The sequence below is a fragment of the Heteronotia binoei genome, chromosome 11 (assembly GCF_032191835.1).
Source record: "Heteronotia binoei isolate CCM8104 ecotype False Entrance Well chromosome 11, APGP_CSIRO_Hbin_v1, whole genome shotgun sequence".
Lineage (NCBI taxonomy): Eukaryota > Metazoa > Chordata > Lepidosauria > Squamata > Gekkonidae > Heteronotia > Heteronotia binoei.
In genome coordinates, this window is record NC_083233.1 from 23,209,054 (window position 1) to 23,259,816 (window position 50,763).

Consider the following 50,763-nt stretch of genomic DNA (forward strand, 5'->3'; position numbering starts at 1 on the left):
ACATTTGACGGGTGAGTGTTTCCCTGTTGTTTCATCCCTGTGCTGGGGAAAGCAATTTCCCTGGTTGATTTTCTCTCTGCCATGTGCCAATCTAAGGACTCTCAGCCCCTCACCTCTCTTACATTGCTATACTCAGGTGTTCATAAGAACATAAGAGATGCCATGTTGGATCAGGCCAGTGGCCCATCCAGTGGCCCATCCAGTCCAGCACTGTGTGTCACACAATAGAAAAAAAAACAGGCACCATCAGGAGGTCCATCAGTGGGGCCAGGACACTAGAAGCCCTCCCGCTGTGCCCCCCCCCCCCAAGCACCTTCCCTTTCTAGAAAAGAAGATGCTCCTGTGCCATCTGGCTGATGGAACAAGTTCCAATAAAACTCCTGTTCAACTCTTGCCAAAAACCCAACCCTTGGTGTAACATCCATGCGGGTCGAGCCCTGGAGTGGAGAAGGGCCACTTCTTGCCCATCTCCATGTCTGGCAGGCACCCCAAAAGGGCGTTCCCAGAGCCTGCACAGCAAGCTTAGCTGCAGTGACAATTAACACCCAGTGCTCAAAAATGTGTGATTTTAGCAAGCAACCAGCTAACACTGGCTGCTTGGAAGAAAATGCCCCTAATGTTCGAAGGGCTACCCTGGTAGAATGGGGAGGTGTCTGTTCCTTCCACCATCTTCAGCAGTCCCTACAAGATTTATGGATTCTCCTGGGGCTCTCGCCAAACACCCTCCATTCTGGCTGTCACCCTACCTGTTTCCTAAATTTAGAAAGCCGTTCTCTGCCTTAGGTTAGCCAGTGGAGTCCTGAAGTCCAAACCAGCTGAGATGTGGGGAGACCAAAGACTGTTTTGTAATTTGCAAATGGCATCGGTGGGGCCCTGATTCAAACTGGGGCCACTACATGTGCATTTTTTGTGGGGAGGGGGAAGATAACCATTCCCCTTCATCTTCAAACAGCTCCTGTTGCTAATAGCCCCTTTGGGAGAAAACACTTTGATGACCTCTGTGTTCTACGCATGCTTTCTCCAAATGACAGAAGTGCAAATGGGGAGTTCCCCTGGCTGTGTTTAACATGTTGATCTGGACAGCTCCCTAGTTTATTTCGCGTATGCCCCACATGGTCTAAAGCGCTCAGAGCGGCTGATGTGTGGTGCACAGATGACTTTTGACAGTCCATAGTTGCATAACGTCAACACCCTCGAGATCATTCTGCAGACCAGAAACAATCAATCTACACTTGATGGGGGGGGGGAGGGGAAACAAACAGATAAAGCTCCGCCCTATCCTGAAGGCCAGAAGGCAAGGCTTCCAGTACATGTACAGCCAGCACAGGGGAAAAGAATTTCTCAGCCTATGAGAAAAATGGAAGCTGTAAGTCCCAAGGTTCAGTAGCAGAGAGGTCTGGCTTGGAGAAGAACTCTGCAATAGAGCACACAGAGCCTTACGCATCTCCATTTCATAATAATGAGCGATCAGCTGCTTCCGTTCTCACAAAGTGGTATGTATAACACATGCACACTAAGATACGAGATGCATAGATAACAGCCAACCTGTGGGAAGAAGACAGGTGGGGCAGCAGAAACCACAGGCAAAGTTGTTTTCTAAACAGGCCGAAGGACTCCTTGAGGTCTAGTATGCTGGAGCGACCAGGCCAGGGGGCTCTCTTGAAGTCAACACGACGAAAGCGGCTTCCCGATGAGCACCCCCAGCTTGGATGGAGAGCTGGAAAGTCCAGACGTCACCCTGGCTGCCTCATCCTTAGCTCATCTTCTTGGCCACGCTGGTGTAGGTGCGCTCAATCTCTCCATCTGCTGGGCACGTGTGGCTGAACTCATCGCGAGCATAAGCGTTCTGGAGGTAGCGCCACACTGCTGTCATCTCCCGCGGGATCTCAAAGTTGCGGTATGTTTTTGCAGCGATCTAGGAGGGATGGAGAAAAGATTTTATTTATTTGCTTGTTTAATTTCATTTAAGAACATAAGACTATAAGAGAAGCCATGTTGGATCAGGCCAATGGCCCATTCAGTCCAACACTCTGTATACACAGTGGCCAAAAAACCCAGGTGCCATCAGGAGGTCCACCGGTGGAGGCAGGACACTAGAAGTCCTCACACTATTGCCCCTCCCAAGCACCAAGAATACAGAGCATCACTTGCCCTAGGCAGAGCGTTCCAAAAATATGCTGTGGCTAATAGCCACTGATGGACCTCTGCTCCATATGTTTATCCAATCCCCTCTTGAAGGTGGCAATACTTGCAGCTGCCACCACCCGCTGTGGCAGTGAATTCCGTGTTAATCACCCTTTGGATGAAGAAGTACTTCCTTATAACCTGACCGCTCAGCAATTTCATGGAGTGCCCATGAGTTCTTGTGTTGTGAGAAAGGGAGAAAAGTACTTCTTTTTTTACCTTCCCTATCCCGTGCATAATCTTATAAACTTCTATCATGTCACCCCTCAGTCAATGTTTCTCCAAGCTAAAGAGCTATCTTGCCCTTTCTGCTGGGCAGATTACACAACATAAGAGTTCATACAACCATCTCTAAAAATTAAAAATACATCAATTAAAACCAATAATTGATTCAAAGAAGCAAGGGATGGAGATGAATTCCCTCAGAACAGAAGCTTCATTACTGTGTATGCCAGGGGTCCCCGACCTTTGAGAACTTGCAGACACCTTTGAAATTCTGAAGCATGGTGAGCACAGTCATAAAATGGCTGCCACTAGAGGTGGAGCCAGCCACAAAATGGCCACTACAGCTTACCACATTCTTGCGTTTTGGTAGTAGCAGCTGTCAAAGCAATGTTTAAAATAATCTACACAGCCAAGCAAATTTCCATGGGCCAATCAGAAGCCTCATTGGTGTTGGCAGGCACCATGGCCCTCATGGACACCACTGTGGGGATTTCTGGTCTACGCTTAAGTAGGAGGTGTGCTTGACTAATGATTAAGGTAGGGGGCACGGAGAGCCAATGTGGTGAGACAATCTGACTAGGATCTGGGAGACTCAGGCTCAGACCCCCACACTGCCGTAGAAGTTCAATAGGTGACATCAGGTCTGTCACTCTCAGGCTAACCTACCTGAGGGAAGAAGAACATGCCACACCTGATTCATAGGAACTCTATCCACAGAGTGTTTCAGGAAAGAGACAAGCAGAGGTGCCTTCCTTTGCATTGCAGCCCCAGTCTTCCTTGGTAGCCTCTCATCCAAGTACTAATTATGGCTGACCCTGCTTAGCTTCCAGTCAAGAGCCTGGGCTAAGTTCAGGATATTGGGGGGGGGGGGGGGGGGAATCAGTAGCTCCTAGAAAGATGAAGTCTGCTCTTCCCTGACTTGGCTATTGCTGAACAAATCCTGGTGGCATAGGGTTCCCAGGTCTGATTCACGAAATATCTGAGGACTTTGGGGGTGGAGCCAGGAGCAAGGACTGTGACAAGCAGTACTGAACTCCAAAGGGAGTTCTGGCCATCACATTTAAAGGGACTGCACTCCTTTTAAATGCCTTCCCTTCATTGGAAATAATGAAGGAGAGGGGCACCTTCATTTGGTGCTCATAAAATTGGACCCCCTCGTCCAATCTTTTTTGAAACTTGGAGGATGTTTTGAGGAGAGGCATCGGATGCTATGCTGAAGATTTGGTGCCTCTGCCTCAAAAAATACTTCCCAGAGCCCCAGACACCCACAGATCAATTCTCCATTATACCCTAAGGGAATCGGTCTCCATAGGGAAGAATGGAGTGCCCAGCAGATATTTCTCTCCCCCCCCCCCGGCCGCTTTCTGATGACTCTGAAGCAGGGGAGGGCCTCCAAACTGGGGGATCCCCTGCCCTCAACTGGAGATTGGTAATCCTAGTGGCACCACAAGCAGAAGACAGTCTAACGAAGATAGCAAGCATGTGGGAGTATATGTGGAGCTAGGGTTCAAAGCATGGACAGGTTCATGTAGCCTTTGCGATGTTGTAATCACAGGTGCTCACCTTGATGATGTTGAGTTTGGGCAGGAGGTTGCAATCAGCTAATGTCATCCAGTCCCCGTCCAGGAATTTCCTCCTGGAGACCACCACTTCCTCGGTGCTGTCTTGGTCGATTTCCTCGGGGAGTGGGGTGTTCAGATAATCATCCAGGCGCTTGAACTCTCTCAGCAAAGCTTTCTCCAGATCTGAATTCCAAAAACCCGAGGACAGAATTGTTTAGCCATACTCTCTCAGCGATGCTGCTTTTCATTAGTTGCATCAGTGGGCTGGCTTTCATCCATTTTACAGAAGGTTGGCCCAGTAATGGGTGATAGAATCATTTCAAGATTTGTGCTATTTTATTAACTATTCGAGAAACCATCTTTGGGCATTTTCCACATGACACTAAAAGCCTCTTCCAAGCTCACATGCTGTTTGAGCATATGCATGAACACCTAATGCAGCATTAAAAATAGGGAGTGCATTTAAACTGAATGAATGTTCTACCCCATGGAGAGAGTCAGTTTGAATTACAAGCTCAGGGAATGCACCAAATGCTTTAAGTGACATGAATGGAAAGAGGCTTAAACAGGTTGTCTGTTTACATTTACAAGGAATGGGAGAGTTGTTGCTCTCTCTTTGGTTGTACCTGCGACACTAGCTAGCAGGTATGACTCAGCACACTTGTTCCTTATGCTTTCCTTCTCTTTTCTATTTAATTTAGCACTTCCTTTTTTTTTCTGATGGCGCTCGCTAACCAATAGTAATTTAGAGGGGTGGAATTCTAGCAGGAGCTCCTTTGCGTATTAGGCCACACCGCCCAGATGGAGCCAATCTTCCAAGACCTTACAAAAATAGCCTTGTAAGCTCTAGGAGGATTGGCTACATCAGGGGTGTGTGGCCTAATATGCAAAGGAGCTCCTGCTAGAATTCCACCCCTGGTAATTTACCAATTCTTGTTTCCTTAGACAACAGCTGCTTTTCACTTTGCATCCAGTAAAGGCACTGCTCATTTTGCATATTTTTAATCGTTGTTACTTTGTAATTGTGCTGCTACAAAAATTGACAATCAAAATGAACAGTGGCACTCCCGGAGGAAGAGTAACTACTGATAATTTATTCCTGTGTGAATGCTGCAAGGCTGCAAGCGGTGCTAATAGCATACTAAGGATGAAAGAAGAGCCCGACAAGGCCAATTAGTCCAGCATCTGTACCCTACAGTGGCCAATCAGATGTCCCAGAAGGGGCATGATTGAAGGCTGTAGCCTCCCCCTGTCTTTGCCTTCCAGCATAGTATTCAGAGGTATTCTGCCTTTGAACACAGATATTCCATTTAAATGTCAAACAATCTTGCTGGGAGCCCCCAGCAATCCAGCAACCTTCTTTCCCCCTTCAGAGCTGAGCTACAGGTCAGCTGTGATCTAAGCAATGCCAGTTCAAGGGTTGGAGGGGATGTGTGAGAAAGGAGGAGCTTAGTGCTGTCATTTAGAAGATACAGTTTAGCTCCACCCTCTCTCTGGATTGGCTGTGGGTGCAGCTTCCACATGGAGATTAAGTCTGCAGCCACACCCAGGGCTTTTTTTTTGTAGAAAAAGCCCATCAGGAACTCATTTACATGAGCCACACCCCCTGATGGCACCATTGTTTTGCACAGGGCCTTTTTTTGTAGAAAAAGCCCATCAGGAACTCATTTGCATATTAGGACACACCCCCTGACACCAAGCCAGCCGGAACTGCGTTCCTGTGCATTCCTGCTAAAAAAAAAGCCCTGGCCACACCACTGTTTCCCAGTTAAGTAGAAGCAAAGGAAATTTGCTTATCAGTTGTAATCAGGTCTCATTTTGGGCAGGAGCTCACAGGAGCAGAGCTCCAAAACCTCTAAATTTTACCATGCTCTTTCTTTCTTACCTCTCCCCAGATACTTGCTTCTGGACTCCGTTGTTCAAACCCCCTGTGAGAATTTTGCTGAACTCTAAGATATTACAGACTTTCTAATATTTGTCCCCACAAAAAATGGGAAAATAACCAAAACATATAAAGCAGACAGATGGAAATCTTCATCATGCCACTGTGGCCATGTAGGAGAAAGTAATTTAAAAAGCATGGGGGGAGTGAGGTTTGATTATGACAATTATAATTCAAGTAGCATTTTAAGGTGGATGCTGAGCTGATATAATTTAGTCCACCTTCTGGTGTTTTCAGGGGTTTGTATCATATGCAAATGAGTTGTGCTAATGAGCTCCAGCTCCTCTTTTTCTACAAAATGACCCCTGGTTGTAATAGTGGGAGATCTTCCTTTGTTCTGGCCTGGGAGCTCCACACATCATGTTTGGAAAGAACACATTGTGTGAAAGTTCTCCCCCGCTCCCAAAGCAGGGGAATGCTACATTCCAACCAGTGCAAAATCTCCATTTGGAAGCAACCTTTATGTGACCAGTGCCACTGCATCCAGTATTCACCCCCAAGGCTTCTGCTGGACCCTATGGTGAGTGCTCCAACTTTGGAAATTATTACTATTATTATAATAACCACCAGCCCTGTCTATGTCCTGTCACATTCTGGTTCCTAGCAGACATTCCAAAAGGAACAGAATTGGAACACAGTCTTGAAAGAGAACTGCATGAGAAGATTTTCCCCCTTACTCTTGTTTGCTTCCTTATGAGGGTTCTTGATGTAAGCGGAGAACTTGGCGAAGATGTCTGCGCCGACATGCAGAGAATCCTTGTATTTGGGGGCGAGTTGAGGGTACCTTAATAAAAGTTCAGAGAGTTAATTCAGATAGGAAGAGAACGGCTACTTTGGATGGTGAATTCTATGCATTGTGCCCTGCTGAAGTCCCTCCCCTACCCAAATCTGTCCCTCCTCAGGTTCCATCCCAAAATCTCTAGGTATTTCCTCATCCAGAGCTGACACTGGTGGGTGAAAATAGGATTGCCAGCCTCCAGGTGAAGCCTGGAGTTTTCCCACTTTTACAACTATCTCCAGCTGGCAGTAGGGTTGCCAAGTCCAATTCAAGAACTATCTGGGGACTTTGGGGGTGGAGTCAGGAGACTTTGGGGGTGGAGCCAGGAGACTTTGGCGGTGGAGCCAGGAGTCATGGGGGTGGAGCCAGAAGTCATTGGGGTGGAGCCAGGAGCAAGGGTTTGACAAGCATAATTGAACTTCAAAGGGGGTTCTGGCCATCACATTTAAAGGGACGGTGCTCCTTTTCAATGCCTTCCCTTCATTGGAAATAATGAAGGATAGGGGCACCTTCTTTGGGGGCTCATAGAATTGGACCCCCTGGCCCAATCTTTTTGAAACATGGAGGATATTTTGAAGAGGGTCACCGGATGCTATGCTGAAAATTTGGTGCCTCTGTCTCAAAAAACAGCTCCCCCCAGAGTCCCAGATCACATCAATTCACCATTATACCCTATGGCCCATAGGCTATGGGTATCGGTCTCCATAGGAAATAATGGAGTGACCAGAAGACACTTCCCTCTCCCCTTCCTCCCCCCTGCTTTTTGATGACCTGATGGGAAATTCCCTGCCCCCACCTGGGGATTGGCAACCCTGGCTGGGAGAGATCAGCTCCCCTGGAGAAAACGGCTGCTTTGAAGGGTGGACTCTATGGCATAGAACCATGCTGAGGCCCCTCCCCCCCCAAGCCCCACCCTCTCCCAGATCCACCCCCAAAATCTCCAGGTATTCTCCAACACTTGGCAACACTAGGTGAAAACCTTACATTTTCTCCAGGGGATCCGATATCTATTGCCTGAAGACCAGTGTAATAGCAGAAAGCTAGGTTCCACTGGCAGGCTGGCAGTCCTCTTTTCATCCCTCTACCATTAAGGCTTATCAGCCAGAAATCTAACCTTATAAGAGCTGAAAAAACAGGAGGATAAGATATCTAAAGCATATAGTGTTGTGACCTAAAATCCAGGGAACTGGGCAGGTGGGAGTTTGAAAAGAACCCCTCTTCTAATCACCTCAAAGAGCAAAGCATTCTAGAGATAAGGTATGAAATAGTAGAGTTCCAAGGTTCCCTGAGACTTGGGAAGTGGAGGCTGGCAAATTTGCAGTGGTTCCCGGTAAAGAAGGAGGAAGGGGTTTGGTAGTTCACGGGTGGAGCTTCTGGCATCTAGTGGCTCAGGGCAAAATTCTGGTTGTAGCCTCAGAGAGGCAGAGCAGACAGCAAAGGCTCTCACTCCAAGAGAAAAATAAAAGTCCACTCCCCTCGCCTGACATTTAGCATCTTCCCATGGAGACAGGTGCCAAAGAAGGAAGTTAACAGCCTGAAGCTTTGATCAAAGCCTGGTGATCTTAAAAGGGCACATTTCTAAATAGATTTTAGCAGGGGACTGCTGCCTTCCCCTTGCAATGCTGATCCTCCTGAGCAGCCACTGAAGACGACTCTGTCTTGCATTGCGTCTGGTCACCCAATCCAGACCGGCCCTGTGCACTCTAGGGTGGCTTGCCAGGCAAGTGGAATACAACTTTTCATTAGAGGCCGGCAATGCTACTATCAACCAGCAGAGGGTGCTGCACTAATAGACTTGGATCTAGACTAGTATCATGTTTCTTTTCCTCAGTTTAGTCTTTAGCTGCCTTAAGGCTAAACTATATTGGGAATGTGTGATGTGGAAATGTGGTTTTCTGATGTAGAATCCTGCGAACCTTTCAAGACTAATTGGTTATGATGCCGTGAGCACGCTTGCTTTCTATAAACATAAGCCCTCGCGAAGAGAAGCCTGTTTCCTCAGATGAATGAAGCATTACACAGCTTTAGTCTGCAGAGCAACATATAAAATGCTAAAGTAGAGGAAAAAAAACTGGAACCAATTTTACCATCAACCATTAATTCAAGGGCAATATTGAAAAGTTGTTTAATATATGCAGGGCTTTTTCTGAGCAGGAGCATAAAGGAACACAGTTCTGGCTGGCTTAGCGTCAGGGGGTGTGGCTTAATATGCAAATGAATTTCTGCTAGGCTTGTTCTACAAAAAAGCCCCTGTACATATGACAAGTATATATAATTATACATCAATACAATTGTATTTATAGTTAATCCAATTTGAGCCTAGGGTTGCCAATCCCCAGGTGGGGGCAGGGGATCCCCCCATGTGGAGGCCCTCCCCCCGCTTCAGGGTCATCAGAAACCAGGGGGGGGAGAGGGAAACATCTTCTGGACACTCCATTATTCCCTATGGAGACCAATTCCCATAGAGTAAAATGGAGAATTGATCTGCGGCTATCTGGGGCTCTTGGATCTTTGTTGGTCTTAAAGGTGTCACTGGACTCAAAAATCTGTTCTACCACTTCAGACCAATACAACTGCCAACCTGAATTCAGGGGTGGAATTCTAGCGGCAGGTCCTTTGCATATTAGGCCACACACCCCAATGCGGCCAATCCTCCAAGAGCTTAGCAAAAAGAGCCTTGTAAGCTCTTGGAGGATTGGCTACATTAGGTGGGTGTGGCCTAATATGCAAAGACCTCCTGCTAGAATTCCACCCCTGCCTGGATCGATCCCTAAATGCTGTAGTTCATCTTATTTTAGTGTTGGGAACACAAGAAGAGCCCTGTTGGATCAGACCAGTGGTCCATCTGGTCCAGCATCCTTTCTCATGCAGCGATCGACCAGTTCCTCTGGATGGCCAAGAACAGGCCTGAGCATCTCTTCGTAGCGCTTCTCCCTTTAATGGAACTCTATGCAGCACTGGAGCGGAATCTGGCAAGCCCCCGTGGCTGTAATGTAGTGTGCTGGAGAAGCTCCCCAGAGCTGCGGTCCTTTAAAGTGCCTCCTGTTTACTGCAGCTGCCGATGGACAATTGGAGGCGGAGAAGGGACAGCGCCAGCTATGAGCGCATCTTGGCAGCTCTCCTGACCGTTGGGGCGGAGTGTTTCTCTTGGCTCGGCTACAGCCATCTTCCCTCTGCCCGTTTACAAAAAACAACAACAGCAATAAAGACGTTCTTGAGCATTGCAGACTCCCACAAATTAAGGTGGCCGCATCCCTGAACTCTCTCACAGTATCTTTACTGTTCCCTCCTCCCTTTCCAGGACTGTCTGTATTCTCTACGTCCCTCTCAATCTGTTCCCTGGGTTGATACGGAACTTCCTCGCATTGTTCCTGTCGGTCACAAGCCAACCGATTTCCTCCCCAAACATGTTGGGGAAACAGATGGGGGGGCCTGCAAACCATCTGTCTCTCACCAGCAGGCCAAACGGACTCGGTCATGATCGCCTGCTCCTTGCAAGAGGGCATTTGCTTATGTGCACGAATGCTTGTTCATGTTGAGGTTTGCATGCAGGGCTGGATTGGGATGTGAAAGCAGCCTAGAAGCAAACTCAGCTGAGCAGCCACTGAGGCCTTGGCCTGCTCCACAGGGACCACTCCAACGGTTGATAACGGGAGTTTGAACTAGCGTCGCCAAGTCCAAATCAAGAAATATCCGGGGACTTTGGGGGTGGAGCCAGGAGACTTTGGGGGTGGGGCCAGGATCAAGGTTGTGACAGGCATAACGGAACTCCAAAGGTAGTTCTGGCCATCACCTTTAAAGGGACAGCACACCTTTTAAATGCCTTCCTTCCATTGGAAATAATGAAGGATAGGGGAACTTTCGTTTGGGGCTCACAGAATTGTACCTCCTGGCCCCATCCTTTTGAAACTTGGAGGGTATTTTGGGAGAGGCACAGGATGCTATGCTGCAAATTGTGTGCCTCTATATCAAAAAAGAGCCCTCCAAGTGCCCCAGATACCCACAGATCAATTATCCATTATACCCTATGGGAATCGGTCTCCATAGGGAATAATGGAGTGCCCAGCAGACCTTTCCCTCCCTCCCCCCGCTTTCTGATGACCCTGAAGCAGGGGGAGGGCCTTCAGCCCAGGGGATCCCCTGCCCCCACCTGGAGATTGGCAACCCTAAGTTGAACCATCCCTGCCACCCCACCAGTGTTCCTGGACTCAGCTCACTGGGATCTTTCCCTGTCAGTTCAAAGGCCAGTCTACTCCTGCTGAAATGTATGCTGCTATAAAACTGCTGAGCAGCAAGGCTTTTTTTGAGCAGAAAAGTGCAGTTCCAACTGGTTTGGTGTCAGGGGGTGTGGCCTATTATACAAATGAGTCCCTACTGGGCATTCTCTACAAAAAAGCCCTGTGTAAAACAATGGTGATGTCAGGGGTGTGTGGCCTAATATGCAAATGAGTTCCTGCTGGGCTTTTTCCTACAAAAAAAGCCCTGCTGAGCAGCATGGTGGTCAATGTTCCCTCTAAGCTGTGGAGTCTTGTGAGCAATAATGCTACTTTGTGAGCTGCTGGCATTAAAGTTGTGAGCTACTGCATAAATTAGTTTGCTCTGGGGCCATTTTTCCTGAGCTGAGACAAAAATGTGTGAGCTGGAGGCTAAAAAAACTGTGAGCTAGCTCACATGAACTCAGCTTAGAGGGGACACTGGTGGTGGTCAGTTTGATTCTCTTACACAAACAGTCTTCTCTTAAGCTTTGGTCCTACGGTTGATGAGCAGCAATGAACATACTGGTTGTGACAAGAAATTCTTTCTCCCCCCCCCCCCCGCAAATTTGGAATATATCTTGAAGCATTCACTCCTGTGGGTTGAGGTGGTGGCAGCTGAAACTCACTTTGTCTGGTCAAGCAGAAGGCAAAAGGAACTCCAATAAGTTTTGGATTCAGCCAGGAGCTGAACTAAAAACTGAATGTCCTGGGCTGCTGGTCTGTAATTATTGATTTTTAAAAATGGTACAGATTACCGCAAAATGACCACAAGTCTCCAGCATTCTTTCTGTTAAAGGGGGAAAAATCCACATAAAGGTCCCTCTGAATCCTATCCAATGGTGAGCCCAGCCCAACAACACTGTTTGCTCCTTTTTTCTATGAGACAAAAATGTAAAACTTATTTTTTTAGCAGGGAGTTTAGAGTGATGTTTAGTTCTAGATGTACACAAGGGAAAGCACCCAGGATAGCCAGTGTTTTGTTCCAAGGCAGGTTTCCCTAGTTCAAAAATCCCAGAAATTCTCCAGCTCCTTTGAGCCATCCTAAATTCCAGCATTTCACAATGGCCAGATTCACACTTCCCAGCCCTAATCAGCAAGTGACAAAGCTCCTTTGCCTCTAACAGATGCACGACAGGCAGAAAGTCAACAGATGCAGCTTTTCCTAGCGATACATCTCTAGACAGTAGGAAAGACTCTGCCTGTAGTCTTACTACCTGAGGTTCAAGGCACAGGCACAGGAACCCTAGGAGAGACAAAAAGATGGCAGATCGCCTTGTATAATTTCAGATAAATCATTATGCATTTTATCATACTGAACAGGATTCTCCAGTTGAAGGGCCCAGGGAATATGGTCACGGTTGACTAGAATTGCTCTACTCCTGGTTGGTGGCCCAGTGGAAGAGGATCTGCTTTGTGTGCAGAAGCTCCCAGGTTCAATCCCCAACATCTTCAGTTAAAAGGATCAGATAGTACAGAGGTGTCAAACATGTGGCCCAGGGGCCAAATCAGCCCCCTGGAGGGCTCCTATCAGGTCCCGAAGCAACTAGCTGTCATCTGCTTCCTTCTCCCTCTCTCTTGCCCCCTTCTGCATCACAGCTTGCTTTGCCAGGCTCTCTCAATCGCACAGCAGAGCTTCTAAGCCAAGCCACTATTCCTTCTATTGGCTGAGGCTCCCCCCCCGGTCCCCTAGGGAAAGAAGGAAAACTTTGCCCAGTTCCCTGGATCACACAGGAGAGATACAAAGAAAGCACCTTTAAGACCAACGAGTGCTAATATTTTCGTCATATTTTAAGTTTTTAAAAAACCTTTAATTGTGTTTGTATGTGTTCTTTATAAAGTCTGTATCTCTGCCGCCTGGCATTACATTTTATGACATGCATGGCCCAGCCCAACAAGGTCTCATTTATGTCAGATCTGGCCCTCATAACAAATGAGTTCGACATGAGATAGTAGATGATGTGAAAGATCATGACCCAAGACACTAGAGAGCTGCTGCCAGTCAGAGCAGAACATACAGACCTTGATAGACAAAGGGTCTTTTCAGGATAAGGCAGTTTCATGTGTTCATGCAGCTTTCGTAGCTAAGAGGAGGGCTGCTTCTCTACACTACAGATATTAGGGGCCATGCTTCAGTGGCAGAATACAGCTTTTGAATGCCAGAAGTCCATGGTTCAATCCTGCGATTTCCAATTAAAGGATCCCAGGTATTAAGGAAAGGAAAGACCTTTCTTGCAAGATCCTGGAGAACAGGTGACAGTCAGAGTAGATGATTCTGGGCAAGGTAGACCAAAAGTTCTACATGGTATAAGGCAGGCACACATGAAATTTCATCTTTAAGGGAGAGGAGCTCAGCAGCAATAGCACTTAAGATTTGTAAACAGGAAGTCCTAAAGTCTGCCCTGTCATCTCCACCTAAAAAACCTCAGGTAGCAGGCACTGGGAAAGGCTCTTCCTAGGGATGCCAGCTTCCAGGTGGGACCTGGGGGTCTCCTGGAATTACAGCTCATCTCCAGAATACAGAGGTCAGTTCCCCTGGAGAAAATGGATGCTCCAGAGGGTGGACTTTATGGCATTGTATCCCATTGAGGTACCTATCTTCCCCAGGTGCAGTCCCCAAATCTTCAGGAGTTTCCCAGCCTGGATCTAGCAACCCTACTCCACATCACCTGCCAGTTGCCCTGGCAACCCTACTTCCTTATCTGAGACCCAGGAGAGCCTTTGCAAGTTAGACAATACCAAGTGAGATGGACCAATGATCTAACTTAGTAGAGAGCAGCTTCATGAGTGTTACAAATGCACCTGGCCATTGCAATAGTAACCAGCTTAGTAATTCTCACAATATTATGCAACTTTTGCTCACAGACAGTGTTTGTTCTTTGCATTCATTGTCAGGAAGGAGAGGGTATACATTTTTAGAGAATTTTGCTGGAAAGAGGGGAAAGAAACATTAGTTACTATAAAGTGAAGTTACTTGGGAGGGGCCAGGGTCTGTTCCAGGAAGTCCTCGATCTTCAGGAAGTCGGTTTTTAGCTCCTTGTTGAACACCAAGAATGGAGGTTTTATCCCAGGAGCCAGATTCTTCAGCTCTTCTGGTTTCCTAAACCATGATGCAAGTATGACAAGAAAGAAAAAATACATTGAAGAAAACTGTAAGGCCTTGTAACACCTGTCTGCACGTGTATTGGTGGTTTCTTACCCCCATCCTCTCTCATCTGTGGTCATCGTACACCTTTAAGTGAGGAATTGCTATAAAGTCATGTGCCTGTGCTGAGTTCTTTTTCCTCTTACCATTTCTGCACTGAGTTTAGAAAAAGAAGTTGACCACGAAACAGGGTAGGAAGATAGATCCAAGCATAGGAAGATGTTTATAAAATGATAAATGGTATGGAAAAAAGGGAAGAAGAGAGTTTTGTCCTATAATACTAGAACTTAGGCAAAAGAAAGTACTGCTCCACAAAATCATAATTCTCAGTTCACTTATGAACATTGGTTGCCGTGGTGACAGCAACTGGGCTAGAAGGCTTCGGAAGGGATTAGTCAAAATCATGGTGGATGGGTCTACAGAACAATCAGTTATTTAGCTATTATATAAAAAGACCAATAAATGAAACCTCCACGTTCAGAGACAGCAGACCTCTGAATACCAGTTGCTGAGGGGCAGAGGGGAGGCTTTGGGCTGCAGGTCCTGCTTGTAGGCCTGCAGGTGGCATCTGATTGAACCCAGTACAAAACAGGAGGCTGGACTAGATGGGCTGCTGATGTGATCCAGCAAAGATGTGTGATCCAGGAAGGGTTCTCCAGGACACATGGCAGGGGTCCAGTGGAAGATCTGAGGCTGGTAGTTATCTTTTTTTAAAAAAAAAAACCTAAGCTCTAATTCCCTTGGATGCAATGACTTCCTTCCACTAATCTGGATCGGATAGCATCCTTCTAGTAAGACTTCCCTCAACAGAGAAAGACCTCTTTCAAGGGAGAACATTTTTTCTCTGATGGAGAAAGTCTTTTTCTTCTTGTTGTTGTTGAAGGAAATATTTCTGTGTTGGAGGAAGGAAGACTTGGTGGGAAAAAGTTATGGGATCCAACCCAACTATTCAGATAATGCATGATGACAAACTTCAAGAGCTTTTAGGTTATAGTACCACTTCTATCCTACCAGTTGGGTTTATACCAACGTTGGTTCCTAACCATACCTTCTTTCTCCACTCTTCCAAAACAATGTTTAACATAAAGTAAAACAGATGCATTCTCATTCCACAAACAACTTTCACAGTCCACTAAACAGAGCTGCAGTCTTGGCTTGGACAGAGATGCCACCTTAACCCAGATTTTTAAGTACAAAGGTCTGCAATCCACCTCCTTCCTCTTACCTGGTAATGTCAACTGTTGTCACATTGAATCGGACACCTTTGAGCCACAGCACCATGAAAAGGCTCTGACAGAAGGGGCAGTTCCCAATGTTTTCTCCATCTAAGCCAGCCTGCAGGGAGAGTGAAATAGGATGATCAGCCTTTGAAAATCTGTGAAGACCTGAAACTATGACTGATGAAGGTTAAAGCAGAAAGTGCCAAAGAAAGATAACAGCTGAACATCAAGACAAAAGTAATAACTAATGGGGAATTACACAACTTTAAGGCTGATGCTGAAGGAATAAAGATTTTCTATTCTTTGATTTCATCATCAACCAAAAGACCACCCCGAAGAAATTAGGAGGAGGTTAAAACTGGGAAGGGCAGCCATGAAAGAACTAGAAAAGACCCTTAAGAGTAAGAATGTATTGCTGGTGACCAAGATCAAGTTAATTCATGTCCCATTACTATGCATGGGTGTGAAAGTTGGACAATGAAGAAAGTGGACAGCCAGAAAGTAGATTCCTTTGAAATATGGTGTTGGAGGAGGGTTTTGAGGATACTGTGAATCACCAAAAAGACAAGTAAGCGGGTTCTAGATTAAATCAAGTCTGAACTCTCCCTAAAAGCTACAACAACTAAACTGAGGCTATCACACTTCGGTTACATCTTGAGAAGACAAGAGTTACTGGAAAAGAAAATAATGCTAGGAAAAGCTGAAGGCAGCAGGAAAAGAAGACGACCCAAGATGAGATGGATTGATTCCATGAAGGAAACCACGGCCCTCAGTTTGCAAGACCAGTGACTAGTTAACAACAGGGCATTTTGGAGGACATTAATTTATAGGGTCACTAAGTCAGAAGTGGCTTGACAACATTTAACACACACACATGACAACTCAATACAAACATATAATTTGCAAATTGATGCAGAAACGCCTCTCAGAGAATCTCATTCTTTTTTAACATAAGCAAATTCACAAATGGCTGTGCAGAATTAAGTATTCAAAGAATCTCCAGCATTAATGTAAGAAAGCAAAGTTCTGCAGTCTTTACAGCTGTGAAGAATCATCCTGAAAAACCTCCTCATGCATTTTTAGTACACGCTTCTGAAAGCGATGAAAATATAATATAGGCAACAATGCCCTCCAGATACTTTTGCCTTACAAACACCCCCCACCCCTGAATTACTTCCTAAAAACCAACGATCAAAGTGAATCAGAAAACTGGTAGAACAAAGTAGGAGTCAAGTTTCACCTTTAAGACCAACAAAGTTTTATTCAGAATGTAGGCTTTCATGTGCTTTAAGCAGTGTGCTTACGTTCTGAATAAAACTTTGTTGCTCTTAAAGGTAAAACTTGATTCCTACTTTGTTCCACTGCTTCAGATGAACACGACTGCCCACTTGGATCTATCTGCAGAAAACTGGTGTGAGAGGTTTTATGCACAAGTTGGTGTGGGACAGCTCTCTGGGAAGAAACTTTGCCACCCCGCCCCCCAGCAATGGATACTACAAGGTCCCAACTTCTCTTCTTGACAATGATTAATAGAAAACTAATAAAACTAACATAAAAGGTTCAAAGCACTTAATATGTAATGTTATCTCAGTAATACAATAGCCCTATAAGACAGGCCACCCATAGGCCATCCAGCTAGCATAGGCAACATTTGAATGATGCTTGAACCAGCAGTGCCTTTAAAAGTCATTTGATCTCCAATAGTTTATATATATACAGTTTTCTCTTCAATTGGCTTAAAGCATCAGTCTTCCCTCTGTTTTATTCTTCAACAACCCTGCAAAGTAGGTTGCCCAGTGGGGGAGAGAGAGGGGGTGGGAAGAGAGAGAGGACACCTAGCAAGTTGCCATGGCCAGGGATTCAAACCTGGGTCACCCAGATTCTAGTCCAGGGGTGGCCAAACTTGCTTAATGTAAGCGCCATATAGAATAAACATCAGATGTTTGAGAGCCACAAGAAAGGACGGTAGGAAGGAAGGAAAATAGATGGGGGAGGGAGCAGGGGGAGGTAAAAGAAAGCAACTTTAACTTTAAATGCCTTCTCCAAGCCAGCTGACAGAGCAGTGAAGGCTTCAAGAGCCACATAATGTGTGAGAAAGAGTCACATGTGGCTCCTGAGCCACGGTTTGGCCACCCCTGTTCTAGTCAACATTCTAAGAACCACACTATGAATGGTATTGGTATGGACCATAAATTCATCGTTTCATTTGCAGCATTTTAAGATCAGTGTAGCCATTGAACACTGAAAAACACCTAGCAAAGGTGATAACATTTATCTCTGTGTTTGAAAAGTTTTGCAGCTATTAATTCTTTGCCTGTCAATCTACAATTAAAGACACAAGCGGAGGGCATGCTGTTTTATATTTCTGGCCCGTTGGCAGCCATAAATGCAGGTGAAGTGAGGGGGGAACTGAATATTAGGGTGGAAATATGTCACCACCATGTCCTTTGGTGATTCTTTTTACAGGCATGTTCCAGCCTCCTGTTTTGTACAGTAGCTGCGGTTTAAAGGGAAAGATTATCAAAGGGAGGGGAAGGTCACTAACCCTTCCCCCTCAGAGACTGTTTTCATGCCTAAATTTGCAACCTCCATGTTGATTTTACAAAAAACAAACAAAACAACCCTTAAGATTCTAGCAAATCAAAATTAAAATCTTGTGTCACTTTAAGGATGGTGGCATTATAGTATATAAGGACTTGTGGCTTGACCGGGATGGTCCAGGCTACTGCAGCCTCCTCAAATCTCACAAGCTAAGCGGGGTTGGCCCTGTTTGATGCTTGAATGGGAGACTACCCAAGGAAGTCCAGCTGGGTTTCTATGCAGAGGTAGGCAATGGCAAGCCGCCCTCTTTGTCTCTTGCCTTGAGAACCCAATGGGTTGCCATCAGTCAGCTACGACTTGCTACGGTTGCCAGCTTCCAGGTCGGGCCTGGAGATCTCCCACTTTTACAACTGATCTCCAGCTGGCAGAGGTCAGACTTGATCCGGTCAGGGAAATGGCTGCTTTGAAGGGTGGACTCTATGGCATTGTATCCTGCTGAGGCCCCTCCCCTCCCCAGACACCACTCTCTCCCCAAAGGCTCCAGGTATTTTCCAACCCAGACCTTGCAACCCTACTTTCTACCACCATTCGTTTTGTGATCTAGATCTTTCTTTGTTGCATGCCTCTGGTTGGAGGTTGTGTGTGTGGTATGAAGGACACACACACTAGAGTTGCCAGCTCTCAGATGAGAAATTCCTGGAGACTGGGAGGGAGGGAGGAAGGAAGGAAGGAAAATAGATGGAGGTAGAGGTAGAAAGTAAGCAACGTTAACTTTAAATGCCTTCTTTAAATGCCAACCCTGGAATCTGGGGAGAGTGGGCTTAAGAAGAGACCTCAGAAAGATATAATGCCATAGAGTCCAGCCTCCAAAGCTGCCATTTTCTCTAGGGGATGTGATCTCTGTTACCTGGAGATCAGCTGAAATACCAGGAGATCTCCAGCTGCCACCTGTAGTTGGCAACCCTACACACACAATCATAACCCGTGGGGCCAAAAGGTCTGGCATGGGGACATTTCTCTGCAAAGCTCAGCTCTATACAAACTTGCCATAGTGCCCTTAATCACAACAACTGTAACAGTCAGTGACACGGTCTTCCTAATTTTGCTATCATAATAGAAAGCCACTGAGTTCTAAATATATACATTATGGTTTATGTACAAGCCAATATCTACCAGCTATGGATGACTGGCTGCAGATTTCACAAGATAGGACTATACCATACCACACTGCTTCCATCTCTCTATCTATCTATCTATCTCTCTATCTATCTATCTATCTATCTATCTATCTATCTATCTATCTATCATCTATCTATCTATCTATCTATCTATCTATCTATCTATCTATCTATCTATCTATCTATCTATCTATCTATCATCTTCCATCTATCATCCATCCATCCATCCATCCATCCATCCATCCATCCATCCATCCATCCATCCATCCATCCATCTATCTATCTATCTATCTATCTATCTATCTATCTATCTATCTATCTATCTATCTATCTATCTATCTATCTATCTATCTATCTATCTATCTATCTATCCATCCATCCATCCATCCATCCAACTGTGTGGCACAATAAATGTGTTCCCTTATTAGGTGCCGCAAGACTCTTATCTGTTTGTTTGGGATGGATCTGGGTGGGCCGCCATGTTGGTCTGAAGCAATAGAACAAAGTTGGAGTCCAGTGGCACCTTTAAGACCAACCAAGTTTTATTCAGAGTGTAAGCTTTCGTGTATATCTGTCACATTTTTATCCCACCCTTCCTCCAAGGCAGGAGTGGCCAAATTTGCTTAATAGAAGGGCCACATAGAATAAGTGTCAGATGTTTGAGAGAAGGAAGGAAGGCAAATAGATGGGGGAGAGATGGAAAGAAAGCAACTTAAATGCACTCTCCAAGCCGCTGGCTGGCTTAGCTCGGAGAAGTGATTTAAAGAGACAAATGTCCTCTTCAAGCTGACTGATGGGCTTCAAGAGCCACACAATATGTATGAAAGAGCTACATGTAGCTCCCGAGTCACAGTTTGGCCACCCCTGCTCCAGGGAGTCCAAGCCAACACACACAGTTCAGTTTACCACCCTTCATTTTATCTTCCCAGCAATCGTGTCAGTTTGGTTAGGATGAAAACCTTGTCCAGTCTTCCCCAGACTTAAACTCTAATTGTTACGCCAACATGACAGGGGTGCTCAACAGCTTAACTGAACACGGGGAACACAAAGTTCCGCTCTGCTTGAAAGCAAGCCGAGATGAACTTCTCCCTATAGCAGCCCTCTGTGTTTTTAATAGTGGCCTGGCTAGCCAAAACGAATGAAGAAAAGTTTGCCAGTGGTAACTTCACGCTGAATGAGCCTGATGACTGAGAAGTCTTGACAAGCACAAGTGTTTCTTTCTAAATTCTCCAGCATTTGACAGGTGAGAATAGGCACAAACTTTTGTTCTCATGCTATGAATTGATGCTGGTGTGCTGTTAAACCTGGCTGAACGTTCTACGGTCTTCTGCTGTATTTATTTAGTTAAGACACTTCTAACGTGGCCCTTCTCCCTGAAACCTGGGATCCTATATGCATGATCAGGTATATATTTGTGCCACCAAGACATAACTGATGAGGACCCCAGCAAGAGGCTTTTAAGGCAAGTGAGAAGCATAGGTGGTCTGCCATTCTCTTTCTCTGCAGAGTCTTCCTTGGTGGTCTCTCTTCCAAGTACTGACCCTGCTTAGCTTCTAAGATCTCACAAGGTAGGGCTATACAATACCAGTCTGCATTCCAACACCTACTACCTATCTATCTATGAAGAAGACTGCAGTTTTATACCCCGTCCTTTTCTCTGAAACAGAGACTCAGAGCAATCTCCTATATCTTCTCCCCCCACAACAGACACCCTGTGAGGTGGGTGGCGCTGAGAGGGTTCTCACAGTAGCTGCCTTTTCAAGGACAACTCCTGCAATAGCTATGGCTGACCCAAGGCCATTTCAGCAGGTGCAAGTGGAGGAGTGGGGAATCAAACCTGGTTCTCCCAGATAAGAGTCTGTCATTTCACCACTACACCAAACTGGCTCTCCAAACATCTATCTTTGATGTTACTTGTTTTGATCGATTTCAAAGACAGCAAAGTTCTGTCCTTTTGATCCAAAATACACTATGAAAACATTATTCCCAATGAGCTTTTGGTAAGAGTTCAAAATGAACCTCCACCAGCACATGACATGACTATGCACTAGATCTTTATGTTTTCATGTGTGTGTTTATGCACATGTGTGTTAAGAGAAAGATGCTTCCACATCCATGCAAGTCAAAGATTTAACTTCTGGAAAGCTTGGGAAGAGACTTAAATGACCATGCAGAATAACCAGGCCAGCAATTCACACTTCAAAAATTTAACAAGGCAGCAATACTCCCTCTAAGCTGTGGCATCTTATAAGCAAAAATTCTACTTAATGAGTTGCTGGAATTAAAGTTGTGAGCTACTGCATAAATGAGTTCATTCTGTGGCCATTTCCCTTGAGCTAAAACAAAAATATGTGAGCTGGAGGCTAAAAAAGCTGTGAGCTAGCTCACATGAACTCAGCATAGAGGGAACACTGCAAGGCAAAAAAAAAAAAAACTAACTGCGATTTAGCAGTGACAGCAACCAGAAAATAGGCACACTTCGACCATATGTCTTTCTGGTGATGTGATGCTAGGGGGAGGGACAGCGGCTCAGTGGTAGAACATCCGCTTGGTAAGCAGAAGGTCCCAAGTTCAATCCCTGGCATCTCCAACTAAAACAGGTCCAGGCCAATAGATGTGAAAAACTTCAGCTTGAGACCCTGGAGAACTACTGCCAGTCTGAGTAGACAATACTGACTTTGATGGATCGAGGGTCTGATTCAGTATAAAGCAGCTTCATATGTTCATATATATGTTCATATGTTCATGCCTAGAAGCATGAAAACTTTCCATTCCACTCCCTCCTCATTCAAAATGTGAATAAACTCCTTGGGGAGGGACAGTGGCTCAGTGGTAGAGCATCTACTTGGTAAGCAGAAGGTCCCAGGTTCAATCCCCAGCATCTCCAACTAAAAAGGGTCCAGGCAAATAGGTGTGAAAAACCTCAGCTTGAGACCCTGGAGAGCTGCTGCCATTCTGAGTAGACAATACTGACTTTGATAGACCGAGGGTCTGACTCAGTATAAGGCAGCTTCATGTGTTCATGTGTGCTTCTTATGAGAGGAACAAGGTTCAACTTTGCCAAGTGAGAACATTAAGCACTGTAGAACAGGCACTCTGCTAATGCTCAGAGGCACATTCCTCCCAGAGAAGCCTAAGTACTGCATTTGGTTTCATAAGATTCCTGTTGGTAAAAACAGACCCTAGTTTGAATCACACCTCAAGATACACTAGTTAGAAACTCGTATTCTTTTGAAAACAAATAGCGTATTATGTTGGTTTCCTTAGGTGGGAGCTGGATGGGAAGTACAAGCAATATTGAAAGCCCTCGCAGTGCCTTGCCAACCTATTGCAGCAATCGTGTCTTTTCAGTGCGATGGTGACAGGACTTGGGGAAATGAGATAAAGCTCAGCCAGAAAGAACACACAGTGTTCTTGTTTGGGAACCCTGGAAGGAGAACCATGTTTTAACATTGTGGGCTCAGCAGGAAGGGAAGTGCCATAGTGAAGCCTCAAGAGGAAAGGTGTGGGGGGAAATGTGCTCATGTTTTCCATAAAACAACTGTATGCGTGTTTTCTTTTCTGTTTCTTTTCATGAGTGAAAGGGGCTTTACAGGTATTCATGTGTTCCCAGAGATTGGATCTGGCCTTTCCATGACCCTCCCTATAAACCTGAGGATTTGGGGCGGGAATGGCTCCTGTGTTTGCGTATTTTTTCCTGTATGGCCTTGACTGAAACTTCTAGTGGCAATGGGGGGCGGGGGAGGAAACGCTGACCTGGTAGTTTCCCTCCTCACATCATCTTAGTCACTACATTAAAAAAAATATTTCAGTGTTTGTCTTTCTTGCTATGGTAACTGTAGCTATTCCAGAGTAGGGGGGAGCGAGTTCCAAATAAAAGGAATCTGACTACTTTACCCATGTCCTGATAACATTCAGATCAGATGCCACAATGTGCTATAGGAAAGGCGGCCTGTTTGGTGTTGTGATTAAGAGCAGCAGACTCTAATCTGGGAGAACCATGTTTGATTCCCCACTCTTCCACATGCAGCTGCTGGATGACCTTGGTCCAGTCACAGCTCTCTCTCAGAGCTGTCCTCTCAGAGCTCCCTCCACCCCACCTACCTCACAGAGTGTCTGTTATGGGGACAGGAAGGGAAGGAGATTGTAAACTGCTCTGAGACGTCAAAGGAAGGGCCTAGGGTTAGGGTTGCCAATCCCCAGGTGGGGGTAAGGGATCCCCCCCCCCCATTTGGAGGCCCTCCTCACACTTTAGGGTCATCAGAAAGCGGGGAGGGGAGGGAAATGTCTTCTGGGCACTCTGTTATTCCCTATGGAGACCAATTCCAATAGGGTATACTGGAGAATTGATTCACGGGTATCTGGGGCTCTGGGGGGCGGGGCTGGTTTTGAGTTAGAGGCACCAAATTTTCAACATAGCATCCAATGCCTCTCTTCCAAATAGCTCCCAAGTTTCAAAAGGATTGGTAGGGGGTCCAATTCTACAAGCTCCAAAAGGTGTCCCTATCCTTCATTATTTCCAACGGAGGGAAGGCATTTAAAAGACGTGCAGTCCCTTTAAATGTGACGGCCAGAACTCCTTTTGGAGTTCAATTATGCTTGTCACAACCTTGCTTCTGGCTCACCCCCCAAAGTCTCCTAGCTGCACCCCCAAATTCTCCTGGCTCCACCCCCAAAGTCCCAGATATTTCTTTTTTTTTTATTAAAAGTTTTATTGAATTTCAATTCTAGGAAAAGGGAAGGTTTTACAGGGGATTTGGGAAAAACAGGGTTGGAGGATGAGGACAGAAACCTCTCTTAATTACATTTTCTTTCTCATTACATATACATCTGATTCAAACATCAGTCAGTCTATTATTAATTTACAATTGGAATTTTCTATTTTGTCTCTTATAACGTTTCTACTCTCTAGAATTCTTACTTTGGCTTACGCCTACACATTTCCTGAAATTGCTTCATCTTATTCAGTATATTATACAGTACTCACTCCTTATTTTATGCATTCTTTATGTACAAACATGTTTCTTAGTGCCACAATTTCCACACCTATTCTGCACCCAACCAGTCATACAATGGTTGCCAAATCTTCTTGTTGTCTTGTATATTTCTTGTAATTTTGCAGAGAGCAAGTCCATTTCAGCTGTTTCTAAGAGTTTCAGAACAAAGTCCTCTTGTTTAGGTATTTTTTGTGTTTTCCACTGTTTTGCATATATTATTCTTGCTGCAGTTGCAGCATGGACCAAGAATTTAATTATCGGTTTGGGAAGCGAATCTTGGCAAATATTTAACAAGTACATCTCAGGTTGATGCTGTAAATCAGTCTTTAAAATTTTTTGTAGACAACTATGAATTTGTTTCCAATAACATTTTCCTAAATCACAGTACCATCACATATGAAGTCCCCAGATATTTCTTGAATTGGACTTGGCAACCCAACTCTCCTTCTTCATGTTTGTTCAGAATACAGCAACAAGATAGGAAGGACTATAGCTTGCCTGGTCTTCAATGGGTACAGCTGAAGTAAATATCTAAAGAGTCTGGGATCTTTAACCAGCATGGCAGAGTGGTTTGACATTTATACTATGGCTGGGGTCATCCAGGTTCACTTCAGATCAGTATTCTGCCGCAGAGCTCACTGGATGACCTTGGACCACTCTCTTTCTCCTTCTCCCAAACCTACCTCACAGAGTTTTTGTGAGGAAAAAAGGGAGGAGAGAAAGCTGCAAGACCATCTTCTCCCATATGAACCTGCCTAGCTGTTAACAGCTTTGTTAAAGACCCAGCTGAGGGTATTCTCACTTATTGAGCCTGAGGTGATGGGAGCCCACCAAGGACTTCTTGCCAACTCTGAGGTCCCTTTATCTCTCCCTTTAATTTGCAGCCATTAACAGGGGATGTTATTTAACTCAATGCCCTGAAAAGCTTCAGCTGACCATTTCTGCCTACTAAACTTTTATGAAATGGACAGGACTTTTTTGCCTAGCTAGTTGGAAGCCTCAGTTGACACTTCTTATACAGAACCTCTCACCCATGCTCCTCTGTCTGATGATGCCCATCTGGATGAGTTTCAGTTACCAGGTAAAACCACAACTGTCCTCCTTGGCATTTTGCCAGTTATATTGTCCCCTGATTGGCTGGGTTTGCAGCTGTCCCAATCTTCTGGCATTTGTGTTATGTAACTTTTAAATATAGACTGCTAATTTTATTGCATTTGCAATATTGTAAGCTGCCTCAGGGGCTAGTGGGCAGGGTATAAATATTCCAGGTAAATAAATGAATGGCTGGGAAGACTAAACTGGGAAGATTTAGTCTCTGTTGGAGGACCACAAATATGAACAAGAGAGAACATTCAAAACACGATATCTCTCTCTCTTATACACACACACACATGTTAAACATCTAAACTATGTACAGACCCCATTTACAGTACTCTATAAATCTGTCACATGAGAGATGGGCCACTCCACTCTGCCTAATGGTACAACAGGCCTAACAAAATCTGAATTTAATAGAAGTGTCACCTTGAACGTTTCCAATATTAAACTATTTCACAGCCAAATCTCAGAGACCTTCAGATCAGTATCTTTTCATGTGTGCCTGATAGGGACAGGTGGTGGATGTGTTAAGAAGTTTTTAAAATAGTATTATCTGTGTCTCTGGCATTTGTTCCGTGAGCTGCCCTTGACAATCCAGGGGGGAAGGCAAGATATCTGCAACAGCCAACATGGTACAGTAGCTCAAGTATTAGCCTAGGATCTGGGAGACCTCAGTTTGAATCCCATTCTGCCAGAGCAGCTCTCTGTCAGCGCCACCCTAGACTGGAGGGGGAAGACCAATGTGTCTCTAATGGGGAGAAATGTAGGGTATAAATGTATAAATAAACAAATATATATTTTTAAAATAGACATTCTTTTAAAAAATACGGTAATGTTTTCTGGACATATCTGTATTCTGTAAAACATTCATGTTGACTGTGCTGGCACCTATCAAAGCAACAGGACTGATAAGTAAAACTTGGAACATCAGCAAAACAACCTCTGGACAGAATCATAGAGTTGGAAGGGATCTCCAGAGTAATCTAGTCCAACTCCCTGCACAACTCAGGAATTTCACAAATACCTCCCCCACAAACATAGAATCATAGAGTTGGAAGGGACCCCCAGGGTCATCTAGTCCAACCCCCTGCACAATGAAGGGAATCCACAAATACCTCCCCCTGGGATCCGCATTGCTGTCAGATGGCTTCCGTTTAAAAACCTCCAAGGAAGGAGAGCCCATCACCTCCCAAGGAAGGCTGTACATTCCCAATGACCTTTGCTCCATGCCCAGAAATGTCACCTTGAATCTTTTCTGTATTAAACTATTTCAAAGCCAACGCTCAATGACCTTCAGATCAGTATCTTTTTGTGAATGCCTGATAGGGACAGTGGTGATTCACCTCATCACCTACTCCCCCCCACTTAGTGCCAAGTACATTCCCTGGAATCCAGTATAAATGGGGACCTGCTGGGACTGGGTCTGCTTCTCTGCTAATCTCCTGTGGTCATTTGGCTGCCCGTAAATCCTGCCATCTGCAACAGGAGTGTTGGTCATGTCCAGCTAAAGCCAAATTGCCTGATTTTCTACTAATGGGCCACACCCAAGCACTTAATCAAAGCTCCAGCAGCCACAGCTCTTCCTGAGTCAGCAGCAGAAGACATAAAGCAGAGCATTTCCCCAGCCCTTACCTTCACAAACAACTCGATCTCCGGTTCCTTAAAGGAGCTACATAGTCGACTTGCCATCCTCTCTTCTGTTGCCAGTCAGTCACCCTTGAGGAACGGCTTCTCCTCTGTGGGTAGCTCTGAGAAGCAGGTGGGACTCCTGATAGCACGGAGACAGTGGACTAAGTGAAGATGCGTTGCCCCGTCAAGGTTGAATGTTGCTTCTCCACAAGTTGCCCCCCAAGGGCTTTCCTTTTCCTTCCTTCCTCCAGAATAGCACGCCAGAAGTGGTGGTAGTGGCAGTGAGGTGTGCGTAGTAACCTGCTACATCTGAGAGGGGAATTTCCACACAGGCCTTCCAGCTATGACTCAGCAACACGGTCTATCAGGAACACGCACCGGGTTCTTCTCTGGTGTATCAAGCAGGCCAGATGTTGCCTCCTCGATGTTCTGAGCTGCTGAGAAACATCCCAGAATAGGCCCTCCTATTCTCATATTGTAATTCTACAGCCGCCAACGTTTCTATCACAGGAAATGGACTGGAAGCGTCCTGTACCTCAGCGGTTTGAGAGGTTGCTTATTTAACTTATCTCTGCTAGATGAGAAGGGAAATACTTTCATATGAGTACCTCCTTTTTCTATATGTTCTTACATTGAAACACCCAGGGACACCTCTATCGTGAGGTAAAATGACTGCCACGGGTGGCAGATTTGGGGTGCCATTCAAGGACAGCAAATTGTCAGGGTTTTTTGTTTGGTTTGGTTCCCCCCACTTTCCAGTGGGCACCATTTAGAAGTTCTGCCTTGGGCATCTGAATGTTTTCGATTGGCTGTGCGTGAACACCACTACTGACCAGCAAAAGCCTGAGAGAAGAATGGCAGGATAGCGAGATTCCTCTAACACTGCTGTAGAAGTGTGAGCTATCAGCCAGTTTGGATTGAACCAGTGTGGTGCAGTGGTTAGAATGTCAGCCCAGTTTGTCAACTTGATATGGAACTTACTGACTTTGGGCTCAACATCCACACTAAGCCTGATCTACCTCACAGGGTTGTTTTGTGGATAAAACAGAGGAGAAGAGCCATTTTGGGTCCCCACTGGGAAGAAAGGGAAAGTATATCAAGGAAGCAAATAAACAAATAATAAAAAAAATCTATTAAGTTTCTTCTTAGTTACATTTAAAAATCACGGATGATACTTCTTTTGAAGAATCGGAAGGGGTCTGCATCTCTAAAATGTAAGCTAATTAACAATTTAATAAAAGAAAGGTACCAGTCCTTTATGGAATGAAAGTCATCTTCTTAACCCATGTGTATGACTGCATAACCCATTCTGTATGACTGCAACATACATTTAAAAAACAAACAAGTTCAAGAACCATCAGTATAATTATACAAGTTCGAGCTATAAATGCAGTGCAAGAGATTTGTTTTAGCTGAGGACTATCAGTCCAATCTTATGCAACATTTAGTGTACTTAAGTCTATCAATGAGCTAAATTCAACTCTGTGTAGGATCAGCATCTGTTTCAGATACCTGCTTTCCTTCTTGTTAGAAGGGAGCCATAGAGGTTTCTTCCTGAAAATCTGAAAAGACATATATGCTAACTTGAATATAAGTTTTGAATATATTAGTTTTGTTTCTGATCACTCTGGCATCGGTGCAGGTATTCTGTTTGGTCCTGAGATGCTCTCAAGCAATGCAGGCATATGAATATTTTAAAGACATTTTAAAAATCTATAAAGTCTACAGGACTTCACATTCTACACACACAGAAGTAGAGGGTCTGTTTAAAAACTTAAAGCACAGTCAAACCAAAGTGAAACACTTTTCGGTCTCCTCAGTTTCAAAGGGAGGCATGTGCTGAATGCTCTGACTGGAGCACAAACATTTTCAACTTTGGTTGGATTGGGCCCACCATAAAACAGCAAATGCTGATAATAGACTTGAGTCATATCAGTACTTTTACATCTTAGATTTTTTTTTTGAAAGAATACTTTTTCAGAATCTTTGCTCCTGATTTTGAAGCTCCTGATTTTGAAGTGCCTCAGAATCTTTGCTGCTGATTTTGAAGCGCTAATGTCCCCTTGATTTTGCAAGTGAACAAAGTGGAAGAAACCGTGCTGCATTCTCGAGCATGGCACAAACAACAACAAAATCTGATGATGTTTATCCCGTGTGCGTGTTGCAGAACAGACATAATGGCTCTCTTTCAGAGCTCTTCCTCAAGAGCCGGGGCGATGCTCTTCTGAAACGCTTGTATTTCTGTCCTTTTCGTCCTTGCTGACCTCAGATTTCGAAAGCAATCGGTTCTGCAGACCGTGGCAGATGAGGCAATCTCTTTGGCTGTGGTACAATCAGCTAAACATTTGTGGCCAGGGCTGAGAATAAATTATATCAAACGGGAGCATTCTTGGCCTCACAGGTCTAGCATGGCTTCATGCTTTGAAAAATGGCAGAAATCAAACAGGTGATGCCTCCTCCTTTAATCTCATTACTTAAGGTGGAATGGAATCTGAGGAGGGCAGTTATAATGCCACAGAATCTTAAGAATATAAGAAGAGCCCTGCTGTGTCAGACCAATGGTCCATCTCTAGAACATCATCCTGTCTCACAACATGGCTGAACAGTTCCTCTGGAGGGCCAGCAATGGGACATAGAGGCCAAGGCCTTTCCCTGCTGTTGCCTCCTGAGTCCTGGCTCTGGAATTCAGACTGGTTTAGTGCCTCTGAATGTGGAAGTTCCCCTCAGTCATCATGGCAAGTCACTATTGACAGACTTATCCTCCATGAATCTATCTAGCCCCCTTTTAAAGATGTTTATTCCTCTGGCCGTCACTACGGAAGCTCATTGGGTGACCTTGGGTCAGTCATATCTCTCAGTCTGACCTACCTCACAAGGCAACTGTGATAAAATAAATATTTGCCATTTATGGCTATCCCATCAGCCTTTTTTGTAGGCCTCATCAACACGAAAGCCGCAAATTCTGAGAGAGGCATTAGAGGTCCGGCTTCTCACATACTGACATGAAGTGACTGCTTTGGATGGCAAATTCCAAAGGGGGCAACGTTTTCCTGTCTCCTTCCACCTTGTAGGTCTTTAAAGGGCTATCTCAGAAATGAGAGGGAAAATGTGCCTCTGTTCTGTTTCGTTTCCAGCATGAAGTCATCTGAGGCCGGCACTGTTTGGAGTGATTGGATTTCTTTTGCTTAACACCCAAACACATACACAAGCTTGACAGCCAATGCAAAGAACAGCCCATTGTGAATGGACAATAGGAGCTTTTGAACTGCAGCAGCAACACCAAGAGATGAGAGATGCCAGCAGGACCGGCGTGAGAGTGGTCCAGGCAACAGCAGCAGAAATCGGCCTTGAGGGTACAATGCGATGCCTGGGTCTTGGCGGATGAGTCAGTGTTGGATCTCCGGGGCAGTACTGGGGTTCCTTTGGTTCTCTGCTCTGCTGAAGGCAGCGCCTGAGTTTTCCGGTGAGTGTGTGAGGGGAGGTTAAATGGAACCAGGGAGGTTCTTCTTCAATATCTGGCTTATGGCCTGGGATGATGTCTGGAGACAACTTCCACTAATTATACACCCAAGATTTGGATCTCTCTGTTCCATGCACAGAAATGGAAATATGGGCAAAACCAAAGTAAGTGCATCCTAAGAGAACAGGGAGGAAAGTACAGAACTGTCTGTCTGTCTGTCTGTCTGTCTATCTATCTAGTCTGTTCGTCCGTCTATCATCTGCTTTAACTGAGGGCACCAGATCTTTAAAAGTTAGCTGGTGGTTAGCTGATGCCCTTTTGAGGAAGAAACTACTCTAAGAGGGGAATTCCTGTGCAAATGCCCCTGATTAAAAATAGCATAACAAATCATGCAAATGAAGCCACTCTTCTAATTTGAAAATGGGCTCTTGTAGAGACACAATTTAGAATGGAGAGACATTCTCTTTTATTCAATCTTGTTAGGAAACTGGCAGTCTGAGGACTTGCTCTTGCATGAACTTAATCCTAGAACATACAAGATGTTTTCTATCGATATTAAAGTTGTTTTCCATAGATATTCTCCAGTATCTGTGAAGACAGAAATATTAATTTTAGTGGAATTTTTTTCTTGCATTAAGTATAAATCCAGGGTACAGAGCTCAGTCTACTCCCAGGGCCACTCGGAGGTCTGCACTCTGCACTTACTCTATGATATATGCTGTGTATACATAGACAAAGATTGAGCAATCCTAGACAAGTCTACTCAGAATCCTGCTGAGGTATCTTCAGTGGGCTTACTTCTAGGCACTTGTAATTACACTGTGAATTAACTTTTAACTATATCCCAGTAACATGGTGGGTCACATAGGTAACCTGGCTGTGATTTATGCATAATGGCACCCTCTGGTTCTTTTAGGTGGCATAATTATGGCTGGCTGGCTGGCTGGCTGGCTGGCTGGCTGGCTGGCTGGCTGGCTGGCTATCTATCTATCTATCTATCTATCTATCTATCTATCTATCTATCTATCTATCTATCTATCTATCATCGGTGGAATTGAGTACCTCAGCCCTTTGTGAAAATGGGTTTGATCTACAATTTAATAGTATCCAATTTTGTAAATTGAGGGGTGGCATCCAGAAAGCTCTACGCTTGTCAACTGAGGGCAAAAAGCCACACAGAAAAATGCAGGAAGTTGGGATGACTCTGCTTTATGCTAAGAAGTTGATTGCTGATTGATCACCATGACCTAAACCTGATTATGTGTGTGTGCCTCTTTAAGACAAAATACTACACTTACAGGGGAATCAAAATACACAAATGGAAAACAAGTTTCTTTTTAAAGCCTGTGGATATCAGGAAGGAAGGAAGGAAAATAGATGGGGAGGGAGAGATGGAAAGAAAGCAACTTTAAATATCACTCAAAAATGCAGGGCTTTTTTTTAGCAGGAATGCTGTTCTGGCTGTCTTGGTGTCTGGCTGTCTTGGTGTCTAATATGCAAATGAGTTCCTGCTAGGCTTTTTTTCTACAAAAAAAGCCCTGTGTGAAACAATTGTGCTGTCACAGGGGTGTGGCCTATTATGCAAATGAGTTTCTACTGGGCTTTTTCTATGAAAACAGCCCTGCAAAAATGTATTGTGACTGTCAGGCCTGAGAAGACTACCTGCCCCTCATGATAAGTCCAAAGTTGGGTCAGATCTTCTCCGCTTTAATAAGTCAGCTGTCAGTCACGAAGTCTCTGAATCCCTGGTCACCCTACTTGTTTTCCATATGGATATAGCTGGATTTAGTGTTGTCAGTTAAGATAACAAAGTACATTACAGGAGAAATTTGGCCAGAAATTTGTGGTTCTCCTCAAGACATATTTGTGCCAGAACAAACTGTAGACATACCAGTATCCCAGTACAGTGCTGTGGAAGTTCTGGGACTTCTTCCAATACTTCAAACTTTAATTGAGCCATGTGCAAAAGCACTGCAAAACTCTCCAGAACCCACAGAACCTCCCGGAGCTCACCACAGTCACTTGAAGATGGAACTAGGGCCATTGGAATCCAAAATGGCTTCCAGAAAGGGAAGTAGGATGAACACTGGCAGAGGTCAACGGCAAAATCTAGATCTGCTAAACCCATTCTGGATCAGAACGAACATCATCATCTTTTGGTTTTGGGATCATTGATGGCAGTTTGGCAAGTTTACATTTAACATCCCTCTCCTTTGTTTTGGTCCTGCTAGGCTACCTGCAGAAGGTTTTGAAGAATCAGACAGCCCATGCCTGTGATGGGGAACAACTGACCATCATTTGCCCTCACAAGACTTCAATCAGTGTCCTCTCTGCATTCTATGGGCGCCGGGTGCCCAGTCAAAACCTCTGCCCAGCCTCAGGAGAGCTCACCTCTGAGAGCACTGATTGCATATCTGCTACAGCTCGCCAAGTAAAGGCACTTAAAATCTAGTACTTGAGGGTCAGCATTTATGTGATATGTTTTTATCCTGTCGTTTCTTCAAGAAGCTCAGGGGGCATACATGGTTCTCACCTTCTCCGTTTTATCTTCATAACAAGTCTATGACTGAGAAAGGTGGTGGCTCCAGATGGTGGCTGGAGATCTCCCGGGTAATCTCCAGGTAACAGAGATCAGTTCACCCAGAGAAAATGGCCTCTTTGGGAGATGGACTCTCTGGCATAATGCCCCACGGAAGTCCCTCTCCTCTCCACACCCCACCCTCCTTGGGCTTTAGCCCAAAAATCTCCAGGTATTTTCCAAGCTGGGGCTGGCAACACATCACCAAACCCTCCCAGGTCACCAGGCTCCAGGTGGGGCCTGGAGATCTCTCAGAATTACAACTGATCTCCAGACTTCAGAGATCACTTCCCCTGGAGAAAGCAGCAGCATCAAAGGGTAGATTCTGTAGCAGGGAGTGGCCAAACTGCAGCTCAGGGGCCACATGGGGCTCTTTCACACATATTGTGTGGTTCTTGAAGCCCCCACTGCCCCATCAACTGGCTTGGAGAAAGCATTTATCTCTTTAAATGCATTCTCCAAGCCAAGTCCACTGGTGGCTTGGAGAATGCATTGAAAGTTGCTTTCTTTCCACCTCTCTCTCTTCCTTCCTTCCCTCTCTCTCTCCATGCCTCCCTTGTAGCTCTCAAATATCTTTCATGCCTTGTGGCTCTCAAACATCTGACGTTTATTTTATGTGGCTCTTACATTAATTAAATTTGACAACCTCTGTCCTGTAGCATCACATTAAGGTTACCACATGTACTCCTCTTACAGAATATGTCCTCTTTTTTTTATTTCTGTCCTCCTTTGGGCTCTTTTTAAAAATTAAACTGTTGAAAATGTTCTATTTTGGGGTTAGAAGGTTAGGAATATTCCTAGTTAGTAGCTTATCACAGCTTAAACAGAAGGGGCATTGCAAAAGAGATTTGTCACAGTGATCACTTGTTTAAAATAGTTAGTTGAGAAATATGTCCTCTTTTTTGCTTTCCAAAAATCTGGGGGGGGGTTCTTGTGGAAGGCCTTAGTAATTTTGATGGATATGCTTTCTCTTTAAGTTGTAATAATCTTTCATAAGGTGCTCTTGGTACCCTGTTGGATACATTATTAATTTACCTGTTTGTTTTCATATATTTATCTCAAAAAACCACAATTTTTTGTTTAAAAAAAATCTGGTTACCCTAATCACAAGGTTGACTCAGCCTTCCATCCTTCCGAGGTTGGTAAAATGAGTACCCTTTGGAGTTCAATTATGCTTGTCACAACCTTGCTCCTGGCTCCACCCCATGTCTCCTGGCTCCACCCCCAAAGTCCCCAGATATTTCTTGAATTGGACTTGGCATCCCTATTGCTGGATCCAGGTGGTAGCCATGTTGGTCTGAAGCAACAGTATAAATTTGGAGTCCAGGGACACCTTTAAGACCAACAGAGTTTTATTCATGGTATGAGCTTTGGTGTGCACGCACACTTCTTCAGATAAAATGAAATGGAAAAAAAAAACGATTTGAACTTACAGACAGAGGCTGAACAGCAAATTAGCATATAGCTGTTGACCCTATACATTTAACTTGTTCCTGTTTTGTCTTTGCATATCTTAAAATAGCGTCATCATAATACATGCTAATTTGCTGTTCAGGTTCTGTCTATAACAGGGGTGGCCAAACTTGCTAAAGGTAAGAGCCACATAGAATAAATGTCAGATGTCTGAGACTCACAAGACATGAACATCAGATATTTGAGAGAAGGAAGGAAGAAAGGAAGGAAAGAAGGAAGGAAGAAAAATAGATGGGGAGGGAGAGGTAGAAAGAAATCAACTAACTTTAAATGCATCCAAGCCATTGGCTGACTTGGCTTGGAGAAGTGATTTAAAGAGGCGAACTCCTTCTCCAAGACAGCTGATGGGCCGGTGGTGCCTTTGAGAGCCACACAATATCTGTAAAAGAGCCACATGTGATTCCTGAGCCACAGTTTGGCCACTCCTGATCTATAAGTGTGAACAGTCATCTTTTATTCCTATGTATCAGAGGACGTGTGCATGCACATGAAAGCTCATGCCGTAAATAGAACTTTGTTTGTCTTGAAGGTGCTACTTGATCCAAACTTTTATTATATCCTTGCTGAGCTTCTTTCCCTTCTCTACTTCTGCCTTCCCCAGGCTCTGTCCCCAAATATCCAGAAATTTCTCATCCTGCAGTTGACACCTTTACTTTTTGTTACCTGCAAACTCTCTGGAGTGGGGAGCTGACTGTCACATCCCATTCCCTTGCAGGACACACAATAACTGCTCTGGGGCTGCATTTGGAATGGTGGTACATTTACAAATTGAGCGGGTCCACCTGGGAGCCAGGGAAAGAAATGGCTTTCTGAAACCACAGTGCTCTGGCTAGTGATAGAAAAGAGCAAGAGCCCACAAGCACCTTACTTTTGCTGATCACTTCTGCAGATACAACTAGAATACAGCTCCATCTAGTGGTATACTAAAAACATGCACATGACCGCTTTGTCAATTCAAAGCTTGGTGCTGCTGTTTTATTTTCTGGCTCTGTGATAATCCTGCCTCAAAAGGTGCATCTGTAGATGATCAATTCTGTGGGCCAGTTTGGCCTTCTCCTTGACTATTTGCAGCCCTCCAGAGAAACACCTGCTATCTGAGCTCTCTATATAAGAACATATTTATGAAAGACCCATCTTTTCCCACCGTACTCACAGCAGACGAGGCTTTCCCTTTCCACAAAATCCGACCCTGATGGAAGGGCACATTGATTGGCATGACTGGATGGATACAGTCGGTGGGAAAAATTGCCACTGGTTCTGCTTTGTGATCCTGAATCCAGGGAAAGAAGGTGCAAGAAGGCCTTGTGTTCTCTTTCTGTAGAGTTCAGCCATAGGGTTGCCAATCCCCGGGTGGGGGCAAGGAATCCCCCAGTTTGGAGACCCTCCCCCTGCTTCAGGGTAATCAGAAAGCAGGGGGGGGATGTCTGCTGGGCACTCCATTATTCCCTATGGAGACCGATTCCCATAGGGTATAATGGAACATTGATCCATGGGTATCTGGGGCTCTGGGGGGGATGTTTTTTGAGGTAGAGGCACCACATTTTCAGCATAGAATCCAGTAACGCCCCCCAAGTTTCAAAAAGATTGGACTGGGAGGTCCAATTCTTTGAGCCCCAAAAGAAGGTGCCCCTATCCATTATTCCAAATGGAGGGAAGGCGTTTAAAAGAAGCATGGTCTTTTTAAATGTGATGGCCAGTACTCCCTTCACAGTTCAATCATGCTTGTCACACCCTTGCTTCTAGCTCCACCCCCAAAGTCTCCTGGCTTCACTCCCGAAGTCCCCAGATATTTCTTGAGTCTGACTCGGCAACCCTATTCAGCCAGGATGAGAGACAAGAAGGCAGGGATGGAGGGTGGGAAGAGAAACAACAGGTGTGACAGAAATGAGGGTGTGTAGAGAAACCTGTGAACTGGGACATTTTAAAGAATCACACTCCCATGGATGTGCACCCCCCCTCCCCCCGCTTTTGTGCTTTTGAAGGTTTTTGGTCCTTCTTCTGGGTACTGGTTGTTACAGGGAATGACACAAATGACTTAACTTTGGCATTTCTCCAGCAGAAACTGATGGATGAGTGCCAAGACCAGCGCTGGTGTCATTTCTCTGTCCACAGTCGTGTTTTTGGGCCTGATCCGTGTCCAGGGACGCACAAGTACTTGGTTGTGTCGTACAAATGCAGGCCAGGTGAGTGAAAGGAGCAGAGACCGGATTTCATCCATGCTGTTGTTTTATTTAGGTGGTCATAAAAATCATTAATCCTGTTTTAGCCATCAGAACGATTTCTATTGTCAGCCGTTTTATTGCAGCAATATGGATTGCTGGAGCAGTGAGCGGTGACTCACGAGAGCTCACATTGAAATAAACGTTTTTCGTCTTTAAAGTGCCACTGAACTCTTATTTTATTCTTCACCTGCTGGTTTGCTAATGGACGCTGTGGCATTCACCACCTAGCTTCATGTCACCTGAGGACTTGCAAAAGAACTGCTTCTGTCCAAAAAGCATTGGACTAGCGGGTATGAAAAGCAACAGGGAAATTCTGTGTCTGGTTTGCTCAAGGGTGACTATTTTAAATCAGCACCATCATCAGGGACAGGACCTTCTTAGATAATTGTGGTTGTTACAAACTTAACTTTGGTGGAAGCTGGAAACTGTGCAGTCCTCAATTCCGGCAGACCAGGACTTTTTTTGTAAGCAGGAAACCCTTTGCATATTAGGCCACTCACCCCTGATGTAGCCAATCTTCCAAGAGCTTACAGAGCTCTTATTACTGTGCCTACGGTAAGCTCTTGGAGGATTGGCTATATCAGGGAGATGTGACCTAATATGCAAAGGAGTTCCTGCTTACAAAAAAAGTCCTGGTCTGCCGGAATTGAGGACTGTACAGTTTCCAGCTTCCGCCAAAGTTAAGTTTGTAACAACCACAATTGGAGGATTGGCTATATCAGGGAGATGTGGCCTAATATGCAAAGGAGTTCCTGCTACAAAAAAAGCCCTGCCGGGTAGACCTTGCCTAAAGTCTAGCTTTCAGCATGGAAACACTTTGGAGCGGGGTGGGTGTATAACAGGAGTGGCCAAACTTGCTTAACATCAAGAGCCACATAAAATAAACGTTAGATGATTGAGAACTGCAAGACATGAACGTCAGATGTTTGAAAGCTGCAGGACAGAAAGGATGGAAAGCAGATAGATGGGGGAGGGAGAGAGGTGGAAAGACAGCTACTTTAACTTTAAATGCATTCTCTAAGCTGCTGGCTGACTTAACTTGGAGAAGTGATTTAAAGAGACAAATGCCTTCTCCCAGCTGGCTGATGAGGTGAGGGGGGAGGAGGCTTTGAGAGCCACGCAATATGTGTGAAAAAGCTGCATGTGGCTGCAGAGCCATGGTATGGCCACCCCTGGTGTATAATAATAATAATGGAGCAGGCATTGAAGATGAGAGAATGTGAATCACCCTGCTGGCTCAGACCAGAGGCTGGCTTAGCCCCACATCTTCAGACCACGGATGGGCTGTCACTCAGTTAACAGAGGTTCTGTTTTTAGGGTTGCCTAGTTGTTTTGACAATGTAAGGAAAACCTAATAAATATCATTGGAGATGCCCATAAAAGAAAGGTTCAGTTATTTCAGTGCAGTCTACAGCTTCATCGTGTTGTTTTAACAAAGAGAATGTTCCCCTTCGGTTCTAAAAAAATAAAAACAAAAATCTATTAAACAGATGAAACCACATTGCATTTTTGGTCAAGATTTCCCTTCTGGTGAAAAACTAGGTCATCAGAAATGAAGACATCAGCGGTTAGTTTGGTGGTAGCAGTGGGGAGTCTGGCAATGTTTTGGGGGAGGGCAGGGAGGGGTCTGCTCTCATTCAGTGTGGCTGCCTGATACAGACTTTAGGATGAAAGTCTGGGGTTTCAGTCAATGTTCCCTCTAAGCTATGGAGTCTTGTGAGCAAAAAAATCTACTTTGTTAGCTACTGCCATTAAAGTTGTGAGCGAGTGATTTGGCTACTGCATAAATGAGTGTGCTCTGGGGCCGTCCTTCCTGAGCTAAGACAACAATGTGTGAGCTAGAGGCTAAAAAACCGTGAGCTAGCTCACACTAACTCATCTTAGATGGAACACTGGTTTCAGCTACCCAAGCTCAGCATTGCAATGCAAACGGTAACTAGAGATGTGGAAATTTTACCCAGTGTACTCAGTTGTTTAAACTAGAGTGACAAAACTCCATTAATGAAAAAAAAAAAGTGTCCCTTTTTTATTGACCATCCCTCAGTGCAAATCTGGGTTTAATAAAACTACTGTTTACAGACTGGTCAGCTGGAAGGAGCAACCAACTAAGCATGAAGGAGCTTATGGGCTTTATTGTTTCCTAGCTAACCACCGCCTCAAGACAGCCTGCGAAGACAACAAGCTGAAGCTGCAGTGTCGGAATAAGTCTGTTCTAGCCATCTATTCTGCAGTCTATGGGAGGCCTTTGCGTGGGAAGCCAGAGTGTGAGACTGTGAACGGGACTGGCCCTGACATAGGTAAGGAGGGAGAGTGGGGTCCAATCCCAGGAGAAACTCAAGTTTGCTTTGGGACTTGAGTGGTTTCCCATGGAATTAAGAGGAGCAGGTCTGTTCTAAGCTTCCTGTCCTCCCTTCTGAACACCTAGACTTGGTGTCTACATACCTGTAGGGAGGTGAGAATGAGGTAGTAGAATGGGCCACGCCACTTCAGCCTGCCAGAGCAGGGAAGCACCATTGTGGAATGCTTCTCCACATCAGAGAGAGGGTCTATCCCATTCCTTTGCAAGGTGTGCTATTTTCTTGGGTGCAGGGACTATTTTACTCAGGGAAGTGTTTAAAAAAATGTGACTCCCTACTTGTACTCTTCTAGATCAAGCTTGGAATTTCCCTAGAAGCTATAATGAGTAGACTGAGACTATCATACTTTGGTCATATTATGAGAAGACAAGAGTCATAAGAACATAAGAGAAGCCATGTTGGAATCCGGCCAATGGTCTCTGTGTCACACAGTGGCCAAAACTGAAAAATCATGATCGAGCACAGATCCAAGATTGGCATTTTGACCCAGCAGGCCATGCCAGCACCCCCTTGTAGCTCTGTCACTCTTTTGAAGAGTGACTGTGTTGGTTGTGTTGTTGACAGAATGCCTGGCTCCTGATGCATTGAGGAGAGTCTCCAGAAGATGTCACCGGAAGGAGAACTGCACTGTTGTTGCTGATAAAGCCACCTTTGGCAATCCCTGCTTCCCCGGAGTGAAGAAGCAGCTCAGGGTCTCCTATACATGTGGTAAGAACAGAACTCGTTCTGGGGTTCATGCTTGACTGGAGTTCTTGTAGGACAGAAAGGAAAGCAACAGAAGAAAAGAGGAAGGCCCACGACTCAGACCAGAGGCAGGGCAGACACTGGCAAAGAGAACCAGTATCTGAGCAGAAGTTCTCTGGATCTGGATTCTGGAGCAAATTTATTTATTTATTTAATTCAATTTGTATCCCACCCTCCCCACAAGCAGGCTCAGGGCAGGGTTCCATGACATCATAAAAATTCACAATATTAAAACCAGACAAACAAGTTGAAATACAGTGGGGTCAACACATCACGGTCAACCATATCAAATGCCGCTGACAGGTAAAGAAGTATCAGCAGCACCAATTTGACTCAATCCACATGTCTTCAGAAATCAGAGCGACCAGCACTGTCTCTGTCCCTTGGGCAGGGCAAAAACCTCACAGGAAGGGATATCTAGGCTTGCCAACCTCCAGGTGGGACCTGGAAATCTCCCAAAATTGCTATCTGTCTCCAGTTGACAGAGATAAGTTCCCCTGGAGAAAATGGCAGCACTGGAAGGTGAACTCTATGGAATTATACTCCACTGATTCCTTGCACTGCCATCAGTGGCTTTCAGAAACCCTGCCCTCCCTAGCTCCCCCCCCCCCAAATCTCCAGGAATTTCTCAACCCAGAGCTGAAAAGCCTAGCCCCCCCCCCCCGTGTACATCTATCCCATAAATCCTGATTCCCAACCCCCTTTTTAAAATCCACACAGCTTCAGATGAGGCAACTGAGAGCTGAGAAACGGCAGGGGGAGAAGGCCAACCCTTTTCCTGCTCACCATATCCCTGTTATCATTCCCCCCACCCCCATCCTTTCTCTCCACAGATTTCAAAAGTGCTCATTTTGGGGCAAAACCATTGATTTTAACCCTAGAGTTGCCAAATCCCCTTCAGCCACCAGCAGGGGATGGGTGTGGTAGGGTCGCCAGATCCAGTTGGGAAACACTTTGCAATTGGGGGATGGATCCTGGGAAGGGCAGATATTTGATGTTTATTCTATGTGGCTCTTAGGTTAAGGAAGTTTGGCCACCTCTGGTCTGGGCCATCCAAGACAGGGTGATCCTTAGAAGGGAAAAAAGAATCCAAAGAGAAGAAGGCCCAGAAACTGACTGGCTGACCCTCCTAAAGATATTATAGTATCCCAAAGAGGGAGATCTGAATCAGAGTGGAATGTTGCAGTCAGGGTTTTGGGGGGGGGGGGGTAGCAGGAACTCCCTTGCATATTAGGCCACCCCCACCACCAATGTAGCCAATCCTCCTGGAGCTTACAGTAGGCCCAGTACGAAGAGCCCTGTAAGCTCTTGGAGGATTGGCTACATCAGGGGTGTGTGGCCTAATATGCAAAGGAGTTCCTGCTACAAAAAAAAGCCCTGGAGTGATTGATTCCCTTGCAGGCCTCAATTTGTCATTATCCTCATCCCATTTCCCTTTCAGTGCCAAGGCAACTGTTGGAGGAAGTGGGCCGCGATTCTCACGAAGACCCCTTCTCGATCTCGGACTACACACATGGTAAATAAAGGTGCTTTCCTTAATTATTAGTGATGTTAGCATTAGGTGGTCGAAAACGTGCCTACCCCTCGTTGCCGTATAGGGCAAGGGAGAAGGTTCTTATTGAACAGGCTGTAGCTGTTCCGTTGCCTTTCTCTTTCCCATCGCTGGGCCAAGATACAGCTGGAGAGGGAATGACTTGTCTTGCCTGCAATGAGGTGTCCTGGTTCAGCAAACCCAGAGGTCTTCATAGGGTGATCTCCCTTCCCAGGGGGTGCTATTAAAGTAATCCGGATTTTCTGTGCCTCAGATTTTTACTCCCAGCATGCCCAAGTTTGCCTTTTCTGCTGGCACAGCACTCTCTGTGTTCTCAGCTGTGCCCTAAAAGTAATAGCTGGCATCTTAACTACTCCTCTTAGCAAAGTCTGATGCTTTCCTCCTGCCTAAGATGCCTTTGGCCTTTCTTCTTCTGCTGCAGGAAGGCTTCAGAGTTAGGACACCACTCGACCTGTTTTTCATTCCCCCATTTCCCTTACCGGGGAATCTCTTGCCCCTCTAAAGCTGTCGGGTCCACCGTGACCCATTTTAAATGTGATGCTGAAGAACTTCCCAGTGTGATGTTGCAGGAGCTCAGCATTTCAGCTGAACTGGGCCTGTAAAGCGGGGGTGTCAAACTCATTTGCTATGAGGGACGGATCTTGACCGTGTCAGGCCGGGCCATGTGTGTCATAAAATGTAATGCCAGGTCAGGAAGATATAAACTTTATAAAGGACATGGACAAACACATATACTCAGCTTAATGCACCTCACTGCCCTGCTGAGCCTCAATCAACAGAAGGAAGAGAGGCTTGGCTCAGCAGCTCTGCTGTGCAATTGAGAGAGCCTGGCAAAGCCAGCTCTCCTTCCCCCACTTCCTCCCCAACGGAGGAGCTTTGCTCTGCAGCTCCTGTGTGATTCAGCAAGCCTGAAAAAGCAAGCAGTGATGCAGAAGGAAGCAGACGACAGTGAGTTGCTCATGGGCCTGATAGGAGCCGTCTGGGGGCCTGATTTGGCCCCCGGGCTACATGATCTAAAAGACCACCATGTTTCGACAGGATGATAGCCCAGGCTAGCTCAGTCTTGTCAAAACTTGGAAATGAAGCAGGGTCAGCCCTGGCAAATGTTTGGATAGGAGACCGCCAAGGAATACTAGGGTCAGGACAACACCAAGGCAGGCTATGGTGGGAAAATTTCTTGCCTTGAAAATCCCACCGGGTTTCCATACATCAGCTGAGCCTTGACAGTAGTGTGGTCAGGCTATCTTGAGGGATCACTGTGGCCACAGGAGTGGAATTCTAGCAGGAGTTCCTTTGCATCCACATACCCCTGATGAAGCCAATCTTCCAAAAGCTTACCAGGGTCTTTTTTTGTAAATTCTTGGAGGATTGGCTACATCGGGGGGGGGGAGTGACCTAATATGCAAAGGAGCTCCTGCTAGAATTCCACCCCTGGCTGTGGGCAACAGAGCAGGCAAAATCCAATCCATTGTTCCATTCTATGCTCTGTTAGCCGGTCAGGGTGAAGAGAAGGGTGAACAATCCACAGACATGCTGTTCTCTAAGCTTTAGAACAGTTATTTTAGGATGTGCTGGCAGCCAGCGGGATTGGCTGCATTGGAGGGGGGGCGACCTAATATGCAAAAGAGTTCCTGCTAGGGAAAAAAAGCCCTTGTTAAAATTAAATGGGGGCTGCCAGACATGCCCAATTTTGCCCGAGTCAGTTTCATAAACTGAGTTATGTGACCAGGGAGATTCTTAGGAGGGATTAGCCTTAGCCTTCTCTCTCTCCTCTCCTGAACCCTTGTCAGTAAGATCCTGCTATCCCCTTGTTTGCTGCAGGTGGCTGGTACACTGGACCCAGACTGGCCAGGCTTCAAGAGAATCTGATGATATTTACTAGTTCTCTGGAAACTTTTGCCCATATCTGGGGTATGTCTCACTTTCCGTGGGGGGCGGTGAGGCGGGACAGTGGGTGGTGGTGGGGGGGAGAGACAGGCAAACATTTGATGGGTACTTCCTTTGAGGGCACTGTCCTAGGACTGCAAGACATTGGATTTCATTGGCGCCAAAATACAAAGGAAACTCATGACCTAGAGACACCCAAGGGCCCACTTGAAGACAAAAGGACAAGAGCACAGGACACAGCTGAGAACACCAGGGCACTGTGGGGCCAAATCAGGATGCATGCAGCAAACCCATAGAAGTTTGGGGAAGTTTTGCGTTTCAGGGGCCATTGCTAATAAGGCCATGCATTTTCAGACTAGCCTGGGCATCCAGCTCTGGACAAGTTACCTCTTATCCTGCCCCCCCCCCCCTTAAAGCATTCTGTCATTGCTCAAAGTCATAATAGCTAAAGTCCCCTACAAATAACTTAATAATAACCAGGAAGATCTTGGATTTTTACTTAGGAGGACTCTTCATCAGTGGACATGGCCAGGTGGGAGGAATTTTGGGCATTGTCAACTGTTGGGTGATGAAGCTAGCACAAGTTGGAATAGATTCCCCTCCCCCCCCCAAAAAAATCAGAAATATCTGTGTTCTCAAATCCATTTCCTAATAGGTGGCATCATTCACATATTTTAAAACATGTGAATTTTTTAAGATAGGGCAAAACACATCCCAGTGGGGCAATGCCCCCCCTCCCCCACTGGCAAAGGCCCTGAATAATGGCAGTGAAGTTTATAAATGATAGAGTGTATGAATTTTGGTTCTGATTTCTACATCTAATAACCAATGTGTGCGATTATGAAGAATGAAAAAGGCCCAGCAAGTCCAGACCTCTTTAACATGGCTGTGCTTGACTAGAAGAAGATGACTGCAGATTTATATCCCTTCCCACCTTTCTCTCTGAATCAGAGTCTCAGAGCGGCTTACACTCCTTTTCTTCCCCCACAGCAGACACCCTATGAGGTGGGTGGGGCTGAGAGGGCTCTCCCAGCAGCTGCCCTTTCAAGGACAACTCCTGCGATAGCTAAGGCTAACCCAAGGCCATTCCAGCAGCTGTAAGTGGAGAAGTGGGGAATCAAACCCGGTTATTCCAGATAAGAGTCCACTACACCGAACTGGCTTGGGTGCTTGGAACCTCCATTCCTTGCTTCCTCTGGACCCCACAAGAATGACAAGGAAACACGGCTTCCTGCAGATGAGAGATTTATTCTTCTTTCTCTTCACAGGCGTCCCTGAGAAGGTGGGTTTCTACTTCCTGTGCGGCGTTTCGGTGGGCCTGGTGTTTCTCCTCCTCCTCTTTGCCCCCAAAGCGGACTTTTGGATTAACTTAAAAGGGGCCTTCAAAGGGAAAGAGCTGAGCAACAGTCTAGAACTGGACCAAACCAAGTTCCGAGACGAACGAGAAGACGACAACCAGGACGACAGCTCCTCAGACTCCTCGTTCCGCCGTCTCACTCAGACCTACCGTAATTCCAACAACATCTTTGGACCGGAGCTGACCGCAGCCCTGGAAGGAGCAGCTGACCAGAGGAACCACAAGGGAGATGAGATCTGGATACCCAAGGAGTCCAGCCCATACGCCATTCACAAAATCAAATCGGCCACCAAGTGAGAAGGGAATCAGCATGGTGCTGGGGGTGGGGGGATGTCTAAAGGCCTGATATGTAGGCTGTTGATTTGAACCGGTTATTTTGGGAAGATTTGTTATCGCCAACCTCTCAGTGCCCGATTAACCCCTGTGGAGGCCCCTAGGCAGTCAAAATCTTGTCTCCCCCCCCCTCACAAATTAGAGTCTGAGCTCCTGCCCCACCACCCATGGCCCCTGCTGCAGCCTGCAGATGCCTTCTTAAAAGCCCCTTTTACTAAGCTGCAGAGGAGAAGCAGAGAGAGGCAAACTTGGCAACGACGCCAGCAGCAGCCACACCAGACAAGTTGGACAAAGAGAAGCTCAGTTGCTGGCTGCGTGTGCAGGCTGGGAGGGCTGCAAGCAGGGGGGAAACTGGGAAGGAAAGCTGGCCCAGGGCCCCTGAAGGCAAGGGGGCTCATAGGCCTGCCTACTTGGCCTAATTGTTAATCCGGCTCTGCAACCACTGAGTAGGAGTTAGAGCTAGTAAACAAGTTCAGAAAATTAAGGGCAAGCTATTATAACAACTCGACCTTCTGTTGTCTATGCGATAACATCCTGGTCCCCAGAGCTTTCACTACTGATGCTCTGACCTGCATTTGTTTCCTTTGCTCAGTTTACTAATGCAAAAAATTTAGAGCGCTCAGAACATTTGAAGACCAGTCGTCTTTTTTTGCTCTCTGTGTTAACAGCATCCAAGCTGTGCCCAGACAATAGCTTTTCAGTGCCCTGAGGACATAAAGGCATCTGTGCCATGTACTGATGGAACCAAGACATTTGTTTGGGTGCTTGTAACAGGGGGAAAAACAAGCAATCGCTGGTCTCAAAGGGTTTTACAGTACTTAGGGAGGGGGAACTGTTTGAACAGGGACAACAGCAGGACAGAGGGGGGAAATAAATGTGGACTGCAAGCTATAGAATCTCTGTAATACAACTGAATTGCAGAGTCCAAATTGATCTTATGGGGTAAGCTGCAGTACTGCAGTCCAAGCTTTGCTCACGACATGAGTTCAATCCCAGTGGAAGCTGGGTTCAGGTAGCTGGCTCAAAATTGACTCAGCCTTCCATCCTTCTGAGGTCGGTAAAATGAGTACCCAGCTTGTTGGGGGTAAGTGTAGTTGACTGGGGAAGGCAATGGCAAACCACCCCGTAAAGTCTATTGTGAAAACGTCATGATGCGATGTCATCCCATGGGTCGGTAACAACTTGGTGCTTGCACAGGGGACTACCTTTAACTTTTTATCTCTTCCCCAGTGTACCTTTTAAATAAAAAGAAGCCTTAGAAACTGCCATTAGGAATGGAGAAACAATGTGATAGTGAGGACCAATATTCCCTCTAAGTTATGGAGTCTTGTGAGCAAAAATTCTACTTTGTGAGCTACTGGCATTAAAGTTGTGAGTGAGCAGTGTGGCTGCTGCATAAATGAGTTTGCTCTGGGGCCGACCTTCCTGAGCTAAGACAAAAATGTGTGAGTTGGAGGCTAAAAAACTGTGAGCTAGCTCACTCTAACTCAGCTTAGAAGGAGCACTGAGGGCTCCTTTACCCCTTTCCACCTCTACTACTGTCCGCTCTAACATTATTACCCCACCACCACAAGTGTTTTCCATGGTGAGGAAAATACGGTTCCTACAACTTCGCCCCCCTCCCCGTGCAAGGAGGAATAAAGAGAAAGATTGGGAAGGGGAGTTATACAAACAGCAGGAAGTTGTACAACAGCAGGAAGAAGGACAAGTTAAACAACTCCTGTGATATATCCAGGGGTGGAATTCTAGCAGGAGCTCCTTTGCATATTAAGCCACACACCCCTGATGTAGCCAATCCTCCAAGAGCTTACAAAAGAGCCTTGTAAGCTCTTGGAGGATTGGCTACATCAGGGGCGAGTGGCCTAATATGCAACGGAGCTCCTGCTAGAATCCCACCCCTGGATATATCCAATCCCAAGTGATGTTTCCAGGGGGCACCTATATATGTTCAGCAGGGGGCAGGATTTGGAGCACAGGAACATCAGAAAAGAGCAATTAATATGGTCCATTTTCCAGTTTCAGCTGTTGAATCCAAGGTGGTGTTTCATTTTGGAGGGAAATCCAGCAGACTGATGTACCTAAGAACATCAGATCAGTGGTCTAGTTAGTAGAACATCCTGCGTCACTCAATGGCTGATCGCTACGCAAGGCCCACAAGCAGGACATAAGGCAGCCAAGGGCATTCTGTTGTGGGCCCCCCCCCCTCCTTCTGCACAGGCGCTTAGAGCACTTCTGCCTGTGAACGCAAAGGATCCATTTCATCCACGTGACCGACGTTCCCTCTAAGCGTTGGAGTCTGGTGAGCAGGAATTCTACTTTGTGAGCCACTACTAGCATGAAAGTTGCGAGCTGCTGCATAAATTTGTTTGCTCTCGGGCCATTTTTCCTGAGCTAAGACAAAAATATGTGAGCCGGAGGCTAAAAAAGCTGTGAGCTAGCTCACAGTAACTCAGCTTAGAGGGAACACTGCATGTGACTATTGGCCACTGGTGCCAGCTTAAATGGACTAAAGGAACTCTTGGGAGAACTCGAAAACGGAACCCTGAAATTGTCCCACACTGCCTAGAGATGCAGGTCCCTCTTGAGCCTGTGTATGAAAAGCAGCCAAAATGATGGTGAAAAAACAAAAATGCACAATACGTACCAAGGTCTCCTCTGTCATTTGTACATAACTTGCTTTTCCCTAGATAGATCCAGGTGGGTAGCCGTGTTGGTCTGAAGCAATACAATTAAGTTTTAGAGTCCAGTGGTACCTTTAAGAGAGCCAGTTTGGTGTAGTGGATAAGTGCGCGGACTCGTATCTGGGAAAACCGGGTTTGATTCCCCACTCCTCCACATGCACCTGCTGGAATGGCCTTGGGTCAGCCATAGCTCTAGCAGAGGTTGTCCTTGAAAGGGCAGCTGCTGTGAGAGCCCTCTCAGCCCCACCCACCTCGCAGGGTGTCTGTTGTGGGGGAGGAAGGTAAAGGAGATTGTGAGCCGCTCTGAGACTTTTCGCAGTGGAGGGCAGGATATAAATCCAATATCATCTTCTTCCCAGGGTCACCAGCTGAGCTTAACTTTTAAAAGCATTGGAAATTGCAGATTCTTATCTGGGAGAACTGGGTTTGATTCCCTACTCCTCCACATGCACCTGCTGGAATGGCCTTGGGTCAACCGTAGCTCTGGCAGAGGTTGTCCTTGAAAGGGCAGCTGCTGTGAGAACCCTCTCAGCCCCACCCACCTCACTGGGTGCCTGTTGTAGGGGAAGAAGATAAAGGAGATTGTGAGCCGCTCTAAGACTCTGATTCAGAAAGAAGGGCGAGGTATAAATCTGCAGTCATCGTCTTCTCTGCTTTTCCCCAAGCAGTGGCTTTTCAGTGCGATGCTAACAGCTGCCTCCAAGCCTGAACAGCTTGCAATCCTCCAAAGCAACTGCAGTTGACTATTAGGGACTTGTGGGGGTAGAAGGCAGACTTTGCAGACCAGACGTCCCAGGTTCAATCCCCGCAGTTCTGGTTAAAAAGAGCTCCAACAGCAGGGCATTCTTTGTCTAAGACCCTGGAGAGCAGCCGCCTGTCAGACTAGACAATAGATAGCTATGGGGCCAATGGCGTGATGCCGCTTGCCTTGGATTGCAAAATCTGGGGTCACAATGGCTAATGGCTACCTTGATGGGTGATAAATTGCATAGGGATCCTATACACTCCTCCACTTTATGTATTTTTTAGTACATTCTTATCCCAAGGAGCTCAAGGCAATGCATGTTAGTCACCCCCTTCTTGATTTTACTCTAACAGCCCCCATCCTGTGAGGCAAATTAGGCTGAAAAAGTGTGGCTGGCCCAACGTCACCTATCAAGAAGACCACCACAGATTTATACCCCACCCTTCTCTCTGAACCTCAGAGCGGCTTACAATCTCCTTTATCTCCTTCCCCCACAACAGACACCCTGTGAGGTGGGTGGGGCTGAGAAAGCTCTTACAGTAGCTGCCCTTTCAAGGACTACTCCTACGAGAGCTATGGCTGACCCAAGGCCATTCCAGCAGCTGCAAGTGGAAGAGCGGGGAATCAAACCTGGTTCTCCCAGATAAGAGTCCACGCACTTAACCACTGCACCAAACTGGCTCTCCATCACAGAGTGGGGATCTGAACCTGGGCCTCATCTGACACCTTTGACATTCCCAGGGCTTTTTCTGTAGCAGGAACTCCTTTGCATATTAGGCCACACTCCCCTGATGTAGCCAATCTTCCTGGCGTTTAAAAGCCAATAATAACAGCCCTGTAAGAAGAGCCCTGTAAGCTCTTGGAGGACTGGCTACATCAGGAGTGCGTGGCCTAATATGCAAAGGAGTTCCTGCTACAAAAAAGCCCTGGATATTCGTAATCTCCAAAGACATTTGCTAAAAGTGCCATTGATGTCAATGAGGCTGACCTCTGAGTGTCAAGTTGATGCTTGCTTTTACTTGGAAGGACACCCCGGTGTTTTCCGAAAACCCATCAACTAAGATGAGCTGTGGTTCTATCTGACTGAAATTCCTGAAGCTAAATGTTAACTATGACTAAAATTTGACTTGGAGGTAAACACCTTCCCAAACTCACACAAGGCATTGGAGCGATTCCCATAAACATGTTTCTCCCCACTTGCTTTCTCTACACTTGATGAATGGCAGCAGAATGTGAGAACTGGCTCTATCGGAAATGCTAGAGATTGAGGGTGTTTCCAAAACCTCCTGCCAACATCAGCTGGGGGATGATAACATGATAGAGGTTTTTAAAATTATGCTTGGGGCAGGGAGGGTGGCTACAGATAGGGATGCCAAGTCCAATTCCAGAAATATCTGGGGACCTTGGGGGTGGAGCCAGGAGACACTGGGGTGGAGCTAGGAGCAAGGGTGTGACAAGCACAATTGAACTCCAAAGGGAGTTCTGTCCATCACAATTAAAGGGACCTCACAACTTTTTAAATGCCTTCCTTCCCTCCACCCTCCCCTTCTCTGATTTCACCTCAGAGGCGGAGCGGGCGACGCCGCTGCACTGCTGCCGCCTCTTCTCCGCTTCACCATAGCTGCTCCTCCGAGATGGGCTCAGCCTGAGCCCATCTCAGAGGAGCAGCTACGGTGAAGCGGAGAAAAGGCGGCAGCGCAGTGGCGTCGCCCGCTCCGCCTCTGAGGTGAAATCAGAGAAGGGGAGGGTGGAGGCAGGCCAGGAGCGTGGCGAGCCGCGAGTCCGGGTCCTAGAAGGACCCAGATTCGCAGCTCGCCACGCTCCTGGCCTGCCTCCACCCTCCCCTTCTCTGATTTCACCTCAGAGGCGGAGCGGAGCGGGCGATGCCGCTGCGCGGCTGCCGCCTCTTCTCAGCTTCATCTTAGCTGCTCCTCCGAGATGGGCTCAGCCTGAGCCCATCTTGGAGGAGCAGCTACGGTGAAGCGGAGAAGAGGCAGCAGCCATGCAGCGGCGTCGCCTGCTCTGAGATAGGGCGGCTCGCCACGCTCCTTGGCGCAGTTTCCCCCCTCCCCCCGCTTCCATTTTTTTGGGGAGCGGGGGAAGAAGCTGGAAATCCTGGAGTCCCCCGCCAGGGCGGGAGGGTTGGGAAGCCTAGCTACAGAGGACTCTTTCTCCCTCTTCTCAAATCCTAGACCAGGGGTGGCCAAACGTGCCTGACATAAGAGCCACACAGAGTAAACGTCAGATGTTTGAGAGCTGCAAAACATGAACATCAGATGGTTGAGAGCTGCAAGACATGAATGCCGGATGTTTGAGAGCCGCAAGGAAGGAAAGGTGGAAAGAAAGCAAATAGTTTGGGGGGGAGGAAGAAGTGGAAAGAAAGCAATTTTAACTATAAATGCATTATCCAAGCTGCCAGGTGACCTGGCTTAGAGAAGCAATTTAAAGAGACAAATGCCTTCTCCAAGCCAGCCGACGTGGCGGTGAGGGCTTCAAGAGCCACACAGTATCTGTGAAAGAGCCACACGTGACTCCTGAGCCACAGTTTTGCCACCCCATCTTAAACCTTGGAGGGCACTGTGAAGGGAGCAGGATGAACAAAGAAAGAATTTCCTAGGTCAA

General features: G+C 46.0%; 2 protein-coding genes across 4 annotated transcripts; one reads left to right on the top strand and one right to left on the bottom strand.

Moving 5' to 3' along the window:
• Positions 1-1,416: 1,416 nt before the first annotated feature.
• CLIC2 (chloride intracellular channel 2) lies at positions 1,417-26,909 on the bottom strand. Its single transcript, XM_060249693.1, has 6 exons — positions 26,756-26,909; positions 15,315-15,424; positions 13,919-14,044; positions 6,591-6,697; positions 3,973-4,154; positions 1,417-1,915 (listed from the first exon to the last, which is right to left on the bottom strand). Exons 1-6 carry the CDS (start codon positions 26,810-26,812, stop codon positions 1,754-1,756), a joined length of 744 nt encoding a protein of 247 aa, XP_060105676.1. The 5' UTR covers positions 26,813-26,909; the 3' UTR covers positions 1,417-1,753.
• Positions 26,910-29,891: 2,982 nt separating this feature from the next.
• LOC132579383 (protein eva-1 homolog C-like) lies at positions 29,892-44,712 on the top strand. Of its 3 annotated transcripts, XM_060249694.1 has the most exons (8): positions 29,892-30,215; positions 32,444-32,643; positions 36,323-36,446; positions 38,630-38,782; positions 39,407-39,550; positions 41,028-41,102; positions 42,960-43,049; positions 44,294-44,712. In XM_060249694.1, exons 1-8 carry the CDS (start codon positions 30,116-30,118, stop codon positions 44,677-44,679), a joined length of 1,272 nt encoding a protein of 423 aa, XP_060105677.1. In that variant the 5' UTR covers positions 29,892-30,115; the 3' UTR covers positions 44,680-44,712. The 3 variants fall into 3 exon arrangements, with proteins under 3 accessions (XP_060105677.1, XP_060105678.1, XP_060105679.1); XM_060249695.1 differs by lacking the exon at positions 42,960-43,049 and having other exon boundaries at positions 44,294-44,706; XM_060249696.1 differs by lacking the exon at positions 38,630-38,782 and having other exon boundaries at positions 44,294-44,706.
• The last annotated feature ends 6,051 nt before the right edge of the window (positions 44,713-50,763 follow it).

Bases quoted from the DNA above. Each gene is read 5' to 3' on its own strand.
- CLIC2 (XM_060249693.1), bottom strand. From the start codon at position 26,812: ATGGCAAGTCGACTATGTAGCTCCTTTAAGGAACCGGAGATCGAGTTG. The intron at 15,425-26,755 runs GTAAGGGCTGGG...CTCTCCCTGCAG, and splicing joins AGATCGAGTTGTTTGTGAAG to GCTGGCTTAGATGGAGAAAA. The intron at 1,916-3,972 runs GTGAGCACCTGT...CATCCCTCCTAG, and splicing joins CCAAACTCAACATCATCAAG to ATCGCTGCAAAAACATACCG.
- LOC132579383 (XM_060249694.1), top strand. From the start codon at position 30,116: ATGCCTGGGTCTTGGCGGATGAGTCAGTGTTGGATCTCCGGGGCAGTA. The intron at 30,216-32,443 runs GTGAGTGTGTGA...TGGTCCTGCTAG, and splicing joins GGCAGCGCCTGAGTTTTCCG to GCTACCTGCAGAAGGTTTTG. The intron at 38,783-39,406 runs GTAAGGAGGGAG...TGTTGTTGACAG, and splicing joins CGGGACTGGCCCTGACATAG to AATGCCTGGCTCCTGATGCA.